This window comes from Pseudophryne corroboree, chromosome 6, assembly GCF_028390025.1.
Source record: "Pseudophryne corroboree isolate aPseCor3 chromosome 6, aPseCor3.hap2, whole genome shotgun sequence".
Lineage (NCBI taxonomy): Eukaryota > Metazoa > Chordata > Amphibia > Anura > Myobatrachidae > Pseudophryne > Pseudophryne corroboree.
In genome coordinates this window covers 126326607-126398695 of record NC_086449.1, presented here as the reverse complement: position 1 = coordinate 126398695, position 72089 = coordinate 126326607, and the positions used below count along the sequence as shown (strand labels likewise).

Genomic DNA, 72089 nt, shown 5'->3' with positions numbered 1-72089 from the left:
TGGGAAGCAGACTTCCTCAGCAGACACTATCTCCATCCAGGGGAGTGGGGCCTCCATCCAGAGGTGTTCGAGGAGGTAACCGGTTGGTAGGGGGTTCCTCACATAGACATGATGGCCTCCCGCCTCAACAAGAAGCTAAGGAGGTACTGTTCCAGGTCAAGAGACCCACAGGCAGTGGCGGTGGACGCACTGGTAACACCGTGGGTGTTCAAGTCAGTGCATGTGTTCCCTCCACTTCCTCTGATTCCAAAGGTTCTTCAGCTCGTGAGAAGAACAAGGATTCTGGCAATCCTCATTGCTCCGGACTGGTCAAGGAGGGCTTGGTACGTGGATCTACTGGATCTTCTGTTGGAAGAGCCATGGCCTTTACCTCTTCAGGAGGATCTGCTCCTGCAGGGGCCGTTCGCTTATTAAGACTTACCGCGGCTACGTTTGACGGCATGGCGGTTGAACGCCAGATCTTAGCTCGGAAAGGTATCCTGAGTCAGGTCATTCCTACCCTGATACAGGCCAGGAAGGGGGTAATGGCTAAACATTACCATCGCATTTGGAAGAAATATGTTTCTTGGTGTGAGGCCAAGAAGTTTCAGGCGATGGAGTTTCAACTTGGACGTTTTCTCCTTTTCCTGCAAGCAGGGGTGGATGTGGGACTGAGATTGGGCTCCATCAAGGTCCAGATATCTGCTTTGTCCATCTTCTTCCAAAAACAATTGGCTGTTCTTCCTGAGGTTCAGACCTTTTTGAAAGGGGTTCTGCACATCCAGCCTCCCTTTGTGGCGCCTACGGCACCATGGGATCTTGATGTGGTGTTGCAGTTCCTGCAATCTGCTTAGTTCGAGCCTGTACAGGAGGCTGATGTGAGTTTCTCACATGGAAGGCGGTCACCTTGTTGGCCTTGGCTTCTGCACGACGCGTGTCGGAATTGGGGGTTTTATCTTGTAAAAGCCCCTATCTGATCTTCCATGAGGACAGGGCGGAGCTTAGGACTCATCCACAGTTCCTGCCTAAGGTTGTGTCGGCTTTCCATATCAACCAGCCTATTGTGGTGCCAATGGTTACTGACTCCTCAATTACTGCAAAGGCCTTGGATGTAGTGAGGACTTTGAAGATTTACATGAAGAGGTCGGCTCGTTATAGGAGCAGTGACTCTCTGTTTGTCCTCTATGATCACAAGAAAATTGAATGTCCTCCTTCTAAGCAGTCGATTTCGCGCTTGATCAGGTTCACTATCCAGCATGCCTATTTCACGGCAGGATTGCCGTGTCCGAAATCTGTAAAAGCCCACTCTACTCGTAAAGTCTGTTCATCCTGGGCGGCTGCCCGGGGTGTCTCGGCGGTACAACTCTGCCGAGCAGCTACTTGGTCTGGGTCGAACAACTTTTACAAGTTCGATACTCTGGCCTCTGATGACCTCAAGTTTGGTCAAGCAGTGTTGCAGGAGCCTCCGCGCTCTCCCTCCCGTACTGGGAGCTTTGGTACATCCCCATGGAACTAATACGGACCCCAGCATCCTCTAGGATGTAAGAGAAAATAGGATTTTGATTACCTACCGGTAAATCCTTTTCTCGTAGTCCGTAGAGGATGCTGGGCGGCCGCCCAGCACTGTGTTTTCCTGCTTTGGTTTTATAGTTCAGTTCTGCCTGATTCCTAGGTAAGTTCTGCGTTATTTACGATTTTCAGCTGTTGCTGAGATTTTCCGGCATGTTGGCCGGATTTGCATGTTGTGTGAGCTGGTATGAATCTCGCCACTGTCTGTGTAATTCCTTCTCTCGAAGTTTGTCGTCTCCTCGGGCACAGTTTCTAGACTGAGTCTGGTAGGAGGAGCATAGAGGAAGGAGCCAGCCCACACTATTAAACTCTTAAAGTGCCAATGGCTACTGGTGGACCCGTCTATACCCCATGGTACTAATATGGACCCCAGCATCCTCTACGGACTACGAGAAAATAATTTTACCGGTAGGTAACCAAAATCCTATTTTCTGATTCCAATCATCGCATGTAAAATAGATAAGTCTGAAATTAATACTTTAATGTTGATTTGCAGGTACAATGAAAGACTGCAGCATCTGCTTGAAGAGGAACCTCTGAATGCGTCTCTCAGCCTGCCGCTATACCTTGCCTTCCCATCTCTACAGAGTTCTCTAGAAAGTGCCATTGTTCCCTCCCTGCAGCAGTCTTCTGTGTTCAATGGTTTCTGCTCCCCTACCATGCCAGAACCTCTAGCAGACGGCGCTGTACTCTCAAACTCTGACACCACCTCTTTACAAGAGAGCATACGGAACCTACAGATGAATTTAAGAGCATACCAGCAGGAAGACATTGCTCTTAGTTTGCACCTCAGTACACTACTGGAAGTGGCACGAGAAGGGGAGCCAAGCAAGCCCAACAAATAGTGTAAGGTCCACGCCAACCATATTGCGTTGTGACCACACTGGACTAAATGATGCACTGCAGTGCAGCAGTGCTGTATTATGGTAAATATGAATGGAAAGGATGGACGGCAGTATAACAACTGTATATTGCATTGTTTGTAACGTCCGTTTTTGTATTTGAATTTATATTTTTTCATGTTTCAACCAGATTTTGTTTTGAATCAAGTGTTTTTGTTCATTTTCTGAAGCAAGAAGAGGCATACAGGCAAAATGAACAGTTAGGCATGCAAAACGTTTTTTTCAAAGAATATATTCTAACACAATTTGAAAGAGTCTGCAAGCACGCATCCCAGACAAATATAAATACTAAGAGTAAACTGCATCATATGAAGGCTGCGCTACTCAGTAGATGAGTCTGCGTATTCAAGCAGGTTGTAGCTGGAAAGTTAAGGTATACTCCAGTACTCCAATACCTTTAGTGATATATAGGATGCGAACTAAGAGACTTTCTGCGCATACCCTGCTGGCGTATTTCTGATATATTTCAATGCAATAATGTTTTTGTTAAACTAACAGCCACAATTAGGGACATTTTAACATATATATGTTTTTAAGGGGTGTATAGATTTACAGTAAAACGGATATGTAATTTAAATATGGTTACTACAACAATTAGGACTAAACAACATGCAACATAAAAGTATGATGGGCAGTGTGGGATGCCTTTCTTCTTAGCTGGGCAATTCTTAGACGTGGCTGCTAATGAAAATATTCTTTTTAAAAATATATATGCTTTATTTTATATAATAATAATAATAAAGACTTCTACTCTCTGTATTCTGTCATGTACCTTAACGTCTGAAAGTCTCTACTTGAAGTCCTCAATAGAAATAAACACCAGTGCTCAATCACCCAAATACAGTAGATTGTATAAATATAACAAAACAACATTATGAATATTGTACACAAATATTAAATACAAATATTTTATAAACAATAAATTGTTTTGAATTAATATTACATGGATTTGCAGGTTTAAAATAGACATGCTAAAAGGAATCGGGGGGAGAGAGATGATGATGATGATGATTATGAACCCCTTTAAGCTCTTTTAGTATCCTTGGATGTATCCCATCTGGCCCCATTTATTTCTCCACTGTCAATTTTAAGAGTTCTTTTAGGACCTTCTCCTCTGTAAATATGCTTTTATCTACCTCATTTTTGTGAATGTCCTACCAACTTAACTGCGGCTTTTTTCCTTCTTCTGTAGTGAATACTGAGCAAAAATAATTATTTAGATTACTGTATCTGCTATTGCCTTATTTCCCTCAATCAGACCCGCTCTCTGGCCCTCCTTCCGAGTTGTTCGCTCGCAAGCTGCTTTTAGCAGCTTTGCACACCCTAAGCTGCCGCCTACTGGGAGTGAATCTTAGCTTATCAAAATTGCGAACGGTTCAGTGCTTGTCGTTCCTGGTTTGACGTCACAAACACACCAAGCGTTTGCCCAAACACTCCCCCGTTTCTCCGGCCACTCCCGCGTTTTTCCCAGAAACGGTAGCGTTTCTTCGCACACACCCATAAAACGGCCAGTTTACGCCCAGAAACACCCACTTCCTGTAAATCACATTCCGATCACCAGAACGAAGAAAAAAACTCGTAATGCCGTGAGTAAATTAGCTAACTGCATAGCAAATTTACTTGGCGCAGTCGCACTGCGGACATTGCGCATGCGCATTACCGACTAATCGCTCCGTATGCCTTTGTACGTCTCATTACCGTATTACCTCCATCCTTCTGGCATGATACACTTCTTGTTCTCATTGTTTTGAGTCTGCTTATATTTCCTAAAAGCCAACTTTTTTGTTTTCACACTAGCTGTTAACTTTTTTCGTAAACCACACTGGCTTCCTTTTCCTGGTGCTTTTCCTAACCATTTTGATACAAAGGTCTGTTGCCATTAGTATTGTAATTTTCATTTTTTCCCACCTCTACTGCACTCCTTCCAAGTTCTTCCTATCTGCCACTGAATCACTAATACCCCTTTCACACTGACAAATATTCCCCGGGTTATTGCACATGAACGCGCATCAACCCGGGAATTTGCTCAGTGTGAAAGGGTCCTGAAAGAATATCCCGAGTCGTGTGTCCCGGCATTTCATCCCAGGTCTCGACCTGGGTTGAATCCGGAATCGACCCGGGATGCGGTACAGTGTGAACGGGTAAGCCTGGTCAAGGTGACCCGGCACCCGTTCTCTGCATAGGAGGAGGCAGTGCTTGGAGATGATTATCTCCAAGCACTGCCTCCAGTAGCGTCAGCGGTGACATCACCAACCTGACAATATGCCGGGTTGGGCCACAAGTCTGAAGGGGTCTCAAGCCGGGTCGCACCTGGGAAGCTCCAGGCTATTGTCAATCTGAAAGGGGTATAACATGTCTCCCCGTCTCATCCTTCTTAAATCCAACACCTTCATTTATTATGGCATGAGTTGGACCCTGACTTTATACTAAAGCATACTGCAGTGTTTCCCAACCTCGGTCCTCAAGACACACTAACAGTGCAGGTTTTATTGATATCCAGGCTTGAACACAAGTGACTTCATTAGTACCTCAGTTATTTTGATTTAACCATCTGTGCTGAAGCCTGGATATCACTAAAACCTGCGCTGTTGGTGTGCCTTGAGGTCCGTGGTTGGGAATGCCTGCCGTACTGCTTGATGATCACTGGATCCTAGGTTCTCAGCTACATTTACAATTGATTCTCTGTCACCATTTGTATCAAGTCTAAAATGGTATCTTTGCGAGTGGGCTCCTTCACCAATTGCTTGAGGGAGACGGCCTGCAAGAAATGTCTCTGATGGATGACAAGCAGGTCCCTTAGGAGCAGCTGGGCCCCATGTGGCCGTCTACACTGCCTTGTGGTAATCCGGGCCAGGATGTTGCAGCCCTTCACTTAAATAAAAAACCATAACTGATAGCTTATATTTTGACAACGAAACAAAAAAAACACTACATGTATATATCAGCTGTAACAATACCTGGATCAGCAGGGGTCTTTCATATACCCAGTTGGTCAATACGGTCAGAATATGACATGGTTTAGCTACCTAATGCGTTAGCTGTCTGGAAATCTATTTAGATGCCCCTCCCCGGCAGTCTCACAGATCCCAGCTCGAGAATTGACAATATCTAATCTCAGTTGCTGAATGCCCACGGGATCTGAGATGCTGTTGTCATGGTTTCCGCGTACAGGATCTCAGAGAGGGGCTGAGACATGCCCTGTAAATGGTCGTCACACACCTGCATTATTTCTGCTACGCCCTGGTAAATTACATTAAAAAAAATTCGGCTAGACCCTATTAAAATACAGTATCAGATTTTGTAATCTGGTGCCCGAAAATATCATACCCTTCTATTTGTCCTGGTGCTATGTAATAAAGAGTAGAACTACAAGTCCCATACACAGTCACTGAGTGAGCTCACCGCACACGATAATGTAACCCCCACTGCCTACGTTTCAGAAAAGGAGCAAGCTTTTGTATGATTTCACCTAACAGTATTGTAAGTATTGATATGCCATTGAATTTAATATCTGCATGCTTGTCAATTGTATATTACTATCAGAGATGAATTTCTATGACATCTGCCCAAATATAAGGGAATATATCTAGAATCAGTTGATCTTATACTGTACATATTACTCCAAACTTTTGGGACAGGGTAGAAGGAACAGTAACACGCTTCTGAAGTTGGAGGCGTGACCTCTTGGTAAGGTAAGTGTGTTTGTCACTATGGGGCCATGGACAGAGCTCAGTGAGCTGCTGGCTATGCCCCTTGACCCTCTCTGAGGGGGAATAGATGCTCTACTCAGAGCATCGAGAGACAGGATGGTTCTCCCAACTACCCCACCCTACTGCGGAACAATGCTACCTGTGGGTGGGACAGACCGTGAAAAACGACAAAATCGGGACAGTTGGGAGGTATGATATAAATCATATATAATAGATGTTCTAGGTAATCTGCTGTCCCCTTCCACTAATAAGCAAACCAAAGAGAAACAATGCGTAATAAAAAGAATAAAAATATAGGTGGTCCATTACATACATTGAGAAATGTAAAAGCTGGAATAAAGGGAGTGCAAGTATCCACCAAGGTGTAATAAGGGGTATAGGTACAAATAAGGGTGTAATAAGGTAGTACAGGCGTTCCTCTGGGTGTAATAAAGTGGTATGTATACTCAGAGAAGTATAATAAAGTGGAGCAGGCACTCACCAAAGTGTAATAAGCTGGTACTGGTACTTGCCAAATTGTAATAAGAGATGCCCTGCAGGGTGTAATAAGGTAATGCATGTACTCAGGTGGAATAAAGGTGTGCAGGTATTCACAAGAGTGTAATAATGTAACAAGCAGTTGTGGGTGATCACACAGTGCACGAAGGTGGTGCGGGTATTCCACCGGCGGCTGTAGCACATTTTATTAGGGTGTGCACCGCTGGAGGGGCGTGTCAAACACTATTCTACCAAAGTAATCCAAAATTGCACATATGCAAGAGGTTGGAAGTTGTCATCGCTAACATCAGAGACCCACCTGTAAAAAAAAAAAAAAAAAAAAAGCCATGTTTCCTCCCCTAAGCTATTGGTTCCTGTCACTCAAAATACGATTGCGTTGAAGCACAATGCGTTTGCAGAAATACATACAGCCTATGAACAACAATGTAGCTGCCGACAATAGGGTAGGGTTGCCAACAGAAATCTTGGACCCCGGTATCTCAACTTCCCAGGGCCCCTTCCCTGGAGGGGGTGTGGCCACAACATGTTGGGGGGCATATCTACAAATACTACCCCGAATGTAAATAGCTGGTAACCAAAGTAGATATCACACATATCTGCTGCAGTCTCCCATGTTTGCTCACAAAAGCAGCCCCTATAGGTTTCTATAGGAGCTACGTCTAACCAAATTTACCAAGCTCCGGAATGTGATGCATTCATGAACTCGGCCCCGGTAGCTAAATGCTGTCTAAAGATGGTGTAAGCCCGCAGAATTGCACGCAGCTTCTAAGGAGTAGAGACAAGATCGTGACTGCAGTCCCTTCACTACTTACACACCGAATAATAATTTCTACTGCGGGGTACACTGGGCTCCACAAGGATAGACATTGGGGTGTAGAGTAGGATCTTGATCCGAGGCACCAACAGGCTCAAAAGCTTTGACTGTTCCCAAGATGCATAGCGCCACCTCCTCTATAACCCCGCCTCCCAGCACAGGCGCTCAGTTTTGTAGCAGGCACATAACAGAGGGGCTGCTCCAGGCAGCCCTAAGAAGAGCTTTTTTATGAAGAAAAGTGAAGACTTCAAGGGCAGCAGCAGTGTGTAGATGTCAGGAGACATTCACTGCTGCAGCTCCATCTCTCCCCAGCGGCGCTGTACACTCCCGCGCCCTGGTTGCCGGGTAACTACAGAGGGAGGCTTCGGTTTTCTTCTGGTCAGGCACACACCACTGGGGCTTTCCGGGATAGCGTGGCCATCCTTCGGGAGGTGGTGAGGAGGTCCCGCTCGCGGGACCCGTGCTGTATCGCGATCCGGTGCAGCCGGTGGGAGGCGGGCCGCGCGTGCTGGCGGTGGACACTGTGGCAGTACAGGCGATCCCACTAGATCACAAGGGCATGGGTGCAGGTCAGGTTTTCTCTTTAAACCTTTTTATTTGTAGCCCGCAGTACCAGGTGGTTTTGCCAGCAGAGGGAATAAGGCTTAAACCTGGAGCCCCTCCCCCAGCCCCAGGGTGCCCTTTCCAGTAAATGTTCCCGCCTTGGAGCTGCATATCTGTCTCTCCCTCACTCCCTACCAGTGTTCGGGCGCCATTTCTCTCAGCTACACTGTTCCTGGGACTGCTTGGGCAAATCCTCCTTTGTAAAGCCGCCTGGTAGTCAGCACTGTGACTTTACAAGACACTTAAGTATTCTACATGTCATTTAGACAGTGATAGTTAAGAAAGAGTGCATTTAGTCAGGGTTCTCTGGTACCAGTACCCTGTGATATACATCCAGTTCTTACTGTGCAGTATTGGCTATATATATATAAGCTAGTCCAGTGCAGTATTATTGTTGGTAATAACCTCTGCATTGTATAACTGTGATTATATGTGTGTGCATTAGCTTGCTGGGTGATTTCCATTTCGTGTGTCTCTCACTCAACTTGCTATCCCTAAATTCTATAACCTGAGGGAACTTGGTGCGTCAGGTTTATAACAATATAGGATATCCACAAGATATACTCTAATTTGTATTTTTCTCCTGTGTCCCTGATTGTGCTGACTACACTGCGCAGGGGTTTGGGTAAGAGGTATTGTGCTGCTGATAATTGTACTGTGTTACCTGATACTGCAAGTTATATCATGTCTGCTTCTGAAGGTAACAGTTCTGGGGCTGAACACACTGCCGGTGTTGCTGAAGCCACAGATCCCTATATGGAGAATATAGCAGCTGCGGGCTCTGGTTCTGGGGGCTCCTTTCCCTCCAGTGGAACTGTGGCAACGGGGGTCCATAATGACCCGCCGTGGGCTACTTTCTCCACACTTCTGAATACGCTAGTTACTAAACTAACGCCCCCTATGGGACCTCCTATGCTGGTTCAACCGTATGTGGTCCCCGCGGCTAACCCGCCGTGGGCAGATAACTTACCAACACACCTGTTTGAGAGCTGCTTCACACCAGTTCTCCACGAACTCTGGTAATTGTACTGTTTGAACTATCCATACCGGAACTGGGGGACTCGTATATATTTTTAAAATTGTCTTTGCTTGTTTTTATCACGTGTATGGTAGTTTATTAAATTCACTGTATTACACATGATGTGACTTTGGTTTTTCTCCTATATGGTGAGAATCTTCATCTGGCAAAAAAGGGGAATGAACCTATGAAGAGGCACTGACCAAATTGAAAGGAATGTATTGATGTACCCTTGTTTTATCTCACTTCTATCTAGGCGCCTATTCACTTTACTTATCCCTCTATTTGTTTGCAGTGGGCAGATAACTTGTCTGCTCAATTGAAGAAATTGAACCAGTCCTTGACTACTAAAAAGTCTGACACTCGCTCGCCTAAGACCAAGGGGTCCTCTAAGCGAGCTCTTACCTCCTCACAATCCACTGCTGTCACTGATACCTCGTCTGATGAAGATGGCGCTTACACTGACCCCACAGATTCTGACGCAGATACTGCTGATGGGGAGGGTAGCTCACATGTGGATGTTCCTGATCTTTTGGAGGCTATTAAGTTGATTCTACAGATTAAGGATGATCCTGAGCCACCCGTCCCTCCTAAGAAACCAGATAGGTTCAAGCGTCAGAAGGTGGTTAAACAAGTTTCTCTGACGTCCTAGTGGATGCTGGGTACTCCGTAAGGACCATGGGGAATAGACGGGCTCTGCAGGAGACTGGGCACTCTTAAAAGAAAGATTAGGTACTATATCTGGTGTGCACTGGCTCCTCCCTCTATGCCCCTCCTCCAGAGCTCAGTTAGAATCTGTGCCCGGCCAGTGCTGGATGCACACTAGGGGCTCTCCTAAGCTTCCTAGAAAAGAAAGTATTTGTTAGGTTTTTTATTTTCAGTGAGATCTGCTGGCAACAGACTCACTGCTACGTGGGACTGAGGGGAGAGAAGCAAACCTACCTGCTTGCAGCTAGCTTGTGCTTCTAAGGCTACTGGACACCATTAACTCCAGAGGGATCGAACACAGGGCCCGACCTCGATCGTCCGGAGCCGCGCCGCCGTCCCCCTCGCAGAGCCAGAAGACTGAAGAGAAAGTTGAAAACCGGCGGCTGAAGACTCCTGTCTTCATTAAGGTAGCGCACAGCACTGCAGCAATTAGATTACCTTATTGGCAAAAAGGCACATAATACAGTCTAATAAACTGTATATGTGCAATAACCCCCGCCATTAACTATTTAAAAATGCGGGAGAAGCCCGCCGCGGAGGGGGCGGGGCTATCTTCCTCAGCACACCAGCGCCATTTTCTCTTCACAGCTCCGCTGGAAGGACGCTCCCCAGTTTCTCCCCTACAGTTTCCAGACTTCAAGGGTAAAAAAGAGAGGGGGGGCACATAAATTTAAGCGCAAACTGTGTATAATAAGCAGCTATAGGGGAAAAATCACTCAGTATAGTGTACATCCCTGTTTTATATAGCGCTGTGGTGTGTGCTGGCATACTCTCTGTCTCCCCAAAGGACTTTGTGGGGTCCTGTCCTCAGTCAGAGCATTCCCTGTGTGTGTGCGGTGTGTCGGTACGGCTGTGTCGACATGTTTGATGAGGAGGCTTACGTGGAGGCGGAGCAGGAGCCGATAAGTGTGATGTCGCCCCCTGCGGGGCCGACACCAGAGTGGGTGGATATGTGGAAGGTATTAACCGACAGTGTCAACTCCTTGCATAAAAGGTTCGATGATGTAACAGCTTTGGGACAGCCGGCTTCTCTGCCCGCGCCTGCCCAGGCGTCTCAGAGGCCATCAGGGGCTCAAAAACGCCGGCAACCTCAGATGGCAGACACAGATGTCGACACTAGTGATGAGCGGGTTCGGTTCCTCGGAATCCGAACCCGCCCGAACTTCACCTTTTTTTACACGGGTCCGAGCGACACGGATCCTCCCGCCTTGCTCGGTTAACCCGAGCGCGCCCGAACGTCATCATCCCGCTGTCGGATTCTCGCGAGGCTCGGATTCTATCGCGAGACTCGGATTCTATATAAGGAGCCGCGCGTCGCCGCCATTTTCACACGTGCATTGAGATTGATAGGGAGAGGACGTGGCTGGCGTCCTCTCCGTTTAGAATAGATAGAGAGTGAGACACTTGATTTACTGGAGCATTAGGAGGAGTACTCAGAGAGTGCAGAGTTTTGCTGATAGTTATACTAGTGACTGACCACCAGTGCAGTTTTATTTAATTTTATTATTTAATATAATCCGTTCTCTGCCTGAAAAAAAACGATACACAGTCACATACCATATCTGTGCTCAGCCTCAGTGTGCTGCATCATCTATGTATATCTGACTGTGCTGAGTGCTCACTGCTCACACAGCTTAATTGTGGAGGAGACTGGGGAGCAGTTATAGCAGGAGTACATATTTAACAGTGCACACTTTTGCTGCCAGAGTGCCACTGCCAGTGTGACTGACCAGTGACCACTGACCACCAGTATATTGTGATTGTCTGCCTGAAAAAGTTAAACACTCGTCGTGTGGTGTTTTTATTCTATAAACGCATTCTGCTGACAGTGTCCAGCAGGTCCGTCATTATATAATATATACCTGTCCTGCAGTAGTGATATATATATATTTTTTATATCATTATCATCCAGTCTATACTAGCAGCAGACGCAGTACGGTAGTCCACGGCTGTAGCTACCTCTGTGTCGGCAGTCGCTCGTCCATCCATAATTGTATACCTACCTGTGGTGTTTTTTTTTTTTTCTATCTTCTTCATACTAGTAGTTTACTTTAGGAGTCTGCAGTGCTGACCGTGTCCAGCAGGTCCGTCATTATATAATATATACCTGTCCTGCAGTAGTGATATATATATATTTTTTATATCATTATCATCCAGTCTATACTAGCAGCAGACGCAGTACGGTAGTCCACGGCTGTAGCTACCTCTGTGTCGGCAGTCGCTCGTCCATCCATAATTGTATACCTACCTGTGGTGGGTTTTTTTTTTTTCTATCTTCTTCATACTAGTAGTTTACTTTAGGAGTCTGCAGTGCTGACAGTGTCCAGCAGGTCCGTAATTATATAATATATACCTGTCCTGCAGTAGTGATATATATATATTTTTTATATCATTATCATCCAGTCTATACTAGCAGCAGACGCAGTACGGTAGTCCACGGCTGTAGCTACCTCTGTGTCGGCAGTCGCTCGTCCATCCATAATTGTATACCTACCTGTGGTGTTTTTTTTTTTTTCTGTCTTCTTCATACTAGTAGTTTACTTTAGGAGTCTGCAGTGCTGACAGTGTCCAGCAGGTCCGTCATTATATAATATATACCTGTCCTGCAGTAGTGATATATATATATTTTTTATATCATTATCATCCAGTCTATACTAGCAGCAGACGCAGTACGGTAGTCCACGGCTGTAGCTACCTCTGTGTCAGCAGTCGCTCGTCATCCATAAGTATACTAGTATCCAATCCATCCATCTCCATTGTTTACCTGAGGTGCCTTTTAGTTGTGCCTATTAAAATATGGAGAACAAAAATGTTGAGGTTCCAAAAATAGGGAAAGATCAAGATCGACTTGCACCTCGTGCTGAAGCTCCTGCCACTAGTCATGGCCGAGACGATGAAATGCCATCAACGTCGTCTGCCAAGGCCGATGCCCAATGTCATAGTACAGAGCATGTAAAATCCAAAACACCAAATATCAGTAAAAAAAAGGACTCAAAAATCTAAAATAAAATTGTTGGAGGAGAAGCGTAAACTTGCCAATATGCCATTTACCACACGGAGTGGCAAGGAACGGCTGAGGCCCTGGCCTATGTTCATGGCTAGTGGTTCAGCTTCACATGAGGATGGAAGCACTCAGCCTCTCGCTAGAAAAATGAAAAGACTCAAGCTGGCAAAAGCACAGCAAAGAACTGTGCGTTCTTCGAAATCACAAATCCACAAGGAGAGTCCAATTGTGTCGTTTGCGATGCCTGACCTTCCCAACACTGGACGTGAAGAGCATGCGCCTTCCACCATTTGCACGCCCCCTGCAAGTGCTGGAAGGAGCACCCGCAGTCCAGTTCCTGATAGTCAGATTGAAGATGTCAGTGTTGAAGTACACCAGGATGAGGAGGATATGGGTGTTGCTGGCGCTGGGGAGGAAATTGACCAGGAGGATTCTGATGGTGAGGTGGTTTGTTTAAGTCAGGCACCCGGGGAGACACCTGTTGTCCGTGGGAGGAATATGGCCATTGACATGCCTGGTGAAAATACCAAAAAAATCAGCTCTTCGGTGTGGAAGTATTTCAACAGAAATGCGGACAACATTTGTCAAGCCGTGTGTTGCCTTTGTCAAGCTGTAATAAGTAGGGGTAAGGACGTTAACCACCTCGGAACATCCTCCCTTATACGTCACCTGCAGCGCATTCATCATAAGTCAGTGACAAGTTCAAAAACTTTGGGCGACAGCGGAAGCAGTCCACTGACCAGTAAATCCCTTCCTCTTGTAACCAAGCTAACGCAAACCACCCCACCAACTCCCTCAGTGTCAATTTCCTCCTTCCCCAGGAATGCCAATAGTCCTGCAGGCCATGTCACTGGCAATTCTGACGAGTCCTCTCCTGCCTGGGATTCCTCCGATGCATCCTTGCGTGTAACGCCTACTGCTGCTGGCGCTGCTGTTGTTGCTGCTGGGAGTCGATGGTCATCCCAGAGGGGAAGTCGTAAGACCACTTTTACTACTTCCACCAAGCAATTGACTGTCCAACAGTCCTTTGCGAGGAAGATGAAATATCACAGCAGTCATCCTGCTGCAAAGCGGATAACTGAGGCCTTGGCATCCTGGGCGGTGAGAAACGTGGTTCCGGTATCCATCATTACTGCAGAGCCAACTAGAGACTTGTTGGAGGTACTGTGTCCCCGGTACCAAATACCATTTAGGTTCCATTTCTCTAGGCAGGCGATACCGAAAATGTACACAGACCTCAGAAAAAGACTCACCAGTGTCCTAAAAAATGCAGTTGTACCCAATGTCCACTTAACCACGGACATGTGGACAAGTGGAGCAGGGCAGGCTCAGGACTATATGACTGTGACAGCCCACTGGGTAGATGTATGGACTCCCGCCGCAAGAACAGCAGCGGCGGCACCAGTAGCAGCATCTCGCAAATGCCAACTCTTTCCTAGGCAGGCTACGCTTTGTATCACCGCTTTCCAGAATACGCACACAGCTGAAAACCTCTTACGGCAACTGAGGAAGATCATCGCGGAATGGTTTACCCCAATTGGACTCTCCTATGGATTTGTGGCATCGGACAACGCCAGCAATATTGTGTGTGCATTAAATCTGGGCAAATTCCAGCACGTCCCATGTTTTGCACATACCTTGAATTTGGTGGTGCAGAATTATTTAAAAAACGACAGGGGCGTGCAAGAGATGCTGTCGGTGGCCAGAAGAATTGCGGGACACTTTCGGCGTACAGGCACCAAGTACAGAAGACTGGAGCACCACCAAAAACGCCTGAACCTGCCCTGCCATCATCTGAAGCAAGAAGTGGTAACGAGGTGGAATTCAACCCTCTATATGCTTCAGAGGTTGGAGAAGCAGCAAAAGGCCATTCAAGCCTATACAACTGAGCACGATATAGGAGGTGGAATGCACCTGTCTCAAGCGCAGTGGAGAATGATTTCAACGTTGTGCAAGGTTCTGCAACCTTTTGAACTTGCCACACGTGAAGTCAGTTCAGACACTGCCAGCCTGAGTCAGGTCATTCCCCTCATCAGGCTTTTGCAGAAGAAGCTGGAGACATTGAAGGAGGAGCTAACACAGAGCGATTCCGCTAGGCATGTGGGACTTGTGGATGGAGCCCTTAATTCGCTTAACAAGGATTCACGGGTGGTCAATCTGTTGAAATCAGAGCACTACATTTTGGCCACCGTGCTCGATCCTAGATTTAAAACCTACCTTGGATCTCTCTTTCCGGCAGACACAAGTCTGCTGGGGTTCAAAGAACTGCTGGTGACAAAATTGTCAAGTCAAGCGGAACGCGACCTGTCAACATCTCCTCTTTCACATTCTCCCGCAACTGGGGGTGCGAGGAAAAGGCTCAGAATTCCGAGCCCACCCACTGGCGGTGATGCAGGGCAGTCTGGAGCGACTGCTGATGCTGACATCTGGTCCGGACTGAAGGACCTGACAACGATTACGGACATGTTGTCTACTGTCACTGCATATGATTCTCTCCCCATTGAAAGAATGGTGGAGGATTATATGAGTGACCGCATCCAAGTAGGCACGTAAGACAGTCCGTACTTATACTGGCAGGAAAAAGAGGCAATTTGGAGGCCCTTGCACAAACTGGCTTTATTCTACCTAAGTTGCCCTCCCACAAGTGTGTACTCCGAAAGAGTGTTTAGTGCCGCCGCTCACCTTGTCAGCAATCGGCGTACGAGGTTACATCCAGAAAATGTGGAGAAGATGATGTTCATTAAAATGAATTATAATCAATTCCTCCGTGGAGACATTCACCAGCAGCAATTGCCTCCACAAAGTACACAGGGAGCTGAGATGGCGGATTCCAGTGGGGACGAATTGATAATCTGTGAGGAGGGGGATGTACACGGTGATATATCGGAGGATGATGATGAGGTGGACATCTTGCCTCTGTAGAGCCAGTTTGTGCAAGGAGAGATTAATTGCTTCTTTTTTGGTGGGGGTCCAAACCAACCCGTCATTTCAGTCACAGTCGTGTGGCAGACCCTGTCACTGAAATGATGGGTTGGTTAAAGTGTGCATGTCCTGTTTATACAACATAAGGGTGGGTGGGAGGGCCCAAGGACAATTCCATCTTGCACCTCTTTTTTCTTTCATTTTTCTTTGCGTCATGTGCTGTTTGGGGAGATGTTTTTGAAGGGCCATCCTGCGTGACACTGCAGTGCCACTCCTAGATGGGCCAGGTGTTTGTGTCGGCCACTTGGGTCGCTTATCTTAGTCACACAGCTACCTCATTGCGCCTCTTTTTTTCTTTGCGTCATGTGCTGTTTGGGGGGTGTTTTTTGGAAGGGCCATCCTGCGTGACACTGCAGTGCCACTCCTAGATGGGCCAGGTGTTTGTGTCGGCCACTTGGGTCGCTTATCTTAGTCACAGAGCTACCTCATTGCGCCTCTTTTTTTCTTTGCGTCATGTGCTGTTTGGGGGGTGTTTTTTGGAAGGGCCATCCTGCGTGACACTGCAGTGCCACTCCTAGATGGGCCAGGTGTTTGTGTCGGCCACTTGGGTCGCTGAGCTTAGTCATCCAGCGACCTCGGTGCAAATTTTAAGACTAAAAATAATATTGTGAGGTGTGAGGTGTTCAGAATAGACTGAAAATGAGTGGAAATTATGGTTATTGAGGTTAATAATACTTTGGGATCAAAATGACCCCCAAATTCTATGATTTAAGCTGTTTTTTAGGGTTTTTTGAAAAAAACACCCGAATCCAAAACACACCTGAATCCGACAAAAAAAATTGGGTGAGGTTTTGCCAAAACGCGTTTGAACCCAAAACACGGCCGCGGAACCGAACCCAAAACCAAAACACAAAACCCGAAAAATTTCCGGTGCTGATCACTAGTCGACACGGAGTCTGACTCCAGTGTAGACGAGGATGAGACAAATGTACAGTCCACAAGGGCCATCCGATACATGATTACGGCAATGAAAAATGTGTTGCACCTTTCTGATATTAACCCGGTGACCACAAAAAAGGGTATTATGTTTGGGGAGAAAAAGCAGCCAGTGAATTTTCCCCCGTCTGATGAGTTAAATGAATTGTGTGAAGAAGCGTGGGGTTCCCCAGATAAGAAATTAGTGATTTCTAAGAGGTTACCGATGGCGTACCCTTTCCCGTCAAAGGACAGGTTACGTTGGGAAACATCCCCTAGGGTGGACAAAGCGCTCACACGCTTATCAAAAAAGGTGGCACTGCCGTCTCAGAATACGGCCGCCTTAAAGGAGCCTGCAGATAGAAAGCTGGAGGCTATCCTGAAGTCTGTGTATACACACTCAGGTACTATACTGAGACCTGCAATTGCTTCAGCATGGATGTGTAGTGCTGCAGCAGCTTGGTCCGATACCCTGTCAGATAACATTGATTCCCTTGACAGGGATACTATTTTGCTAACCATAGAGCATATAACAGATGTCGTCTTATATATGAGGGATGCACAGAGGGACATTTGCCGGCTGGCATCTAGCATTAATGCAATGTCCATTTCTGCCAGGAGAGTATTATGGACTCGGCAGTGGACAGGTGATGCTGATTCTAAAAGGCACATGGAGGTTTTGCTTTATAAGGCTGAGGAATTGTTTGGGGACGGTCTCTCGGACCTCGTATCCACAGCAACAGCTGGGAAGTCGACTTTTTTACCTCAGGTTTCCTCGCAGCCAAAGAAAGCACCGTATTATCAGGTACAGTCCTTTCGGCCTCAGAAAGGCAAGCAGGCCAGAGGCGCATCCTTTTTGCCCAGAGGCAGGGGTAGAGGGAAAAAGCTGCATCCTCCCCTGCTTCCACTAAGTCCACCACATGACGCTGGGGCTCCACAGGTGGAGCCAGGTGCGGTGGGGACGCGTCTTCGGAACGTCAGTGACCAGTGGGTTCGCTCACAGGTGGATCTCTGGGTTCTACAAGTGGTTTCTCAGGGATACAAGCTGGAGTTCGAGGCGACTCCCCCTCACCGTTACCTCAAATCTGCCTTGCCAGCTGCTCCCAGAGAAAGGGAGGTAGTACTGGCGGCAATTCACAAGCTGTACCTTCAGCAGGTGATAATCAAAGTTCCCCTCCTTCAACAGGGACGGGGTTACTATTCCACAATGTTTGTGGTACCGAAACCAGACGGTTCGGTGAGACCCATTCTAAATTTGAAATCCTTGAACACTTATATAAGGAAGTTCAAGTTCAAAATGGAATCGCTCAGGGCGGTGATTGCAAGCCTGGAAGAGGGGGATTTTATGGTGTCGCTGGACATCATGGATGCTTACCTACATATCCCCATTTACCCACCTCACCAGGAGTACCTCAGGTTTGTGGTACAGGACTGTCATTACCAATTCCAGACGTTGCCGTTTGGTCTGTCCACGGCACCGAGGGTGTTTACCAAGGTAATGGCCGAAATGATGATACTCCTTCGAAAGAAGGGAGTTATAATTAGCCCGTACTTGGACGATCTCCTTATAAAGGCGAGGTCCAAGGAGCAGTTGTTAGTCAGCGTAGCACTATCTCGGGAAGTGCTACTACAGCACGGCTGGATTCTGAATATCCCAAAGTCGCAGCTGATCCCTACGACGCGTTTGCTGTTCTTGGGCATGATTCTGGACACAGAACAGAGGAAGGTGTTTCTCCCGGAGGAGAAGGCCCAGAAATTATCATCTCTGGTCAGGGACCTCCTGAAACCAAAACAGGTGTCGGTGCATCACTGCACGCGAGTCCTGGGAAAGATGGTAGCTTCTTACAAAGCAATTCCCTTCGGCAGGTTCCATGCAAGGATCTTTCAGTGGGATCTGTTAGAGAAGTGGTCCGGATCGCATCTTCAGATGCACCGGTTGATCACCCTGTCCCCGAGGGCCAGGGTGTCTCTGCTGTGGTGGCTGCAGAGTGCTCACCTTCTCGAGGGCCGCAGATTCGGCATACAGGACTGGGTCCTGGTGACCACGGATACAAGCCTCCGAGGTTGGGGGGCAGTTACTCAGGGAAGAAACTTCCAAGGACAGTGGTCGAGTCAGGAGACTTCCCTACACCTAAATATTCTGGAAATGAGGGCCATTTACAATGGGAAGCAGACTTCCTCAGCAGGCACGACCTCCACCCGGGAGAGTGGGGACATCCAGAAGTCTTCAAGCTGATTGTAAATCGTTGGGAAAGGCCACAGGTGGACATGATGGCGTCCCGCCTCAACAAAAAGCTAAACAGATATTGCGCCAGGTCAAGGGACCCTCAGGCGATAGCTGTGGACGCTCTAGTGACACCGTGGGTGTACCAGTCGGTATATGTGTTTCCTCCTCTTCCTCTCATACCCACGGTACTGAGAATAGTAAGAAAGAGAGGAATAAGAACAATACTCATTGTTCCGGACTGGCCAAGAAGAACTTGGTACCCAGAACTACAAGAAATGATCTCAGAGGACCCATGGCCTCTGCCGCTCTGACAGGACCTGCTACAGCAGGGGCCCTGTCTGTTCCAAGACTTACCGCGGCTGCGTTTGACGGCATGGCGGTTGAACGCCGGATCCTAATGGAAAAGGGCATTCCAGAAGAAGTCATTCCTACCATGATAAACGCTAGGAAGGATGTGACAGCAAAACATTATCACCGCATATGGTGAAAATATGTTGCTTGGTGTGAGGCCAGGAAGGCAGAGGAATTTCAGCTGGGTCGATTTCTGCACTTCCTACAGTCAGGAGTGACTATGGGCCTAAAATTGGGATCCATTAAAGTCCAGATTTCGTCCCTGTCTATTTTCTTTCAAAAAGAACTGGCTTCACTGCCTGAAGTTCAGACGTTTGTTAAGGGAGTGCTGCATACTCAACCCCCTTTTGTGCCTCCAGTGGCACCTTGGGATCTCAACGTTGTGTTGGATTTTCTAAAATCACATTGGTTTGAGCCACTTAAGACCGTGGAGCTAAAGTATCTCACGTGGAAGGTGCTCATGCTATTGGCCTTAGCTTCGGCTAGGCGTGTGTCAGAATTGGCGGCTTTGCCATGTAAAAGCCCATATCTGATTTTCCATATGGATAGGGCAGAATTGAGGACTCATCCCCAATTTCTTACTAAGGTGGTATCAGCGTTTCATTTGAACCAACCTATTGTGGTGCCTGCGGCTACTAGGGACTTGGAGGATTCCAAGTTGCTAGAAGTAGTCCGGGCCCTGAAAATCTATGTTTCCAGGACGGCTAGAGTCAGGAAAACTGACTCGCTATTTATCCTGCATGCACCCAACAAGCTGGGTGCTCCTGCTTCAAAGCAGACTATTGCTCGCTGGATCTGTAGCACGATCCAGCTTGCACATTCTGCGGCTGGACTGCCGCATCCTAAATCAGTAAAAGCCCATTCCACGAGGAAGGTGGGCTCTTCTTGGGCGGCTGCCCGAGGGGTCTCGGCTTTACAACTTTGCCGAGCTGCTACTTGGTCGGGTTCAAACACTTTTGCAATATTCTCCATCTGTTGATTGAGGCTCAGTTATTGTTCATACTGTTAACTGGGTATAGTTATTACAAATTGTACGGTGTGATTGGTGTGGCTGGTATGAGTCTTACCCTGGATTCCAAATCCTTTCCTAGTAATGTCAGCTCTTCCGGGCACAGTTTCCCTAACTGAGGTCTGGAGGAGGGGCATAGAGGGAGGAGCCAGTGCACACCAGATATAGTACCTAATCTTTCTTTTAAGAGTGCCCAGTCTCCTGCGGAGCCCGTCTATTCCCCATGTCCTTTCGGAGTACCCAGCATCCACTACGGACTACGGGAAATAGAATTACCGGTCAGTAAATTCTTATTTTTACCTCATTCTGACCACCTAGTGGATAGACATCAGGAATCCTGGGGAAACCCAGGGAAGAAGTTTGTGCCGCAAAAGAAGATGCTGGCTCGCTATCCCCTCGCGCCAGAGCTGTCTAAAAATTGGGAAACGCCTCCTCCAGTGGACTCGTATGTGGCTAGGATGGTGGCTTCCTCAGCTCTACCTGTCACTACCATCACGTCTCTAAAAGAGCCTACGGATAAACGTGTGGAGGGTTGTCTTAAAGCGATTTACACCCTCACGGGTGCTGCACAAAGGCCCACTATTGCAGCTACATGGGCTGCAGGGGCTATTGAAGCATGGGCCCTAGAGTTAGAAGCTGAAATCTCTTCTGACCATGCTAGACAATGCTTGTCATATATTGTCACAACTTCTCACTATATTAAAGAGGCGGCTTCTGATGCCGGTATTCTAGCAGCCAAGGCCTCTACTACGTCAGTCCTGGCTCGCCGGATATTGTGGCTGATATCTTGGTCTGTGGATCTGGACTCTAGAAAAACCCTGGAGGTACTCCCTTTCAAGGGAGATATTCTGTTTGGGGAGGACTTAAATAAGATAGTGGCTGACTTGGCTACTGCCAAAACTGCCTGTCTGCCAAGTACCGTTCCTTCTGTGTCGAAGGCTAAAGGTACTTCCTTTTTTCCCTTTCGTCCTTCAGGTAAAGCAAAAGGTCAGGTGTACCACAAGCAGGCCCGCACTTCCAAACCTGGTAAGCCAAAGCCCAAAAGAGCCTGGGCTGCCCGCCAGCCAGATTCCAAGACCGATAAGCCTGCCGCATGACGGGGCGGGCCTAGGGTGGGGGACCGGCTTCTAGGGTATAGCCAGGAACGGTTGAACACCACTTCAGATGCCTGGGTACGGGAAGTCGTCACTCGAGGTTATGCCATTGCCTTCAAAAACCGTCCCCCTCATCGATTTTGCCTGACAGACGTCCCTTTGGACCAGACAAAAGCAAAAACTCTACATGCGGTGGTACAGACCCTCCTGAACACAGGAGTGGTAGTACAGGTGCCTCTTGCACAGAGAGGCTGGGGGTACTATTCTCCGCTGTTTCTAGTCCCGAAACCGAATGGGTCCTCCCGGCCCATTCTCAACCTCAAGGCATTGAACAAGTTTGTGAAAGTCTCCAAGTTCCGTATGGAAACCCTTCGATGTATAGTTCTGGCCTTGGAACCTGGGGATTATATGGTCTCCCTGGATATGCAGGATGCTTACCTGCATATTCCTATAGCAGTGTCGCATCAGCAATACCTAAGGTTTGCGATTGGCAACCTCCATTACCAGTTTCGGGCGTTACCTTTTGGTTTAACTACGGCTCCGCGAGTCTTCACCAAAGTTATGGCGGTGATGACGGTGGTACTCCGCCGTCAAGGGGTCAGGATCATACCGTATCTGGATGACTTTTTGATGCCCAGAACTTCTCCTGCGTCATCTGGATATAACTGTCTGGTATCTGCAAGCCCACGGGTGGCTCATCAACGGAAAGAAATCCTCCCTGGTCCCTGCTCAGAGCATGGTGCACCTGGGAGCGCTATTGGACACTCTCAACCAACAGTTGTTCTTGTCTCAGGAGAAAGTCCTGAAGCTTCAGGACAGGATTCGTTGCTTCCTTTCTCGTCCGCAAGTGTCGATACATTCGGCGATGCAGGTGCTGGGCCTCATGGTGTCAGCATTTGACATGGTGGAGTATGCTCAATTCCATTCTTGCCCCCTCCAGAGGCTGATTCTGGAAAAGTGGGATGGCCTGCCTCACCGGATCAGGTCTCACATGATCTCATTGACTCTGGAGGTCCGTCTGTCGCTGCACTGGTGGCTCCAGGACCAACGATTGTGCAGGGGCCGTCCTTTCTGGATATCCGACTGGGTCCTGTTGACGACAGATGCCAGTCTAAGGGGTTGGGGCGCGGTGCTGGAGCAACACTCCCTTCAGGGTCGGTGGACCAAGGAGGAGTCTCTCCTCTCGATCAACATTCTGGAATTTCGGGCCATCTTCAACTCGTTGAACCTGGCCCAGCATTTAATTCAGAACCGTCCTGTTCAAGCACAGTCAGACAATGCCACCACAGTGGCTTACATAAATCATCAAGGCTGCACTCGAAGCCGTTTGGCAATGAAGGAAGTCACACGGATTCTACAATGGGCGGAACACCATCTACCGGCCATATCGGCAATATTCATTCCGGGAGTCCTGAATTGGGAAGCGGACTTTCTCAGTCGTCAGAGAGTGGGGCCTCCATCCAGAAGTGTTTCAACTCCTAGTGGAAAAGTGGGGCCTTCCAGACGTGGATCTGATGGCGTCTCGACACAATCACAAGATTCTGGTCTTCGGAGCAAGGACGAGGGATCATCAAGCAGCATTCGTGGATACGCTGGCGGTGCCGTGGAGGTTTCGGCTGCCGTATGTTCCCTCCGGTGTCACTCCTGCCCACGGTAATTCGGAAGTTCAAGCAGGATAGAGGAATCCTGCTTCTCATAGCTCCAGCGTGGCCCAGATGGCACTGGTTCTCAGACCTGCAGGGCCTATCGTCAGAGCGTCCAATCCTACTTCCACAATGCCCAGACCTCCTCGTTCAGGGCCCCTGTGTCTGCCAGGACCTAGCCTGGCTGTCTTTGACGGCGTGGCTCTTGAAGCTTCTATCTTGAGGGCTAAAGGGTTTTCTGAGGCGGTCATTCAAACTATGTTGCGGGCCCGGAAACCGGCTTCTGCCCGGATTTACCATAGGGTCTGGCATTCTTACTTTGTTTGGTGCGCATCTAACAATTATGACGCTTCCACGTTTAGTACAGCCAAGTTGTTGGCTTTTCTTCAGCAGGGCCTGGACTTAGGCCTGCGTCTGGCCTCCCTCAAGGTTCAAATTTCTGCCTTGTCGGTGTGGTTTCAAAGAAAAATTGCGACCTTACCTGATGTGCATACCTTTACTCGGAGTGTGTTGCGTATCCAACCTCCCTATGTCCCGCCTGTGGCTCCTTGGGACTTGTCGGTGGTTTTGGAGGCATTACAAGAGTCTCCATTTGAACCTCTTGGTTCAGCTGATCTTAAGTGGCTTTCCCTTAAGGTGGTGTTTCTGCTGGCTATTGCCTCAGCTAGAAGAGTGTCGGATTTGGGTGCCTTGTCTTGTTGTTCCCCATATCTGATATTTCACCGTGACCGGGCGGTTCTTAGGACTCGTCCCGTTATTTGCCTAAGGTGGTTTCTTCGTTCCACTTTAATCAGGAGATTGTAGTTCCGGCTCTTGTTTCTCCTGATCTGTCTCCCAAAGAGCGGTCTTTGGATGTGGTACGGGCTCTCCGTATCTATGTGAAGAGTACTGCTTCTATTAGGAAATCTAATTCTCTCTTTGTTCTGTTTCGGTTTCACAAACAGGGCTGGCCTGCTCACAAGCAGACTTTGGCCAGATGGATTACAATGGTGATTGCACATGCTTATGTGAGGGCTGGTCTGTCAGCTCCTGCTCACATTATGGCCCATTCTACTCGGTCAGTTGGACCTTCTTGGGCAGCCCGCGGTGGTGCGACCCTTGAACAATTGTGCAAGGCGGCTATGTGGTCCTCAGTGAACACGTTCATAAGGTTCTATGTCTTCGATACTGCCGCTTCCCAGGATGCTTCCTTTGGACGCCGGGTTCTTGTGCCCGCTACAGTGCGTCCCCTCCCATAAGGAACTGCTTTAGGACATCCCCAATGTCTATCCTTGTGGAGCCCAGTGTACCCTGCAGCAGAAAACGAGTTTTATAGTAAGAACTTAGCTTTGTTAAAACTCTTTATGCGAGGTACACTGGGCTCTATAAGGCGCCCACCCTGACGCACTTGACTTCTTTGGGTTGGTATGGCATTAGCCGCTGACACATCTCCTGTCGTGAGAATGTGGTGTTTGTGGCTACTGCATTGGGCTGGTTTAACTAAAAACTGAGCTCCTGTGCAGGGAGGCGGGGTCATAGAGGAGGCGGTGCATTGCATCTTGGGAACAGTCAAAGCTTTTGAGCATGTTGTGCCTCGGATCAAGATCCTACTCTACACCCCAATGTCTATCCTTGTGGAGCCCAGTGTACTTCGCAGAAAGAGTTTTAACAAAGGTAAGTTCTTACCATAAAACTCATTTTCTTATTACCCTCATGTGCGCATGCATATGAGGTATTCATTGGGGCCCGCCACTGTCCTGGGGCCCAAAGCATGTAATGAGTCAGACTGACTCATTACCTGCCGCTGTGTGCTGCGGGCTACCGCTGCCCGCAGCACACAGCCACCCGGACAGAGAAGAGAGGAGCGCAGCGGTACGGGGGAGAAGGAGGAGGAGGGAGGTGGAGGAGGGAGCCGCAGCAGCGCACCGCATCAGCGCGCCGCAGCAGCGCTTTACTACTGGTTGAGGCGCTGCTGTCCCTCTGCTTCACTATAGGCTGTCTTCCGAGAACAGCCTATAGTGAAGCAGAGGGACAGCAGCAGCAGCGCCTCCACCAATAACACAGCGCTGCTGCGGCTCCCTCCTCCACCTCCCTCCTCCTCCTTCTCCTGCCCGGGAATCGTGACCAGGAGCTGCAACGAGGAGCCTGAGCCAGCGGAGAGGGTAAGTATAATTCTTTCTTTCTTTCTTTCTTTTTCTTTCTTTCTTCCCATGTACAAAAAGAGCAACTGCCTGCCGCAATGTGTAAAAATGGGGGACTCTGCTTGCCGCAATGTGTAAAAAGGGGGACTCTGCCTGACGTAATGTGTAAAAAGGGGGAATCTGCCTGACGTAATGTGTAAAAAGGGGGAATCTGTCTGCCGTTAATGTGTAAAAAGTGTACGCTGTCTGCCGCTATGTGTAAAAAGGGTACGCTGTCTGCCGCTATGTGTAACAAGGGCACGCTGTCTGCCGTTATGTTTAAAAAGGGGACGCTGTCTGCCGTTATGTGTAAAAAGTGCATGCTGTCTGCCGCTATGTGTAAAAAGGGCACGCTGTCTGCCGTTGTGTAGAAAGGGGGACGCTGTCTGCCGTAATGTGTAGAAAGGGGGACGCTATCTGCCGTAATGTGTAAAAAGGGGACGCTGTCTGCCTTAATGTGTAAAAAGGGGAATCTGTCCGCCGTAAGGTATAAAAGGGTCTCTACCTGGTGTAGTGGTGCTACTGTGCGGCGTAATTTGAATATTGGAAACTACTGTGCACCGTTTTATGAATTGGTATTATTTTGTTGCCACACCCCTTCCCCACAAAGCCACGCCACTATGTATTTTTGCGCGCGCCCACGGCGTACACTGCCCCTGTTTTGCACGCAGGGGTGGGGCTCCGATGCCGTTTCTTGCACACAGTGCTAAAATGTCTAGTTACGACACTGTTGCTAGGTATCCATTTCTCTGCCCCTGAGCAGGTCCCCCTCACCAGATCCTCTCCAGGGGTGAGGGGGTGGGCTTGGATGGGATGGGGGGCCCAAAGCATTTTGGCGCACCTGGGCCCACCGCTCGCTAGTTCCGCCACTGGTGCCGCGGATGGAAGAGGGGCGGTTGTGAGGGTGCCGCGGATGGGGGAGGGGCAGGTGTGGGGGTTCCGCGGGTGGGGGAGGGGGTCTGGAGCCACTGTGGATGGGGGAGAGGCAGCTGCGGTGATGCCGCGGATGGGGGAGGGGCAGCTGCGGTGGTGCCGCAGAGGGGGGAGGGGCAGCTGCGGTGGTGCTGGGAGTGGGGGAGATGCAAGTAATGCTTCTCCTCCTGGAAGCAGCTAAGCTTTGTTGGCCCTTCCTGCAGCAGGCGGTGAACGCACCTGTGGCCAGGCCAGGCACTGCAGCTTCCCCCCGATGGTGAGTCCCTCTGCAGCTGAGTGGAGTCCAGGGAACACACAGCAGGCAAAGGGCAGAGCCTCCCATTGGATGTAACCTGTGTGGGAGGGCATTACTTGGCCAATCAGCTGTGGGCTGGGTGTGATAGACCTGGCGCTAACCCAATGAGAGCTTGTAGCCACGCCCAGTGTTAGGAAATGAGTCACAGAGTCACAAATGTGGGCAAATATATAGATTGACAGCCAAATATATAGATTGACAGCCACCAACACTATTACATTGACCATAAATAATTTTAAATGGTCCTAGACCACCAACCCAGGGCACCCCTGCAAGTGTCCTAAGGCACCCCAGGGTGCCACTGCACACAGTTTGAGAACCAATGGTCTAAATGTTTTTTTAAAGGAGTACACCTCTCACAACATTGTGTGAGAAGGCAATGGAGTGAGACTCAACAAAAAAGGAAGGCTGCACTCCAAGAGAAAAGAACAATTACTTACACTAAATGTGTCAAAGTTAAAAAAGACAATTAAAAACAATATCCTATGCAATAATTTATATGCCACATGAATTCATGTAATATAAAAAGGGAATGGTTTACCCGGGATACTGGGTCAGGACATGTATCATGATACAGTGTAAGGAATCCGTTCCAAGTGATGCCCTTAAATAGAATTAGAGTCCAGTAGCAAGAGTCCAATTGTTCTTTATATGCACCGTTAGAGGATTGTGCAGTATAAGTCCCGTATGGTGTGTGGGTACCTCATACAATACGATGTTTGGATGGTGCCTCTCTGAAACTCCTCTGAATGGCTGGCAAATGGCAAGGGCTGGTTCGGATCCAAATGAAAATTGTCCTGCTCCAGTGGATAACCTCTGACGCGTTTTGCTGCATTTAGCTTGCAGCTTTTTCAAAGGTAACGGAGTGAGACTGTATAGTAGGGGACTTGCCATCAGGCTGTGCTGTCACTGGTTGACTCAGACATGACAAGGATGGTTCATTCATTCCTTTTAAAAATGATTTCCTCTGGGGGGCGTGGCTTGGAAGCTGAAGGAGAAGGACGTGCAGTTTGGGAGCTCCTGCACTTAGCCCTGATATAACCCCTTTTCTTGATAATTGGGACCTCTCAACTACACTTAATCATCTCCCTCACTGCCCTCAGGCCAGCCTAGATCACACTGAGGAGACACCGCGGAATCGGGGAGTGCTTTTCAGCACTCCTGCAGGTTGCGGCCCTCTCCCCAGATTGAAGCCGGGGCCTGGAGTTGGCTCGGACCCCGCCCCGCGCCCCCTGGAGCCACGCCGATCCTCGGACACTCTCCCCAACGACACTGAGACCCGGTGTGGGGCTCATTAGACACCCACCTCAGTTTGCCGGCCCTTGTGGATACCCGACACCGCAGGCCGCTGGAGCTCCGGGCGGGGAGACTTGCACCGGGAGCGGCCGACATCTTGTTGGAGCGTTACCCTGGGCCTGATTCACAGAATCCAACCCGCGGCCCGCCGACTGCTCCAGGGACCTCCGGATCTGGCCGCGGACCTCCCCCAGACCCCCAGCTTATCGCACTACCGCTAGCCGCGGCCAGGAGACTCACCCCGCCGCCCGCTGCCTTTCTCCACTGCCTGGAGTCAGCGGTGCACACTGGGACTGGACGGGGATGTGAGACGCCCGGCGGCCATCTTTGCTGCACATTCTCGGCTCCCTGTCACCTTTCTCCTGCTGGACCACAGAGAGAGGCTGAGGAACAGGCATACAATAGCTGGAACAGTCTGTCCTCTGGTGATATTACTCTCTGGCTGGAAAAAGAACATATGCCAGCAGTCATCAAGCAATGAGCCCATAGATCCCCAAGAAGCCACATACTCGGATTCAGTGAACAGTGGACAGATCTACCAAAAGACTAAACAGAGGGCCGCACGGACGAGGTGAACCGCCGGACAGCACACACCACACCAACCAGGTACGTCCCTCGGTGGAGCTGGTGGGGGGTTTGCGCTTCACCCCGGGTCCCCTAAGCCGACTTGCCTGCCGGTCTGGTCCGGCTGCAGAGTGACCGCGGCGGCCATCTTGAAAGAGGGCTATCCTCGCTGAGGGAGCCAGCGTCAAAGGGAGACGGGAGCCGCACTGTCGCTACCATTACTCGCCGACGGTGCGGTGAGGAACTCTCCCCTTTGCCCCCCTGCCTTGTCCACTACCCCTCTCTGCCAGCGGCCTTCCCGCAGGGAACTAAAGCCCACCATCGCCGCAGAACAGAACCAGAGGTGCCTGCGAACGGGATAGCAGACCCTCCCCTTCCCAACCAGGGGGTCACTATATATTTATTCACACTCAACCCTGCAGCAACAGCAGCTGCCCACTCCCAGCCCCCACCTGGTCCACTGGCCACCCGGACGCGCCGTGGCGGCGACAACCGACCCCGCACCATATCCTCCGATGTCCCCTGGGACTGGACATCACTAGTGAGTGGCCCCGCCTGGCCTGCGTCCCACAATTCTACGGGGTAACCCGACTAAGGGTGCTGCATCTCACCCCCTCCGACACGACACGAGCCCCGGCGGCCATCTCCCCCCCCTGCTACTACGAGATACCCTCTGGAGCATTGAGACCCAGCACAGAACACCACGCAACTGGCTGAAAATCCACATACCCTGCCGGTAGTTCTCATATCTTACAAATACAGCCCTACTATGTAGTTTTTGCTGCAACGCATCTACAACGAGCTCTCTCTTTCACCAGGAGATCGCCCCAACATAAGAAGCCCGTACCTCCCCCCCACCCACGGCTAGTCCGCCCACAGCCTCAATCCGCGGGGCGTCATTCTACTCCTTGTGACCCTTCTTCTATACTACTACTAACGGGCCTCATGCCCCACTGAACATACCATAATCTAGCCCTCCAGTGGTTAGCCCTTAGGCCTCATTGTTCGCGCATCTCTACAAGCCACTCCAACACTTTCTCTAACCCACACAATCTGTCACCATGTCTAAATCCACCGCCTCCATTAGAAAGCGGGCGGGGACGGACATAACCCAGCACTTCACCAGAGCCGACAAAAACGACAAATCATCCTCGCTCTCTGGACCCCCCTCCCCTAGCCTTTCGGTGTCTGACAAGGAAGATTCATCTTCATCCCCCGCTCTTTCAACCAAAGAGGACATCCTAGCTTTGAAATCGCTCATCATGGATTTCAAGGAATCATTGGAGTCCAAACTAGACAACGTGGTTGCCTCCATTAGATCGGACATTACGTCCCTATCCACTAGGACCTCCAAACTTGAATCCCGTCAGGACACCCTACACAAAGAGCAGAGCGAGACCGTTAGAGACATCGACCATCTTATCCGAGACATCTCGGAACTACGCGATAAGAACGAGGATTTGGAGAATCGCGAGAGAAGAAACAATCTCCGCATACGGAATGTCCCGGAATCCGTCCTCCCTGCGAACCTCGAAACATATCTACACAAACTATTCTCCACCGTGGTTCCAACTTTAGGCTCCCGTGAACTGCCACTAGAAAGGGCCCATAGAGCTCTCCGGCCCAAACCACGTGAAGGCGATCCCCCCAGAGATGTGATCCTACGCTTCCTTAACTTTAAAGATAAAGAGCTGGTACTTAATCCTACCCGGAGCAAGCCGTACATTCTATTCGAAAATACCAGGCTACAATTCTTTCAGGACTTGGCTCCCTCCACGCTGCTCAAACGGAGAGAGCTAAAAGATCTAACCTCCACGCTCCGCACACGCGGAATCCGATATCGCTGGGGGTTCCCCTTCAAGCTGCTGATTGACTTCAACGGAAAAACTCTTATCGTCCGGGACCCCAGAGAGGGCAGAGACTTCTTGTCACACCTAGAGGACTCCGACTCTGAACAGGTGGCGTCCACCACCCGCCAGGCGACCTAACTTTCCTCACTTCGAATGCCACCTACACCTCTTGCTCCTTAGAAGAATCCTGGCCAACCCGGGGTAAAACGTCCAGACCTACTCAACCAGTTGACGTTTATTGTATATAATATATTTTGACTGTTATTATGCGGGGGGGGGTGAGGGTACACATAACAACCATCTAGTCCTTCCACAATGCCTAACGCAACGGTTTGGCCCCGAATGTGCCGCGAGACCCCTCTACCTTGTTTCCAAACTCACTATTTTTAAGTCAACACCCCGGTCACACTAGATGCCCCCGGGACTGTGACTCAGAACACCCCCATAGGGAGTGATCCGACCTTTGAAGAAAATACTTTGGAGCACATAGGGAACTGGCTGATGTCCTCGACTCTGCCTTGTTTGCTTTGCTTTTACTTAAACAACGTTACCGTTATGTTATTTACTGCTTATACGTTTGTTCTACATTACCTCCCCTTGACGCTTTCTCCCCTAAGGCCAAGGTTAGTACACTCTTTGACCACTTCACCACTGGAGGGCCATGATCCCTCATCTACCCCATACAACACACGAGTTCAAGTTGTAGAACTCCTACCTGTAAACACACTCCCCCCCCACCCTACCTCCTAGGAGGGAGTACGGCAATTACCCGGTGCTTCCCCACCTTGGACCAACCGGTCCTAATTTCCGTGCTGGTTCCTCTTCGCTGGCCGTGAGGTTCCTCAGCGCGGACCCTCCCCCCCCCCCCCCCCCCCCCCCCCTTTTTTTTTTTCTTTTTTTTTTTTTTTTCTTTTTTCTTCTTTTTCCCTCTCCTCTCACCTCTCTCTCTCTCTCCTTACCCTCTTACTTTTTTCTCTCTTTCTCCTCCTCCCCTTCTCTTTCACTTCCTCCTCTTAACCACAACTCACAATGCCTCTGCTGATAGCATCTCTGAACGTCAAGGGCCTCAACACTCCCCAGAAACGCTCCTCCCTATTTCGATCCCTTCGCACCCTCAAAGCAGACTTAGTATTTATCCAGGAGACCCACTTTAAATCCCAGTCTCACCCTGCCCTCACCTCTAAACGATTCCCGACGGCTCTCTACTCCTCGAGCCAAACCAAACACAATGGAGTGGCCATATTGGTAAACTCTAAAACCCCGTTTGTGTTGGGCTCCTCACATACAGATAAAGATGGGCGGTTCATCATTTTAACGGGTAGACTCGGACACCTAGAATGCACTATTGCTACTGTCTACGCCCCCAACTCCGGGCAAGCGTCCTTCTTTAACTCCTTCTTCTCCACATTATCCAAAGTCAGAAGTGGCTATTTAATAATAGGTGGAGATTTTAATACTGCCCCGGACTCTCAATTAGATAAATCCACTCTCCAGCCACGTGTACACCGCGACCCCTCATCCCGAGCTTTAAATAAACACACGCGGGAATCCGGTCTCATCGATGTCTGGCGGGCCCTCAACCCCACGTCCAAGGACTACACCTTCTTCTCGTGTCCGCACCAATCTTACTCCCGTATCGACCTCTTTTTTTGCAGCACCCAGGCCTCCAAACACATGTCCGACTCATCCATCATCACCAACCCGTGGTCAGATCACTCCATCATCACCGCCACCTTTGATTTCCTTGACACCCCGACATCCCGACCGGCCTGGCGCTTAAACGAAACGCTACTGAAAATTCCCCAATTTCAGGAAAAACTCAGACTTGCCCTTGCAGACTACTTCACTTTAAACATCACTGACTCCTCTTGCACCCCACTGATATGGGAGGCGCACAAAGCCGTCATCAGGGGTCACATCATTAGCTATGCCTCACACAGAAACAAAGAACGTAAACAAAAACTGGCCTCCCTCACAGAAGAGGTCCACAATCTGGAAACCCAACACAAACAGCGGCCCTCTCGCCTCCTTTACACACAACTTTCCACTGCCAGAGCGGCCCTGAACGCTTTGCTGGCCGAAAAAACTGAGCACTCACTCCGCTGGCTGAAACAAAGATTCTATGAAAAGAGCAACAAAGCTGACACTTTATTGGCCAGCGGACTGAGGGCTCGGAAAGCGCAATCCGCCATTCCAGCGATCAAAGATGACAAGGGCCCACTCCAATATAACCCCTCCACTATCAACTCCCTTTTTAAAGCTTACTATGAGCGGCTTTATAATCTCCCAGATAGACCGCCCACTCCCAACCAAACCCACCCGCCAGCTTCCGACTATCTGACATCATGTGATCTGCCCCGCCTAGATCCAGAGACCTCGTCGGGCCTGGATAGGCCTATCTCAGAGGAAGAAATTGCCTTCGCTATTAAATCTCAGAAACCGTCCAAAGCTCCTGGCCCAGACGGCTTTCCTATGTCATACTACAAAACCTTCCAACCTTCGCTACTTTCCCACCTCACGAAGGTATTCAATCTGATACTAGAGGGCTCCCCCTTCCACTCTCAAACCACCAAGGCTACTATCACTGTAATTCCGAAACCAAATAAAGACCCCCAACTAATCACTAACTACCGACCTATCTCACTTCTGAACACAGACCTCAAAATTTTCGCCAAAGTCCTAGCTAACAGGCTCAACCCGATTCTCCCCTCACTGATTCACCCAGACCAGGTGGGCTTTGTCCCGTCCAGGCAAGCGCTTGACAACACTAGACGCACGATCGACGTTATTAACTATATTAACCTTCACAAGATCCCATCCCTGGCGCTTGCTCTGGACGCGGAGAAGGCCTTCGACAGGGTATCCTGGCCCTTCATGCTACAAACCCTGCAACACTTTGGCTTTCGCAATAAATTCCTACAGGCTATACAAGCCTTGTACCACAACCCCTCGGCTTCAGTACACACAAATGGCCTATTATCGGATCCCTTCACGATCTCCAACGGAACCAGACAAGGATGCCCACTATCCCCCCTCATCTTTGCACTGATTATCGAACCCCTCGCGTGCCACATCAGAGCCAACCCAGATATCTCTGGGATCACTGTCAACCGCACTCACTACACTATATCCCTATTCGCTGACGACATACTCCTCACACTAACGAACCCGACCATCTCCCTCCCCAATCTATTTCGTGAATTATCGATATACGGCAATCTCTCGGGATATAAAATCAATCAGTCAAAATCCGAAGCCCTTTCCCTACACATCCCCAAGCGCATAAAGACTCTGTTACAGGCAAACTTCGAATTTTCATGGCGTAAACACTCACTTAAATACTTAGGAGTCTTCATAACCAAATCATACAACTCTCTCTACCGAGCCAACTACCCCCCACTCATAACCTCAATTCTTAAGGACATCCGCCAATGGGAATCTTATTACCTTTCTTGGATTGGACGTATTAACGCCATAAAAATGAATGTTCTCCCCAAACTCCTGTACTTATTCCAAACGCTCCCAATTCAGATCCCCTTGCACACCCTCCGCTCTCTCCAATCCTCGCTAGGTGACTTTATTTGGAACCATACAAAACCTCGACTCCGACGAGAAATTCTGGCCAAGCACTCCCAACTGGGTGGCCTAGGCCTCCCCATCCTTCAACGCTATTTAGCTGCGACTAAACTGAGCCAATTGGTTGCTTGGCACGCGCCAAGAGGCACCAAACGATGGGTCGACTTGGAGAGCGATCTATTCGGCGTCCCTTCAGTCTCCCATCTACCTTGGGTTCACCGCAAAAGCTATCCCCAACCTAGCCTCCCAACACCTACTGTAGCGGACACGCTCGGAAACTGGGAGATCCTAAGCAAAAATTTAAAACTGCCTATTTACCCCTCCCCCCTAACCCCTATTTGGAACAATTCAGCATTCCCCCCAGGCTTATCCCCAGCAATGGCCCGTCCTTGGATCTCTGCTGGTGCCACTAGAATCCACCACTTTACAGGGAACCACGCTATCAAATCTTTCTCAGATCTACAGGCTACATACGACCTGCCCAACTCCCTACACTACCAATACCTACAAATACGGCATTACATCTCCTCTCTTCACCTCCCATTCCCACTCCCAATCCCTTCTCCTTTCGAAAGGCTTTGCCTGCACAACCCTACTGACAGAGGAATCATCTCTCTTCTCTACAAAACCATCTTGTCCCCGGAAACCCCCGTCCTTGAACCTCACGAACTGGCCTGGGAAACTGACTTGGGACGACAATTCGAGGCTGAAGAGTGGGAAACGGTCCGGACCGCGGTCTCGAAGTGCTCCATCAGCGTGGCCATCCGCGAGAACTCGTTTAAAATATATACAAGGTGGTATTTGGTCCCAGACCGCCTACATAAAATGTTCCCTAGCACCTCTAACCTTTGTTGGAGAAACTGTGGTCAGGTGGGCACGTTCTTCCACACATGGTGGTCCTGCCCAGTGATCACACGTTACTGGACCATGGTCCGTACCCTGCTTACCCAGTTACTAGACCTTCCGCAGCCTCTCTCACCCACCCATCTTCTCCTCTGCGCCCCCGTGGATCAGGTGCCCAGAGACTCAAATAAACTGATCCTCCATATATCATGTGCAGCTAAATACCAAATAGCACGCAACTGGAAAGCACCAGACGCCCCCAGCCGTCAGGCACTAACAAATAGGATCTGGTTCATCGCACAAATGGAATACATCACCAGTCTCCAACACAACACAGTCCAAAAATTCCATTCCACTTGGCTTCCCTGGTACAGATATAAAAACTCACCCCTTCCGGGACTTAGCTAGACTGCAACTCGCACTGGGCGCATTTGATGCTCCCTCCACACACACACACAAATTCCCCCCGCCCCTCCCACCCCCTTTTTTTTTTCTTTTTTTTCTTTTTTTTTCTTCTTTCTTTCTTTCTTCTTCTCTCCCCTCTCTCTCTCTCCTTCTCTCTTTCCTCTTCTCTTTCTCTTCTCCCTCTCACATCTTTCTTTTCCTCTCCTTCTCCATGTCCCCTATCACCCGGGCTCCGGGCTTATCGGAGTTCTCCCCCTACATTCAACCCCTCCTAACTTCCTTTTATTCCCCCAACAACCTCCTTTTCTCATTGTGACTGGTTCTCACAATGCGATAGTCATACTAAATGGAGACCCGCCCCCTTTTCTTTTTTTTTCTTTCTTCTTTTTTTCTTTCTCCCTTTGAGATTCTTTCTCACCTGATTACAAATGAATCTCTATTGTTATTATATCCCTCATGACGAGTCTTGTGAAATTTGACCCATGTCACATTTACTGTATTATTGTTCGCTTTATTACCGAATGTTGTTAACACTGTTTACTTCTCATAATAAAAATTTATGATTGAAAAAAAAATGATTTCCTCTGAGCCAGAGGTATGAGGGGAATCAGTTTGCAACCTTTCCCCTAAGCTGCCTGAAAGTCATAGTTCTTAGTGATGGGAAGAAATGGAGGCTGGCTGTGACGGGGGTGGAGCTTGGTACCCATGTGACCCACGTTTTCTTACCCATCCTCTAGGCTTTGGAAAGGGTAAGTGAAAAGTTTTTCACTTTACCTTTCCCAGTTTCCGGAGTCCTGCACACCTTAGCCTATCAGCTGTTGTTAGGTAACAAGCCTCCCGATGAACAAGTTGGTGGTAATACACGCATAAGCACTGTATACTAACTAAAAACAGAAGGCTCACTGTCATTTTACAATAATACAAACCAACAAAACGAAAACGTTCACATTCTAGAGCAGAAGTACAAAGGTGTAACATATATTATTATTATTATTATTATTATTATTATTATTTATTTATTACCAGTTATTTATATAGCGCACACACATTCCGCAGAGCTTTACAGATAATATTTGGCCATTCACATCAGTCCCTGCCCCAGTGGAGCTACACTCTATATTCCCTATCTCATATACATGCAGTCACATTCACGCTAGGGTTCATTTTCTTGGGAGCCAATTAACCTACCAGTATATTTTTGGATTGTGGGAGGAAACCGACGCAAGTATGGGGAGAATATACAAACTCCACACAGTAAGAGCCATGGTGGGAATCGAACCCATGACCTCAGTGCTCTGAGACAGTAATGCTAGGACACCAACTCTTATACAAATGTGTCCAATTATAAACTAAAGCCAGTAGAATCACTAAAAATATCCGCAGCTAGATCCCTACTCCAAGGGGACATGAAAAAGGTTAGGTAGACACAAAATAATAATACAATAACACTTACAGCCACCCTATATACTATAGTACAAAACGGTGTTTCCAACAAACATTACTGTGTCAGTACACACCGGCATACAGCTACACACATCACCATGTGCTGCGTTCTAGCTTCACTAATCTTACTAAACTTGTTACAATACTCACATACTGTAATAACACCTAATCACAAAAAGAAAGCATTCTCTATAAAAAAAAATCCTCTCAAGCTCTAGATCAGAGGGGTCATGTGTCAGGTCGTAACAGCTGGGAAGACCCATCTCACACAGCCAAGTGACCACCCAGTCATCATGCTCTAGAACCAGAAGGATCAATGAAATATGCCCACAGCTAGAACCTGACCCTAAGGACCCATGAAACAAATTAGGGAGACATAAAATAATAGATCACAATTAAACTTTCATCCACACTGTATAGTGAGACTCTTAGCTAACATACTGTAGATCAGGGGTGGGGAACCTCCGGCCCGCGGGCCGTATAAGGCCCGCAAAGCCGTTTGGTCCGGCCCACCCGCTCCTCTCAGTGAGACACGCCGCCGCACAGTCCGGCGGCAGCGTGTTCCAGCTGTCACCACACGGAGGAGAGCGCGGCTATTGTAGGGCGGCGGTGGCGGCGTGTAGGACTTGTAACCAGCCGCCGGTTCGTGAGCCAATCAGAGCTTGCGATCCGGCAGCCAATCAGGAGCCGCGGCTGCCGGTCCGTGAGCTCTGATTGGCTCTCGAACCGGCGGCTGGTTTCAAGTCTTACACGCCGCCGCCCAACATAGCCGCGCTCTCCTCCGTGTACCCGCCGAAAGGAGTGGTAAGCGGGACGGGGGGGGGGGGATCTGTATACCTGGCACTGTGGGGGCATTTGTATACCTGGCACTGTGAGGGGCATTTGTATACCTGGCACTGTGGGGGCATCTGTATACCTTGAACTGTGAGGGGCATTTGTATACCTGGCACTGTGGGGACATCTGTATACCTGGCACTGTGAGGGGCATTTGTATACCTGGCACTGTGGGGGCATCTGTATACCTGGCACTGTGGGGGCATCTGTATACCTGGCACTGTAGGGGCATCTGTATGCCTGCCACTGTGGGGGCATTTGTATACCTGGCACTGTGGGGGCATCTGTATACCTGGCACTGTGAGGGGCATTTGTATACCTGGCACTGTGGGGGCAATTGTGGATCTGGCACTGCACCATTGGGGGCATATGTGTATCACGTCCCATTTTAACTGGCCACACCCATTTTTTGGGCGCTCGCGGGATTTTATAAATATCCAAATGGCCCTCGGTAGAAAAAAAGGTTCCCCAACCCTGCTGTAGATATACATATGCCTAAAGGCAGGGCAGGTGCTAGGGTGTTTGGCGCCCCCCTACAAATACAGATGTGGCCACTCTCATTCTACCTGCAAGCAGATGCATCTCGCTTGTGACTAGCCACAGCAAGCAGTGTCCCGTTCACGGGAGTGTACACACCATGCGATCCAATGGATCACTGGTGCATGCACACCCACAGGCACACTTATTGCGAATACGAGTTGCATTTGTCACAATTAGCCTTTAAGCTGAGAAGGGACACATCTCTATGTCTTCTTGACATGTCTCTTTACAATGTTTCATAGAAATGTGAAAAGAGAGAGAGGGTGACAGGGAGGGGGTGAGAGTCAGAGGAGAACAGGAGAAAAAGGGTTAGAGTCAGTAGGTGACAAGGAGAGGGTGACAGGCGAGAGAGAGAGAGAGAGAGTATGCGCATGGGGAAATGGGGACACAATGCACAAAGCAACAGAAATATAATACTCAGGTTCTAGATCAGAAGGAGTTGGGGGAAAAAGGAAAAGAAGAAACTGTATTTATGACGCACTAGAAAAAGTTAGTCAATCCTAAAATGTAACCTTTATTAAGTATATATTAAAAAATAATTTCATTGACCCAGACTACAGTGAAACATAAGAGTTAAAATCAAACAAACTGACATATATGTGAACCTACAAGATAGGAAATGGTGAATAAAGATTTTTAAAAAGCGTGTCCTGCGTGTGTTTTGTATATATCACCAATAAGATTTTATTCAAAAGAAATCACCACTATGTAGTCCTTTATGGATATGATTCTATTTGAATAATGGCTGTCATAACAGATATTGATAGCTAGCACTATAGATCAGAAGGACCAACTCAAAGCAACAAGGAAACCACTTGTCACACAGTCACATGCCCAAACACTCATCATTCACTAAAACTACAGAGATTACTGTATGAAGACCACAGCTAGAACCCTACTCCAATTGCGTACAAAACAGGTTTGGGAGAGACACAATAATAATACAACATAACTTATATCCACCTTATATTCTGCAAATCTCCATCTATAACACAAATCTTGTCTTCCATTACACATTGCCATGCAATGGGGGTCATTCCGAGTTGATCGCTCGCTAGCTACTTTTAGCAGCCGTGCAAAAGCATAGTCGCCGCCCACGGGGGAGTGTATTTTCACTTTGAAGAAGTGCGAACGCCTGTGCAGCCGCGCAGCAGCAAACACATTTTGTGCAGAACAAGACCAGCCCGTGTAGTTACTTATCCTGTGTGATGATTGCTGCGACGAGTGACACGGTAATGATGTCAGATACCCACCCAGCAAGCGCCTGGCCACGCCTGCGTTTTTCCAAACACTCCCAGAAAATGGTCAGTTGCCACCCAGAAACTCCCACTTCCTGTCAGTCTCCTTGCGTTCGGCTGTGCGATTTGAATCGTCGCTAGAACCAGTGCAAAACCACAAAGGACTTCGTACCCGTACTATGCACGTGCGCATTGCAGTGCATATGTATGCGCAGATTAGCTGTTTTTTTCACTGATCGATACGCAGCGAACAAACAACGGCAGCTAGCGATCAACTCGGAATGACCCCCAGTGTACACTAACATTACTAACTACATCAGCAATGTGCTGCAGTTTAGTTTCCCTGCTCTTGTCAAATGCAACAGAAAGATACATTTTATTACAATGACCATAACCTATCACCTAGTTACAAGAAAAAACTCTCTACCTTCACACGATCCAAACAATGATTCTATAAACACCTAAAAATTGTTTCAAGCTCTAGATCAGAAGGATCATGTGTCATGTCATAACAGCTGGGACATTCACACAACCATTTAACCACGCACTCATCATGCTCTAGAACCAGAAGGATCAATGTTTAAAGTCCAAGGCTAGAACCTGACTCTAGAGATCCCATGAAACAAATTAGGGAGACACAAAATAATAGCTCACAATGAAACTTTCAGCCACATTGTAGAGTGAGGATCTTGCTGACTTAATTGTAGCCTTTGATCATTCATTAAAAATGTCTAAAGCTTTTCTCAGCCATTCATTTTATTTTCTGAACTGTATATTTTTTGTTAATGTAACAAAGACACTGGCAGGGTGAAGGAGTCAGACATAGGTTTCCTAATGACAAACAGAAAACTCATTGCACCTTTATCACCTAAGCAACAGCTCTAACAACACAAGCAAACATGAAAAATCAAAACAAAAATATCAGGTTCTAGATCAGGGGCGGCCAGACTTTTGGAGTCGGTGATCTACTGTGAAAGCTAAAAAGCTTTTGTGATCTACCTAGGAGGAATGATAGCGCGCGCGCAAAAAGGGGCGTGGCATAGCAAAAAGTGGGTGTGACATAACAAAAAGTGGGCGTGGTATAACAAAAAAAAAGGGACGTAGCCTTGCTGCGCGGAGTGTAATGACTGCCTCACACGAAATAACACATTGGCCCCCACAGGTAAAAACCTCAAACACATATGCCCCCACAGTGCCAGATACACATGCCCCCACAGTGCCATGTGCCCACAGTGCCAGATATGCCCCCACAGTGCCAGATACAGATATGCCCCCACAGCGCCATGTGCCCACAGCGCCAGAAATGCCCCCACAGTGCCAGATATGCCCCCACAGTGCCAGATACAGATATGCCCCCACAGCGCCATGTGCCCACAGCGCCAGACATGCCCCCACAGTGCCAGATATGCCCCCACAGTGCCAGATATGCCCCCACAGTGCCATGTGCCTACAGTGCCAGATATGCCCCCACAGCGCCAGATTACAGATATGCCCCCACAGTGCCATGTGCCCGCAGAGCCAGATATGCCCCCAGTGCCACATATGACCCCACAGTGACATATATGCCTCCACAGTGCCAGATACAGATATGCCCCCTCAGCGCCATGTGCCCACAGCGCCAGATATGCCCCCACAGCACCAGATACAGATATGCCCCCACAGCGCCATGTGCCCACAGCGCCAGATATGCCCCCACCGCGCCAGATTACAGATATGCCCCCACAGAGCCAGATATGCTCCCAGTGCCAGATATGCCCCCACAGTGCCAGATATGCCCCCACAGTGCCATGTGCCCACAGTGCCAGATATGCCCCCACAGCGCCAGATTACAGATATGCCCCCACAGTGCCATGTGCCCACAGAGCCAGATATGCCCCCAGTGCCACATGACCCCACAGTGCCAGATATGCCCCCACTGAGCTATGCGCCCACAATGCCAGATATGCCCCCATAAAAGAGCTCACTGTTGGTGTGTGTGGAGAGCGCAGCGCGCGCTTCTCCTGTCTGCCGCTCTGCCTCCTCAGTCTGACTCTGGTCTCCGGCGGTGACGGCAGCGTGTATGGCTCAAATCAGGTGCCGGTCCGCGAGCTCTCATTGGCTAACGAACCGGCACCTGATTTGAGCTATACACTCGGCCGTCACTGCCGCAGACTGAGGAGGCAGAGCGGCAGGCAGGAGAGGTGCGGCTTCGGGTGGCTGGGCGGCGGATCGCGATCGACTGGTCGCATGTCCGCGATCGACCAGTCGATCGCGATCGACTGTTTGGCCACCCCTGTTCTAGATCATAAGGACTAAGTCATAGCAACTAGGAAACTACCTCTCACACAGCAACACAACCAATCATTCACTAGAACCACAAAGATTACTGTATGAAGCTCACAGCTAGAACCCTACTCTCAAGTGTTCACGAATCAGATTAGGGAGACACAAATAATAATAAAACATATATCACAACTTAATACAGTGCAAATCTTTGTTCCATTGCACATTGCTGTGTCAATATACACTAACATACTACTACACACATTGGCCAAGTGTTGCATTTTAGCTTTTCTACCCTCATGAAAAGCAGCAAAACAGTTGTTACAATTCCCATAATCTATCACTTATTTGTAAAAAGAAATGCATCTCACTTCTCATCACGCATTCTAACAACACAAATTGCAGAAAACAGTACATGTATTTAAAAAAATAAATACCTTGAGGCTCTACATCAAAAGAGTCATGTGACAGGTTGTAATAGCTGGGAAACCCCAACTCACACAGCCATGTGACTACACGCGCATTATGTTCTAGAACTAGCATATGGTGCCCACAGCTAGAACCTGACTCTAAGGACCCGTGAAACAAATTAGGGAGAACCAAAACAATGGATCCCAATCAGAGCTGGCCTTAACCAATATGATGCCCTAAGAAGAAAATTGGGCTGGTGTCCCTCAGAATCACTGCTAGTTCTGCCTCTGACCCTGTGCCCCTTTCCCAGCAACATCACCCCTCACCAATAGCAGACCTAATTTTGGTCCTTCTACTCCCTATTTTTTAAATAGAAACAGTGAGCATTTTGGCACACAGCCTAAAAAGGGGTGTGTTCCTGCTGGGAAGGGGCATGGCCACCCAATAGTAACCCCAATTCAAATTATGCCACACAGTAGTGCAACTTTATTCACATTATATCATGCAATGGTGTCCCTTCTTCACGATACATCACACAGTAGTACTACTTTACCTTGTATACGTTACTTCTCACAGTAGTGCCCCATATTCACATTACATCATAATGAATTGCTCATTATTAACATTACACCACACCATATTGCTCTTAATTCACATTAAACCACACACTAGTGCCCTTTCTACACGTTACACCACACAATAGAGCACCTTATAAACATAATGCCACACATTAGTTATGCCTTTATACACATAATACCACACAGTAATGCCCCTTACACATATGAGACACATCATTAATGTCCTTATAAACATAATGCACCTTACACATTATTCCAACTTTTATTAATGCCCTTGTACACATAATGACACACATAATGTCCCTTACACATATGCCGCAAATTATTAATGCTCTTATACATAAAATGACACACATAATGTCCCTTACACATATGCCGCACATTAATAATGCATTTATACACGACACACGTAATGCCCCTTACACATATGGTGAACATTATTGCACAAACAACCCACCCGCACACAGCACTCCCTCGGCTGCTAACACTGTAACTTCTGCCTCTGAATGGATACAGATGTATGTTCATACGTCTTTCTTGCCTCAATACGCCATGCAGCAGAAGATGCCTGGCGTGAGTCAGCTGGCCACTCTAGGCCAGCTCTGCTAATGTTGGGCACCTTTTTTGCTGAAAGTGCATATTTGCATTGCTATGTGACGAGGACACACAAGCAACTTTTGCTGATTAAAATGATATGAGGCATGCCGAAATTCTGTGTGCGACTGTGGCTGTATATGCATGCGAAATGCTACATTACAGTGCTGTCCAGGAATACACTGTAACATAGCATTTCATATACAAATATAGCTGCAGTCACAAAATGTAGGCATTCCATATATCATTTTAATCAGCAGAAGCTGCTGATTCTTGTGCCCCTAGGCATTCCAAATGCCCAAGGCATTTGCTTAGTTTGTCTATGACAAAGGCCGGCTCTGATCCCAATGCAACTTTCAGCCACATTGTATAGTGAGGATTGTTGCTGACATAACTGTAGCCTTTGATCATTCATTAAAAAATGTCTAAAGCTTTTTTCAAGCATTCATTTTATTACCTGAACTGTATATTTTTGGTTACTATAAAAAAAGACACTGGCTGTGAAGGAGTCAAGCATACATAACCAACAGTTCTACTAATACAAAAATATAACAAATAAACAATAAACTAGCTCAGATGGACCAACTCATAGCAACTAGGACACACAGTCACATGCCCAAACACTTAAAATTCACTAGAAAAACAAAGATTGCCGTATGAAGACCACAGCTAGAACCCTACTCCAAATGCTTATAAAACAGGTTTGGGAGACACAAAATAATATTAAAACATAAATTACATCCACAATATATAATGCAAATCTCCCAACTTAATATAAATCTTATCTTACATTGCAGTGTCAATATATACTAACATACATCAGCAATGTACTGCATTTTAGCTTCCATGCTCTTGCAAAAACAACAGAAAGATACATTTTTATTTCAATGACCATAATCCATCATCTAATTACAAGAGAAAGTTTACTCTCTTCATACTACCCAAAGATTCCAACAACACAAAAAAATAACACCTTTCAAGTTCTAGATCAGAAGGGTCATGTGTCAAATCGTAACAACTGGGACAACACATCTCACACAGCCATGTGACCACCCACTCATCATACTCTAGAACCAGAAGGATCAATGTTTAAAGTCCAAGGCTAGAACCTGACTCTAGAGATCCCATGAAACAAATTAGGGAGACACAAAATAATAGCTCACAATGAAACTTTCAGCCACATTGTAGAGTGAGGATCTTGCTGACTTAATTGTAGCCTTTGATCATTCATTAAAAATGTTTAAAGCTTTTCTCAGCCATTCATTTTATTTTCTGAACTGTATATTTTTTGTTAATGTAACAAAGACACTGGCAGGGTGAAGGAGTCAGACATAGGTTTCCTAATGACAAACAGAAAACTCATTGCACCTTTATCACCTAAGCAACAGCTCTAACAACACAAGCAAACATGAAAAATCAAAACAAAAATATCAGGTTCTAGATCATAAGGACTAAGTCATAGCAACTAGGAAACTACCTCTCACAAAGCAACACAACCAATCATTCACTAGAACCACAAAGATTATTTTATGAAGCTCACAGCTAGAACCCTACTCTCAAGTGTTCACGAATCAGATTAGGGAGACACAAATAATAATAAAACATATATCACAACTTAATACAGTGCAAATCTTTGTTCCATTGCACATTGCTGTGTCAATATACACTAACATACTACTACACACATTGGCCAAGTGTTGCATTTTAGCTTTTCTACTCTTATGAAAAGCAGCAAAACAGTTGTTACAATTCCCATAATCCATCACTTATTTGTAAAAAGAAATGCATCTCACTTCTCATCACGCATTCTAACAACACAAATTGCAGAAAACAGTACATGTATTTAAAAAATAAATAACTTGAGGCTCTACATCAAAAGAGTCATGTGACAGGTTGTAATCGCTGGGAAAACCCATCTCACACAGCCATGTGACTACACACTCATTATGTTCTAGAACTAACATATGGTGCCCACAGCTAGAACCTGACTCTAAGGACCCGTGAAACAAATTAGGGAGAACCAAAACAATGGATCCCAATCAGAGCTGGCCTTAACCAATATGATGCCCTAAGAAGAAAATTGGGCTGGTGTCCCTCAGAATCACTGCTAGTTCTGCCTCTGACCCTGTGCCCCTTTCCCAGCAACATCACCCCTCACCAATAGCAGACCTAATTTTGGTCCTTCTACTCCATATTTTTTAAATAGAAACAGTGAGCATTTTGGCACACAGCCTAAAAAGGGGTGTGTTCCTGCTGGAAAGGGGCATGGCCACCCAATAGTATCCCCAATTCAAATTATGCCACACAGTAGTGAAACTTTATTCACATTATATCATGCAATGGTGTCCCTTCTTCACGATACATCACACAGTAGTACTACTTTACCTTGTATACGTTACTTCTCACAATAGTGCCCCATATTCACATTACATCATAATGAATTGCTCATTATTAACATTACACCACACCATATTGCTCTTAATTCACATTAAACCACACACTAGTGCCCTTTCTACACGTTACACCACACTATAGAGCACCTTATAAACATAATGCCACACATTAGTTATGCCTTTATACACATAATACCACACAGTAATGCCCCAAACACATATGAGACACATCATTAATGTCCTTATAAACATAATGCACCTTACACATTATTCCAACTTTTATTAATGCCCTTGTACACATAATGACACACATAATGTCCCTTACACATATGCCGCAAATTATTAATGCTCTTATACATATAATGACACACATAATGTCCCTTACACATATGCCGCACATTAATAATGCATTTATACACGACACACGTAATGCCCCTTACACATATGGTGAACATTATTGCACAAACAACCCACCCGCACACAGCACTCCCTCGGCTGCTAACACTGTAACTTCTGCCTCTGAATGGATACAGATGTATGTTCATACGTCTTTCTTGCCTCAATACGCCATGCAGCAGAAGATGCCTGGCGTTAGTCAGCTGGCCACTCTAGGCCAGCTCTGCTAATGTTGGGCACCTTTTTTGCTGAAAGTGCATATTTGCATTGCTATGTGACTAGGACACACAAGCAACTTTTGCTGATTAAAATGATATGAGGCATGCCGAAATTCTGTGTGCGACTGTGGCTGTATATGCATGCGAAATGCTACATTACAGTGCTGTCCAGGAATACACTGTAACATAGCATTTCATATACAGATATAGCTGCAGTCACAAAATGTAGGCATGCCATATATCATTTTAATCAGCAGAAGCTGCTGATTCTTGTGCCCCTAGGCATTCCAAATGCCCAAGGCATTTGCTTAGTTTGTCTATGCCAAAGGCCGGCTCTGATCCCAATGCAACTTTCAGCCACATTGTATAGTGAGGATTGTTGCTGACATAACTGTAGCCTTTGATCATTCATTAAAAAATGTCTAAAGCTTTTTTCAAGCATTCATTTTATTACCTGAACTGTATATTTTTGGTTACTATAAAAAAAGACACTGGCTGTGAAGGAGTCAAGCATACATAACCAACAGTTCTACTAATACAAAAATATAACAAATTAACAATAAACTAGCTCAGATGGACCAACTCATAGCAACTAGGACACACAGTCACATGCCCAAACACTTAAAATTCACTAGAAAAACAAAGATTGCCGTATGAAGACCACAGCTAGAACCCTACTCCAAATGCTTATAAAACAGGTTTGGGATACACAAAATAATATTAAAACATAAATTACATCCACAATATATAATACAAATCTCCCAACTTAATATAAATCTTATCTTACATTACAGTGTCAATATATACTAACATACATCAGCAATGTACCGCATTTTAGCTTCCATGCTCTTGCAAAAACAACAGAAAGATAAATTTTATATCAATGACCATAATCCATCATCTAATTACAAGAGAAAGTTTACTCTCTTCATACTACCCAAAGATTCCAACAACACAAAAAAATAACACCTTTCAAGTTCTAGATCAGAAGGGTCATGTGTCAAGTCGTAACAACTGGGACAACACATCTCACACAGCCATGTGACCACCCACTCATCATGCTCTAGAACCAGAAGGATCAATGTTTAAAGTCCAAGGCTAGAACCTGACTCTAGAGATCCCATGAAACAAATTAGGGAGACACAAAATAATAGCTCACAATGAAACTTTCAGCCACATTGTAGAGTGAGGATCTTGCTGACTTAATTGTAGCCTTTGATCATTCATTAAAAATGTTTAAAGCTTTTCTCAGCCATTCATTTTATTTTCTGAACTGTATATTTTTTGTTAATGTAACAAAGACACTGGCAGGGTGAAGGAGTCAGACATAGGTTTCCTAATGACAAACAGAAAACTCATTGCACCTTTATCACCTAAGCAACAGCTCTAACAACACAAGCAAACATGAAAAATCAAAACAAAAATATCAGGTTCTAGATCATAAGGACTAAATCATAGCAACTAGGAAACTACCTCTCACAAAGCAACACAACCAATCATTCACTAGAACCACAAAGATTATTGTATGAAGCTCACAGCTAGAACCCTACTCTCAAGTGTTCACGAATCAGATTAGGGAGACACAAATAATAATAAAACATATATCACAACTTAATACAGTGCAAATCTTTGTTCCATTGCACATTGCTGTGTCAATATACACTAACATACTACTACACACATTGGCCAAGTGTTGCATTTTAGCTTTTCTACTCTTATGAAAAGCAGCAAAACAGTTGTTACAATTCCCATAATCCATCACTTATTTGTAAAAAGAAATGCATCTCACTTCTCATCACGCATTCTAACAACACAAATTGCAGAAAACAGTACATGTATTTAAAAAATAAATAACTTGAGGCTCTACATCAAAAGAGTCATGTGACAGGTTGTTATAGCTGGGAAAACCCATCTCACACAGCCATGTGACTACACACTCATTATGTTCTAGAACTAGCATATGGTGCCCACAGCTAGAACCTGACTCTAAGGACCCGTGAAACAAATTAGGGAGAACCAAAACAATGGATCCCAATCAGAGCTGGCCTTAACCAATATAATGCCCTAAGAAGAAAATTGGGCTGGTGTCCCTCAGAATCACTGCTAGTTCTGCCTCTGACCCTGTGCCCCTTTCCCAGCAACATCACCCCTCACCAATAGCAGACCTAATTTTGGTCCTTCTACTCCCTATTTTTTAAATAGAAACAGTAAGCATTTTGGCACACAGCCTAAAAAGGGGTGTGTTCCTGCTGGGAAGGGGCATGGCCACCCAATAGTATCCCCAATTCAAATTATGCCACACAGTAGTGAAACTTTATTCACATTATATCATGCAATGGTGTCCCTTCTTCACGATACATCACACAGTAGTACTACTTTACCTTGTATACGTTACTTCTCACAGTAGTGCCCCATATTCACATTACATCATAATGAATTGCTCATTATTAACATTACACCACACCATATTGCTCTTAATTCACATTAAACCACACACTAGTGCCCTTTCTACACGTTACACCACACTATAGAGCACCTTATAAACATAATGCCACACATTAGTTATGCCTTTATACACATAATACCACACAGTAATGCCCCTTACACATATGAGACACATCATTAATGTCCTTATAAACATAATGCACCTTACACATTATTCCAACTTTTATTAATGCCCTTGTACACATAATGACACACATAATGTCCCTTACACATATGCCGCAAATTATTAATGCTCTTATACATATAATGACACACATAATGTCCCTTACACATATGCCGCACATTAATAATGCATTTATACACGACACACGTAATGCCCCTTACACATATGGTGAACATTATTGCACAAACAACCCACCCGCACACAGCACTCCCTCGGCTGCTAACACTGTAACTTCTGCCTCTGAATGGATACAGATGTATGTTCATACGTCTTTCTTGCCTCAATACGCCATGCAGCAGAAGATGCCTGGCGTGAGTCAGCTGGCCACTCTAGGCCAGCTCTGCTAATGTTGGGCACCTTTTTTGCTGAAAGTGCATATTTGCATTGCTATGTGACTAGGACACACAAGCAACTTTTGCTGATTAAAATGATATGAGGCATGCCGAAATTCTGTGTGCGACTGTGGCTGTATATGCATGCGAAATGCTACATTACAGTGCTGTCCAGGAATACACTGTAACATAGCATTTCATATACAGATATAGCTGCAGTCACAAAATGTAGGCATGCCATATATCATTTTAATCAGCAGAAGCTGCTGATTCTTGTGCCCCTAGGCATTCCAAATGCCCAAGGCATTTGCTTAGTTTGTCTATGCCAAAGGCCGGCTCTGATCCCAATGCAACTTTCAGCCACATTGTATAGTGAGGATTGTGGCTGACATAACTGTAGCCTTTGATCATTCATTAAAAAATGTCTAAAGCTTTTTTCAAGCATTCATTTTATTACCTGAACTGTATATTTTTGGTTACTATAAAAAAAGACACTGGCTGTGAAGGAGTCAAGCATACATAACCAACAGTTCTACTAATACAAAAATATAACAAATTAACAATAAACTAGCTCAGATGGACCAACTCATAGCAACTAGGACACACAGTCACATGCCCAAACACTTAAAATTCACTAGAAAAACAAAGATTGCCGTATGAAGACCACAGCTAGAACCCTACTCCAAATGCTTATAAAACAGGTTTGGGATACACAAAATAATATTAAAACATAAATTACATCCACAATATATAATGCAAATCTCCCAACTTAATATAAATCTTATCTTACATTGCAGTGTCAATATATACTAACATACATCAGCAATGTACTGCATTTTAGCTTCCATGCTCTTGCAAAAACAACAGAAAGATAAATTTTATTTCAATGACCATAATCCATCATCTAATTACAAGAGAAAGTTTACTCTCTTCATACTACCCAAAGATTCCAACAACACAAAAAAATAACACCTTTCAAGTTCTAGATCAGAAGGGTCATGTGTCAAGTCGTAACAACTGGGACAACACATCTCACACAGCCATGTGACCACCCACTCATCATGCTCTAGAACCAGAAGGATCAATGTTTAAAGTCCAAGGCTAGAACCTGACTCTAGAGATCCCATGAAACAAATTAGGGAGACACAAAATAATAGCTCACAATGAAACTTTCAGCCACATTGTAGAGTGAGGATCTTGCTGACTTAATTGTAGCCTTTGATCATTCATTAAAAATGTTTAAAGCTTTTCTCAGCCATTCATTTTATTTTCTGAACTGTATATTTTTTGTTAATGTAACAAAGACACTGGCAGGGTGAAGGAGTCAGACATAGGTTTCCTAATGACAAACAGAAAACTCATTGCACCTTTATCACCTAAGCAACAGCTCTAACAACACAAGCAAACATGAAAAATCAAAACAAAAATATCAGGTTCTAGATCATAAGGACTAAATCATAGCAACTAGGAAACTACCTCTCACAAAGCAACACAACCAATCATTCACTAGAACCACAAAGATTATTGTATGAAGCTCACAGCTAGAACCCTACTCTCAAGTGTTCACGAATCAGATTAGGGAGACACAAATAATAATAAAACATATATCACAACTTAATACAGTGCAAATCTTTGTTCCATTGCACATTGCTGTGTCAATATACACTAACATACTACTACACACATTGGCCAAGTGTTGCATTTTAGCTTTTCTACTCTTATGAAAAGCAGCAAAACAGTTGTTACAATTCCCATAATCCATCACTTATTTGTAAAAAGAAATGCATCTCACTTCTCATCACGCATTCTAACAACACAAATTGCAGAAAACAGTACATGTATTTAAAAAATAAATAACTTGAGGCTCTACATCAAAAGAGTCATGTGACAGGTTGTAATAGCTGGGAAACCCCATCTCACACAGCCATGTGACTACACACTCATTATGTTCTAGAACTAGCATATGGTGCCCACAGCTAGAACCTGACTCTAAGGACCCGTGAAACAAATTAGGGAGAACCAAAACAATGGATCCCAATCAGAGCTGGCCTTAACCAATATGATGCCCTACGAAGAAAATTGGGCTGGTGTCCCTCAGAATCACTGCTAGTTCTGCCTCTGACCCTGTGCCCCTTTCCCAGCAACATCACCCCTCACCAATAGCAGACCTAATTTTGGTCCTTCTACTCCCTATTTTTTTAAATAGAAACAGTGAGCATTTTGGCACACAGCCTAAAAAGGGGTGTGTTCCTGCTGGGAAGGGGCATGGCCACCCAATAGTATCCCCAATTCAAATTATGCCACACAGTAGTGCAACTTTATTCACATTATATCATGCAATGGTGTCCCTTCTTCACGATACATCACACAGTAGTACTACTTTACCTTATATACGTTACTTCTCACAGTAGTGCCCCATATTCACATTACATCATAATGAATTGCTCATTATTAACATTACACCACACCATATTGCTCTTAATTCACATTAAACCACACACTAGTGCCCTTTCTACACGTTACACCACACAATAGAGCACCTTATAAACATAATGCCACACATTAGTTATGCCTTTATACACATAATACCACACAGTAATGCCCCTTACACATATGAGACACATCATTAATGTCCTTATAAACATAATGCACCTTACACATTATTCCAACTTTTATTAATGCCCTTGTACACATAATGACACACATAATGTCCCTTACACATATGCCGCAAATTATTAATGCTCTTATACACATAATGACACACATAATGTCCCTTACACATATGCCGCACATTAATAATGCATTTATACACGACACACGTAATGCCCCTTACACATATGGTGAACATTATTGCACAAACAACCCACCCGCACACAGCACTCCCTCGGCTGCTAACACTGTAACTTCTGCCTCTGAATGGATACAGATGTATGTTCATACATCTTTCTTGCCTCAATACGCCACGCAGCAGAAGATGCCTGGCGTGAGTCAGCTGGCCACTCTAGGCCAGCTCTGCTAATGTTGGGCACCTTTTTTGCTGAAAGTGCATATTTGCATTGCTATGTGACTAGGACACACAAGCAACTTTTGCTGATTAAAATGATATGAGGCATGCCGAAATTCTGTGTGCGACTGTGGCTGTATATGCATGCAAAATGCTACATTACAGTGCTGTCCAGGAATACACTGTAACATAGCATTTCATATACAGATATAGCTGCAGTCACAAAATATAGGCATGCCATATATCATTTTAATCAGCAGAAGCTGCTGATTCTTGTGCCCCTAGGCATTCCAAATGCCCAAGGCATTTGCTTAGTTTGTCTATGCCAAAGGCCGGCTCTGATCCCAATGCAACTTTCAGCCACATTGTATAGTGAGGATTGTTGCTGACATAACTGTAGCCTTTGATCATTCATTAAAAAATGTCTAAAGCTTTTTTCAAGCATTCATTTTATTACCTGAACTGTATATTTTTGGTTACTATAAAAAAGACACTGGCTGTGAAGGAGTCAAGCATACATAACCAACAGTTCTACTAATACAAAAATATAACAAATCAACAATAAACCAGCTCAGATGGACCAACTCATAGCAACTAGGACACACAGTCACATGCCCAAACACTTAAAATTCACTAGAAAAACAAAGATTGCCGTATGAAGACCACAGCTAGAACCCTACTCCAAATGCTTATAAAACAGGTTTGGGAGACATAAAATAATAATAAAACATAAATTACATCCACAAAATATAATGCAAACCTCCCAACTTAACATAAATCTTATCTTACATTGCAGTGTCAATATATACTAACATACATCAGCAATGTACTGCATTTTAGCTTCCATGCTCTTGCAAAAATAACAGAAAGATACATTTTATTTCAATGACCATAATCCATCATCTAATTACAAGAGAAAGTTTACTCTCTTCATACTACCCAAAGATTCCAACAACACAAAAAAATAACACCTTCCAAGTTCTAGATCAGAAGGGTCATGTGTCAAGTCGTAACAACTGGGACAACACATCTCACACAGCCATGTGACCACCCACTCATCATGCTCTAGAACCAGAAGGATCAATGTTTAAAGTCCAAGGCTAGAACCTGACTCTAGAGATCCCATGAAACAAATTAGGGAGACACAAAATAATAGCTCACAATGAAACTTTCAGCCACATTGTAGAGTGAGGAGGATCTTGCTGACTTAATTGTAGCCTTTGATCATTCATTAAAAATGTCTAAAGCTTTTCTCAGCCATTCATTTTATTTTCTGAACTGTATATTTTTTGTTAATGTAACAAAGACACTGGCAGGGTGAAGGAGTCAGACATAGGTTTCCTAATGACAAACAGAAAACTCATTGCACCTTTATCACCTAAGCAACAGCTCTAACAACACAAGCAAACATGAAAAATCAAAACAAAAATATCAGGTTCTAGATCATAAGGACTAAGTCATAGCAACTAGGAAACTACCTCTCACAAAGCAACACAACCAATCATTCACTAGAACCACAAAGATTATTGTATGAAGCTCACAGCTAGAACCCTACTCTCAAGTGTTCACGAATCAGATTAGGGAGACACAAATAATAATAAAACATATATCACAACTTAATACAGTGCAAATCTTTGTTCCATTGCACATTGCTGTGTCAATATACACTAACATACTACTACACACATCGGCCAAGTGTTGCATTTTAGCTTTTCTACTCTTATGAAAAGCAGCAAAACAGTTGTTACAATTCCCATAATCCATCACTTATTTGTAAAAAGAAATGCATCTCACTTCTCATCACGCATTCTAACAACACAAATTGCAGAAAACAGTACATGTATTTAAAAAATAAATAACTTGAGGCTCTACATCAAAAGAGTCATGTGACAGGTTGTTATAGCTGGGAAAACCCATCTCACACAGCCATGTGACTACACACTCATTATGTTCTAGAACTAGCATATGGTGCCCACAGCTAGAACCTGACTCTAAGGACCCGTGAAACAAATTAGGGAGAACCAAAACAATGGATCCCAATCAGAGCTGGCCTTAACCAATATAATGCCCTAAGAAGAAAATTGGGCTGGTGTCCCTCAGAATCACTGCTAGTTCTGCCTCTGACCCTGTGCCCCTTTCCCAGCAACATCACCCCTCACCAATAGCAGACCTAATTTTGGTCCTTCTACTCCCTATTTTTTAAATAGAAACAGTAAGCATTTTGGCACACAGCCTAAAAAGGGGTGTGTTCCTGCTGGGAAGGGGCATGGCCACCCAATAGTATCCCCAATTCAAATTATGCCACACAGTAGTGAAACTTTATTCACATTATATCATGCAATGGTGTCCCTTCTTCACGATACATCACACAGTAGTACTACTTTACCTTGTATACGTTACTTCTCACAGTAGTGCCCCATATTCACATTACATCATAATGAATTGCTCATTATTAACATTACACCACACCATATTGCTCTTAATTCACATTAAACCACACACTAGTGCCCTTTCTACACGTTACACCACACTATAGAGCACCTTATAAACATAATGCCACACATTAGTTATGCCTTTATACACATAATACCACACAGTAATGCCCCTTACACATATGAGACACATCATTAATGTCCTTATAAACATAATGCACCTTACACATTATTCCAACTTTTATTAATGCCCTTGTACACATAATGACACACATAATGTCCCTTACACATATGCCGCAAATTATTAATGCTCTTATACATATAATGACACACATAATGTCCCTTACACATATGCCGCACATTAATAATGCATTTATACACGACACACGTAATGCCCCTTACACATATGGTGAACATTATTGCACAAACAACCCACCCGCACACAGCACTCCCTCGGCTGCTAACACTGTAACTTCTGCCTCTGAATGGATACAGATGTATGTTCATACGTCTTTCTTGCCTCAATACGCCATGCAGCAGAAGATGCCTGGCGTGAGTCAGCTGGCCACTCTAGGCCAGCTCTACTAATGTTGGGCACCTTTTTTGCTGAAAGTGCATATTTGCATTGCTATGTGACTAGGACACACAAGCAACTTTTGCTGATTAAAATGATATGAGGCATGCCGAAATTCTGTGTGCGACTGTGGCTGTATATGCATGCGAAATGCTACATTACAGTGCTGTCCAGGAATACACTGTAACATAGCATTTCATATACAGATATAGCTGCAGTCACAAAATGTAGGCATGCCATATATCATTTTAATCAGCAGAAGCTGCTGATTCTTGTGCCCCTAGGCATTCCAAATGCCCAAGGCATTTGCTTAGTTTGTCTATGCCAAAGGCCGGCTCTGATCCCAATGCAACTTTCAGCCACATTGTATAGTGAGGATTGTTGCTGACATAACTGTAGCCTTTGATCATTCATTAAAAAATGTCTAAAGCTTTTTTCAAGCATTCATTTTATTACCTGAACTGTATATTTTTGGTTACTATAAAAAAGACACTGGCTGTGAAGGAGTCAAGCATACATAACCAACAGTTCTACTAATACAAAAATATAACAAATTAACAATAAACTAGCTCAGATGGACCAACTCATAGCAACTAGGACACACAGTCACATGCCCAAACACTTAAAATTCACTAGAAAAACAAAGATTGCCGTATGAAGACCACAGCTAGAACCCTACTCCAAATGCTTATAAAACAGGTTTGGGATACACAAAATAATATTAAAACATAAATTACATCCACAATATATAATACAAATCTCCCAACTTAATATAAATCTTATCTTACATTGCAGTGTCAATATATACTAACATACATCAGCAATGTACCGCATTTTAGCTTCCATGCTCTTGCAAAAACAACAGAAAGATAAATTTTATATCAATGACCATAATCCATCATCTAATTACAAGAGAAAGTTTACTCTCTTCATACTACCCAAAGATTCCAACAACACAAAAAAATAACACCTTTCAAGTTCTAGATCAGAAGGGTCATGTGTCAAGTCGTAACAACTGGGACAACACATCTCACACAGCCATGTGACCACCCACTCATCATGCTCTAGAACCAGAAGGATCAATGTTTAAAGTCCAAGGCTAGAACCTGACTCTAGAGATCCCATGAAACAAATTAGGGAGACACAAAATAATAGCTCACAATGAAACTTTCAGCCACATTGTAGAGTGAGGATCTTGCTGACTTAATTGTAGCCTTTGATCATTCATTAAAAATGTTTAAAGCTTTTCTCAGCCATTCATTTTATTTTCTGAACTGTATATTTTTTGTTAATGTAACAAAGACACTGGCAGGGTGAAGGAGTCAGACATAGGTTTCCTAATGACAAACAGAAAACTCATTGCACCTTTATCACCTAAGCAACAGCTCTAACAACACAAGCAAACATGAAAAATCAAAACAAAAATATCAGGTTCTAGATCATAAGGACTAAATCATAGCAACTAGGAAACTACCTCTCACAAAGCAACACAACCAATCATTCACTAGAACCACAAAGATTATTGTATGAAGCTCACAGCTAGAACCCTACTCTCAAGTGTTCACGAATCAGATTAGGGAGACACAAATAATAATAAAACATATATCACAACTTAATACAGTGCAAATCTTTGTTCCATTGCACATTACTGTGTCAATATACACTAACATACTACTACACACATTGGCCAAGTGTTGCATTTTAGCTTTTCTACTCTTATGAAAAGCAGCAAAACAGTTGTTACAATTCCCATAATCCATCACTTATTTGTAAAAAGAAATGCATCTCACTTCTCATCACGCATTCTAACAACACAAATTGCAGAAAACAGTACATGTATTTAAAAAATAAATAACTTGAGGCTCTACATCAAAAGAGTCATGTGACAGGTTGTTATAGCTGGGAAAACCCATCTCACACAGCCATGTGACTACACACTCATTATGTTCTAGAACTAGCATATGGTGCCCACAGCTAGAACCTGACTCTAAGGACCCGTGAAACAAATTAGGGAGAACCAAAACAATGGATCCCAATCAGAGCTGGCCTTAACCAATATAATGCCCTAAGAAGAAAATTGGGCTGGTGTCCCTCAGAATCACTGCTAGTTCTGCCTCTGACCCTGTGCCCCTTTCCCAGCAACATCACCCCTCACCAATAGCAGACCTAATTTTGGTCCTTCTACTCCCTATTTTTTAAATAGAAACAGTAAGCATTTTGGCACACAGCCTAAAAAGGGGTGTGTTCCTGCTGGGAAGGGGCATGGCCACCCAATAGTATCCCCAATTCAAATTATGCCACACAGTAGTGAAACTTTATTCACATTATATCATGCAATGGTGTCCCTTCTTCACGATACATCACACAGTAGTACTACTTTACCTTGTATACGTTACTTCTCACAGTAGTGCCCCATATTCACATTACATCATAATGAATTGCTCATTATTAACATTACACCACACCATATTGCTCTTAATTCACATTAAACCACACACTAGTGCCCTTTCTACACGTTACACCACACTATAGAGCACCTTATAAACATAATGCCACACATTAGTTATGCCTTTATACACATAATACCACACAGTAATGCCCCTTACACATATGAGACACATCATTAATGTCCTTATAAACATAATGCACCTTACACATTATTCCAACTTTTATTAATGCCCTTGTACACATAATGACACACATAATGTCCCTTACACATATGCCGCAAATTATTAATGCTCTTATACATATAATGACACACATAATGTCCCTTACACATATGCCGCACATTAATAATGCATTTATACACGACACACGTAATGCCCCTTACACATATGGTGAACATTATTGCACAAACAACCCACCCGCACACAGCACTCCCTCGGCTGCTAACACTGTAACTTCTGCCTCTGAATGGATACAGATGTATGTTCATACGTCTTTCTTGCCTCAATACGCCATGCAGCAGAAGATGCCTGGCGTGAGTCAGCTGGCCACTCTAGGCCAGCTCTGCTAATGTTGGGCACCTTTTTTGCTGAAAGTGCATATTTGCATTGCTATGTGACTAGGACACACAAGCAACTTTTGCTGATTAAAATGATATGAGGCATGCCGAAATTCTGTGTGCGACTGTGGCTGTATATGCATGCGAAATGCTACATTACAGTGCTGTCCAGGAATACACTGTAACATAGCATTTCATATACAGATATAGCTGCAGTCACAAAATGTAGGCATGCCATATATCATTTTAATCAGCAGAAGCTGCTGATTCTTGTGCCCCTAGGCATTCCAAATGCCCAAGGCATTTGCTTAGTTTGTCTATGCCAAAGGCCGGCTCTGATCCCAATGCAACTTTCAGCCACATTGTATAGTGAGGATTGTTGCTGACATAACTGTAGCCTTTGATCATTCATTAAAAATGTCTAAAGCTTTTTTCAAGCATTAATTTTATTACCTGAACTGTATATTTTTGGTTACTATAAAAAAAGACACTGGCTGTGAAGGAGTCAAGCATACATAACCAACAGTTCTACTAATACAAAAATATAACAAATTAACAATAAACTAGCTCAGATGGACCAACTCATAGCAACTAGGACACACAGTCACATGCCCAAACACTTAAAATTCACTAGAAAAACAAAGATTGCCGTATGAAGACCACAGCTAGAACCCTACTCCAAATGCTTATAAAACAGGTTTGGGATACACAAAATAATATTAAAACATAAATTACATCCACAATATATAATGCAAATCTCCCAACTTAATATAAATCTTATCTTACATTGCAGTGTCAATATATACTAACATACATCAGCAATGTACTGCATTTTAGCTTCCATGCTCTTGCAAAAACAACAGAAAGATAAATTTTATTTCAATGACCATAATCCATCATCTAATTACAAGAGAAAGTTTACTCTCTTCATACTACCCAAAGATTCCAACAACACAAAAAAATAACACCTTTCAAGTTCTAGATTAGAAGGGTCATGTGTCAAGTCGTAACAACTGGGACAACACATCTCACACAGCCATGTGACCACCCACTCATCATGCTCTAGAACCAGAAGGATCAATGTTTAAAGTCCAAGGCTAGAACCTGACTCTAGAGATCCCATGAAACAAATTAGGGAGACACAAAATAATAGCTCACAATGAAACTTTCAGCCACATTGTAGAGTGAGGATCTTGCTGACTTAATTGTAGCCTTTGATCATTCATTAAAAATGTTTAAAGCTTTTCTCAGCCATTCATTTTATTTTCTGAACTGTATATTTTTTGTTAATGTAACAAAGACACTGGCAGGGTGAAGGAGTCAGACATAGGTTTCCTAATGACAAACAGAAAACTCATTGCACCTTTATCACCTAAGCAACAGCTCTAACAACACAAGCAAACATGAAAAATTAAAACAAAAATATCAGGTTCTAGATCATAAGGACTAAATCATAGCAACTAGGAAACTACCTCTCACAAAGCAACACAACCAATCATTCACTAGAACCACAAAGATTATTGTATGAAGCTCACAGCTAGAACCCTACTCTCAAGTGTTCACGAATCAGATTAGGGAGACACAAATAATAATAAAACATATATCACAACTTAATACAGTGCAAATCTTTGTTCCATTGCACATTGCTGTGTCAATATACACTAACATACTACTACACACATTGGCCAAGTGTTGCATTTTAGCTTTTCTACTCTTATGAAAAGCAGCAAAACAGTTGTTACAATTCCCATAATCCATCACTTATTTGTAAAAAGAAATGCATCTCACTTCTCATCACGCATTCTAACAACACAAATTGCAGAAAACAGTACATGTATTTAAAAAATAAATAACTTGAGGCTCTACATCAAAAGAGTCATGTGACAGGTTGTAATAGCTGGGAAACCCCATCTCACACAGCCATGTGACTATACACTCATTATGTTCTAGAACTAGCATATGGTGCCCACAGCTAGAACCTGACTCTAAGGACCCGTGAAACAAATTAGGGAGAACCAAAACAATGGATCCCAATCAGAGCTGGCCTTAACCAATATGATGCCCTAAGAAGAAAATTGGGCTGGTGTCCCTCAGAATCACTGCTAGTTCTGCCTCTGACCCTGTGCCCCTTTCCCAGCAACATCACCCCTCACCAATAGCAGACCTAATTTTGGTCCTTCTACTCCCTATTTTTTAAATAGAAACAGTGAGCATTTTGGCACACAGCCTAAAAAGGGGTGTGTTCCTGCTGGGAAGGGGCATGGCCACCCAATAGTATCCCCAATTCAAATTATGCCACACAGTAGTGCAACTTTATTCACATTATATCATGCAATGGTGTCCCTTCTTCACGATACATCACACAGTAGTACTACTTTACCTTATATACGTTACTTCTCACAGTAGTGCCCCATATTCACATTACATCATAATGAATTGCTCATTATTAACATTACACCACACCATATTGCTCTTAATTCACATTAAACCACACACTAGTGCCCTTTCTACATGTTACACCACACTATAGAGCACCTTATAAACATAATGCCACACATTAGTTATGCCTTTATACACATAATACCACACAGTAATGCCCCTTACACATATGAGACACATCATTAATGTCCTTATAAACATAATGCACCTTACACATTATTCCAACTTTTATTAATGCCCTTGTACACATAATGACACACATAATGTCCCTTACACATATGCCGCAAATTATTAATGCTCTTATACACATAATGACACACATAATGTCCCTTACACATATGCCGCACATTAATAATGCATTTATACACGACACACGTAATGCCCCTTACACATATGGTGAACATTATTGCACAAACAACCCACCCGCACACAGCACTCCCTCGGCTGCTAACACTGTAACTTCTGCCTCTGAATGGATACAGATGTATGTTCATACATCTTTCTTGCCTCAATACGCCACGCAGCAGAAGATGCCTGGCGTGAGTCAGCTGGCCACTCTAGGCCAGCTCTGCTAATGTTGGGCACCTTTTTTGCTGAAAGTGCATATTTGCATTGCTATGTTACTAGGACACACAAGCAACTTTTGCTGATTAAAATGATATGAGGCATGCCGAAATTCTGTGTGCGACTGTGGCTGTATATGCATGCAAAATGCTACATTACAGTGCTGTCCAGGAATACACTGTAACATAGCATTTCATATACAGATATAGCTGCAGTCACAAAATATAGGCATGCCATATATCATTTTAATCAGCAGAAGCTGCTGATTCTTGTGCCCCTAGGCATTCCAAATGCCCAAGGCATTTGCTTAGTTTGTCTATGCCAAAGGCCGGCTCTGATCCCAATGCAACTTTCAGCCACATTGTATAGTGAGGATTGTTGCTGACATAACTGTAGCCTTTGATCATTCATTAAAAAATGTCTAAAGCTTTTTTCAAGCATTCATTTTATTACCTGAACTGTATATTTTTGGTTACTATAAAAAAGACACTGGCTGTGAAGGAGTCAAGCATACATAACCAACAGTTCTACTAATACAAAAATATAACAAATCAACAATAAACCAGCTCAGATGGACCAACTCATAGCAACTAGGACACACAGTCACATGCCCAAACACTTAAAATTCACTAGAAAAACAAAGATTGCCGTATGAAGATCACAGCTAGAACCCTACTCCAAATGCTTATAAAACAGGTTTGGGAGACATAAAATAATAATAAAACATAAATTACATCCACAAAATATAATGCAAACCTCCCAACTTAACATAAATCTTATCTTACATTGCAGTGTCAATATATACTAACATACATCAGCAATGTACTGCATTTTAGCTTCCATGCTCTTGCAAAAACAACAGAAAGATACATTTTATTTCAATGACCATAATCCATCATCTAATTACAAGAGAAAGTTTACTCTCTTCATACTACCCAAAGATTCCAACAACACAAAAAAAATAACACCTTCCAAGTTCTAGATCAGAAGGGTCATGTGTCAAGTCGTAACAACTGGGACAACACATCTCACACAGCCATGTGACCACCCACTCATCATGCTCTAGAACCAGAAGGATCAATGTTTAAAGTCCAAGGCTAGAACCTGACTCTAGAGATCCCATGAAACAAATTAGGGAGACACAAAATAATAGCTCACAATGAAACTTTCAGCCACATTGTAGAGTGAGGAGGATCTTGCTGACTTAATTGTAGCCTTTGATCATTCATTAAAAATGTCTAAAGCTTTTCTCAGCCATTCATTTTATTTTCTGAACTGTATATTTTTTGTTAATGTAACAAAGACACTGGCAGGGTGAAGGAGTCAGACATAGGTTTCCTAATGACAAACAGAAAACTCATTGCACCTTTATCACCTAAGCAACAGCTCTAACAACACAAGCAAACATGAAAAATCAAAACAAAAATATCAGGTTCTAGATCATAAGGACTAAGTCATAGCAACTAGGAAACTACCTCTCACAAAGCAACACAACCAATCATTCACTAGAACCACAAAGATTATTGTATGAAGCTCACAGCTAGAACCCTACTCTCAAGTGTTCACGAATCAGATTAGGGAGACACAAATAATAATAAAACATATATCACAACTTAATACAGTGCAAATCTTTGTTCCATTGCACATTGCTGTGTCAATATACACTAACATACTACTACACAAATTGGCCAAGTGTTGCATTTTAGCTTTTCTACTCTTATGAAAAGCAGCAAAACAGTTGTTACAATTCCCATAATCCATCACTTATTTGTAAAAAGAAATGCATCTCACTTCTCATCACGCATTCTAACAACACAAATTGCAGAAAACAGTACATGTATTTAAAAAATAAATAACTTGAGGCTCTACATCAAAAGAGTCATGTGACAGGTTGTAATAGCTGGGAAACCCCATCTCACACAGCCATGTGACTACACATTCATTATGTTCTAGAACTAACATATGGTGCCCACAGCTAGAACCTGACTCTAAGGACCCGTGAAACAAATTAGGGAGAACCAAAAAAATGGATCCCAATCAGAGCTGGCCTTAACCAATATGATGCCCTAGGAAACAATCTGGGCTGGTGTCCCCCAGAATCACTGCTAGTTCTGCTTCTGACCCTGTGCCCCTTTCCCAGCAACATCACCCCTCACCAATAGCAGACCTAATTTTGGTCCTTCTACTCCCTATTTTTTAAATAGAAACAGTGAGCATTTTGGCACACAGTCTAAAAAGGGGTGTGTTCCTGCTGGGAAGGGGCATGGCCACCCAATAGTATCCCCAATTCAAATTATGCCACACAGTAGTGCAACTTTATTCACATTATATCATGCAATGGTGTCCCTTCTTCACGTTACATCACACAGTAGTACTACTTTACCTTATATACGTTACTTCTCACAGTAGTGCCCCATATTCACATTACATCACAATGAATTGCTCTTTATTAACATTACACCACACCATATTGCTCTTTATTCACATTAAACCACACAATAGTGCCCTTCCTACACGTTACACCACACAATACAGTACCTTATACACATAATGCCACATATTAGTTATGCCTTTATACACATAATACCACACAATAATGCCTCTTACACATATGAGACACATCATTAATGTCCTTATAAACATAATGCACCATACACATTATGCCAACTTTTATTAATGCCCTTATACACATAATGACACACATAATGTCCCTTACACATATGCCGCACATTAATAATGCATTTATACACGACACACGTAATGCCCCTTACACATATGCTGAACATTATTGCACAAACAACCCACCCGCACACAGCACTCCCTCGGATGCTAACATTGTAACTTCTGCCTCTGAATGGATACAGATGTATGTTCATACATCTTTCTTGCCTCAATATGCCATGCAGCAGAAGATGCCTGGCGTGAGTCAGCTGGCCACTCTAATGTTGTGCACCTTTTTTGCCGAAAGTGCATATTTGTATTGCTATGTGACTAGGACACACAAGCAACTTTTGCTGATTAAAATGATATGAGGCATGCCGAAATTCTGTGTGCGACTGTGGCTGTATATGCATGCGAAATGCTACATTACAGTGCTGTCCAGGAATACACTGTAACATAGCATTTCATATACAGATATAGCTGCAGTCACAAAATATAGGCATGCCATATATCATTTTAATCAGCAGAAGCTGCTGATTCTTGTGCCCCTAGGCATTCCAAATGTCCAAGGCATTTGCTTAGTTTGTCTATGCCAAAGGCCGGCTCTGATCCCAATGCAAATTTCTGCCACATTGTATAGTGAGGATTGTTGCTGACATAACTGTAGCCTTTGATAATTCATTAAAAAATGTCTAAAGCTTTTCTCAAGCATTCATTTTATTACCTGAACTGTATATTTTTGGTTACTATGAAAAAAGACACTGGCAGTGAAGGAGTCAAGCATACATAACCAACAGTTCTACTAATACAAAAATATAACTAATAAACAATAAACTAGCTCAGATGGACCAACTCATAGCAACTAGGACACACAGTCACATGCCCAAACACTTAAAATTCACTAGAAAAACAGAGATTGCCGTATGAAGACCACAGCTAGAACCCTACTCCAAATGCTTATAAAACAGGTTTGGGAGACACAAAATAATATTAAAACATAAATTACATCCACAATATATAATGCAAATCTCCCAACTTAATATAAATCTTATCTTACATTGCAGTGTCAATATATACTAACATACATCAGCAATGTACTGCATTTTAGCTTCCATGCTCTTGCAAAAACAACAGAAAGATACATTTTATTTCAATGACCATAATCCATCACCTAATTACAAGAGAAAGTTTTCTCTCTTCATACTACCCAAATATTCCAACAACACAAAAAAATAACACCTTTCAAGTTCTAGATCAGAAGGGTCATGTATCAAGTCATAACAACTGGGACAACACATCTCACACAGCCATGTGACCACCCACTCATCATGCTCTAGAACCAGAAGGATTAATGTTTAAAGTCCAAGGCTAGAACCTGACTCTAGAGATCCCATGAAACAAATTAGGGAGACACAAAATAATAGCTCACCATGTAACTTTCAGCCACATTGTAGAGTGAGGATCTTGCTGACTTTTCTCAGCCATTCATTTTATTTTCTGAACTGTATATTTTTTGTTAATGTAACAAAGACACTGGCAGGGTGAAGGAGTCAGACATAGGTTTCCTAATGACAAACAGAAAACTCATTGCACCTTTATCACCTAAGCAACAGCTCTAACAACACAAGCAAACATGAAAAATCAAAACAAAAATATCAGGTTCTAGATCATAAGGACTAAATCATAGCAACTAGGAAACTACCTCTCACAAAGCAACACAACCAATCATTCACTAGAACCACAAAGATTACTGTATGAAGCTCACAGCTAGAACCCTACTCTCAAGTGTTCACGAATCAGATTAGGGAGACACAAATAATAATAAAACATATACAGGTTGAGTCTCCCTTATCCAAAATGCTCGGGACCAGAGGTATTTTGGATATCGGATTTTTCCGTATTTTGGAATAATTGCATACCATAATGAGATATCATGGCGATGGGACCCAAATCTAAGCACAGAATACATTTATGTTACATATACACCTTATACACACAGCCTGAAGGTAGTTTTAGCCAATATTTTTTATAACTGTGCATTAAACAAAGTGTGTGTACATTCACACAATTCATTTATGTGTCACATACACCTTATACACACAGCCTGAAGGTCATTTAATACAATATTTTTAATAACTGTGTGTATTAAACAAAGTTTGTGTACATTGAACCTTCAAAAAACAAAAGTTTCACTATCTCACTCTCGCTCAAAAAAGTCCGTATTTCGGAATATTCCGTATTTCGGATATTTGGATATGGGATACTCAACCTGTATCACAACTTAATACAGTGCAAATCTTTGTTCCATTGCACATTGCTGTGTCAATATACACTAACATACTACTACACAAATTGGCCAAATGTTGCATTTTAGCGTTTCTACTCTTATGAAAAGCAGCAAAACAGTTGTTACAATTCTCATAATCCATCACTTATTTGTAAAAAGAAATGCATCTCACTTCTCATCACGCATTCTAGCAACACAATTGCAGAAAACAGTACATGTATTTAAAAAATAAATAACTTGAGGCTCTACATCAAAAGAGTCATGTGACAGGTTGTAATAGCTGGGAAACCCCATCTCACACAGCCATGTGACTACAAACTCATTATGTTCTAGAACTAGCATATGATGCCCACAGCTAGAAACTGACTCTAAGGACCCGTGAAACAAATTAGGGAGAACCAAAACAATGGATCCCAATCAGAGCTGGCCTTAACCAATATGATGCCCTAAGAAAAAAATTGGGCTGGTGTCCCTCAGAATCACTGCTAGTTCTACCTCTGACCCTGTGCCCCTTTCCCAGCAACATCACCCCTCACCCATAGCAGACCTAATTTTGGTCCTTCTACTCCCTATTTTTTAAATAGAAACAGTGAGCATTTTGGCACACAGCCTAAAAAGGGGTGTGTTCCTGCTGGGAAGGGGCATGGCCACCCAATAGTATCCCCAATTCAAATTATGCCACACAGTAGTGCAACTTTATTCACATTATCTCATGCAATGGTGTCCCTTCTTCACGTTACATCACACAGTAGTACTACTTTACCTTATACAGGTTGAGTCTCCCTTATCCAAAATGCTCGGGACCAGAGGTATTTTGGATATCGGATTTTTCCGTATTTTGGAATAATTGCATACCATAATGAGATATCATGGCGATGGGACCCAAATCTAAGCACAGAATACATTTATGTTACATATACACCTTATACACACAGCCTGAAGGTAGTTTTAGCCAATATTTTTTTATAACTTTGTGCATTAAACAAAGTGTGTGTGCATTCACACAATTCATTTATGTGTCACATACACCTTATACACACAGCCTGAAGGTCATTTAATACAATATTTTTTATAACTGTGTGTATTAAACAAAGTTTGTGTACATTGAGCCTTCAAAAAACAAAAGTTTCACTATCTCACTCTCGCTCAAAAAAGTCCGTATTTCGGAATATTCCGTATTTCGGATATTTGGATATGGGATACTCAACCTGTATACGTTACTTCTCACAGTAGTGCCCCATATTCACATTACATCACAATGAATTGCTCATTATTAACATTACACCACACCATATTGCTCTTAATTCACATTAAACCACACACTAGTGCCCTTTCTACACGTTACACCACACAATAGAGCACCTTATAAACATAATGCCACACATTAGTTATGCCTTTATACACATAATACCACACAGTAATGCCCCTTACACATATGAGACACATCATTAATGTCCTTATAAACATAATGCACCTTACACATTATTCCAACTTTTATTAATGCCCTTATACACATAATGACACACATAATGTCCCTTACACATATGCCGCAAATTATTAATGCTCTTATACACATAATGACACACATAATGTCCCTTACACATATGCCGCACATTAATAATGCATTTATACACGACACACGTAATGCCCCTTACACATATGGTGAACATTATTGCACAAACAACCCACCCGCACACAGCACTCCCTCGGCTGCTAACACTGTAACTTCTGCCTCTGAATGGATACAGATGTATGTTCATACGTCTTTCTTGCCTCAATACGCCATGCAGCAGAAGATGCCTGGCGTGAGTCAGCTGGCCACTCTAGGCCAGCTCTGCTAATGTTGGGCACCTTTTTTGCTGAAAGTGCATATTTGCTTTGCTATGTGACTAGGACACACAAGCAACTTTTGCTGATTAAAATGATATGAGGCATGCCGAAATTCTGTGTGCGACTGTGGCTGTATATGCATGCGAAATGCTACATTACAGTGCTGTCCAGGAATACACTGTAACATACTGTAGCATTTCATATACAAATATAGCTGCAGTCACAAAATATAGGCATGCCATATATCATTTTAATCAGCAGAAGCTGCTGATTCTTGTGCCCCTAGGCATTCCAAATGCCCAAGGCATTTGCTTAGTTTGTCTATGCCAAAGGCCGGCTCTGATCCCAATGCAACTTTCAGCCACATTGTATAGTGAGGATTGTTGCTGACATAACTGTAGCCTTTGATCATTCATTAAAAAATGTCTAAAGCTTTTTTCAAGCATTCATATTATTACCTGAACTGTATATTTTTGGTTACTATAAAAAAGACACTGGCTGTGAAGGAGTCAAGCATACATAACCAACAGTTCTACTAATACAAAAATATAACAAATAAACAATAAACTAGCTCAGATGGACCAACTCATAGCAACTAGGACACACAGTCACATGCCCAAACACTTAAAATTCACTAGAAAAACAAAGATTGCCGTATGAAGACCACAGCTAGAACCCTACTCTAAATGCTTATAAAACAGGTTTGGGATACACAAAATAATATTAAAACATAAATTACATCCACAATATATAATGCAAATCTCCCAACTTAATATAAATCTTATCTTACATTGCAGTGTCAATATATACTAACATACATCAGCAATGTACTGCATTTTAGCTTCCATGCTCTTGCAAAAACAACAGAAAGATAAATTTTTATTTCAATGACCATAATCCATCATCTAATTACAAGAGAAAGTTTACTCTCTTCATACTACCCAAAGATTCCAACAACACAAAAAAATAACACCTTTCAAGTTCTAGATCAGAAGGGTCATGTGTCAAGTCGTAACAACACATCTCACACAGCCATGTGACCACCCACTCATCATGCTCTAGAACCAAAAGGATCAATGTTTAAAGTCCAAGGCTAGAACCTGACTCTAGAGATCCCATGAAACAAATTAGGGAGACACAAAATAATAGCTCACAATGAAACTTTCAGCCACATTGTAGAGTGAGGATCTTGCTGACTTAATTGTAGCCTTTGATCATTCATTAAAAATGTCTTAAGCTTTTCTCAGCCATTCATTTTATTTTCTGAACTGTATATTTTTTGTTAATGTAACAAAGACACTGGCAGGGTGAAGGAGTCAGACATAGGTTTCCTAATGACAAACAGAAAACTCATTGCACCTTTATCACCTAAGCAACAGCTCTAACAACACAAGCAAACATGAAAAATCAAAACAAAAATATCAGGTTCTAGATCATAAGGACTAAGTCATAGCAACTAGGAAACTACCTCTCACAAAGCAACACAACCAATCATTCACTAGAACCACAAAGATTATTGTATGAAGCTCACAGCTAGAACCCTACTCTCAAGTGTTCACGAATCAGATTAGGGAGACACAAATAATAATAAAACATATATCACAACTTAATACAGTGCAAATCTTTGTTCCATTGCACATTGCTGTGTCAATATACACTAACATACTACTACACACATTGGCCAAGTGTTGCATTTTAGCTTTTCTACTCTTATGAAAAGCAGCAAAACAGTTGTTACAATTCCCATAATCCATCACTTATTTGTAAAAAGAAATGCATCTCACTTCTCATCACGCATTCTAACAACACAAATTGCAGAAAACAGTACATGTATTTAAAAAATAAATAACTTGAGGCTCTACATCAAAAGAGTCATGTGACAGCTTGTAATCGCTGGGAAAACCCATCTCACACAGCCATGTGACTACACACTCATTATGTTCTAGAACTAGCATATGGTGCCCACAGCTAGAACCTGACTCTAAGGACCCGTGAAACAAATTAGGGAGAACCAAAACAATGGATCCCAATCAGAGCTGGCCTTAACCAATATGATGCCCTAAGAAGAAAATTGGGCTGGTGTCCCTCAGAATCACTGCTAGTTCTGCCTCTGACCCTGTGCCCCTTTCCCAGCAACATCACCCCTCACCAATAGCAGACCTAATTTTGGTCCTTCTACTCCCTATTTTTTAAATAGAAACAGTGAGCATTTTGGCACACAGCCTAAAAAGGGGTGTGTTCCTGCTGGGAAGGGGCATGGCCACCCAATAGTATCCCCAATTCAAATTATGCCACACAGTAGTGCAACTTTATTCACATTATATCATGAAATGGTGTCCCTTCTTCACGATACATCACACAGTAGTACTACTTTACCTTATATACGTTACTTCTCACAGTAGTGCCCCATATTCACATTACATCATAATGAATTGCTCATTATTAACATTACACCACACCATATTGCTCTTAATTCACATTAAACCACACACTAGTGCCCTTTCTACACGTTACACCACACAATAGAGCACCTTATAAACATAATGCCACACATTAGTTATGCCTTTATACACATAATACCACACAGTAATGCCCCTTACACATATGAGACACATCATTAATGTCCTTATAAACATAATGCACCTTACACATTATTCCAACTTTTATTAATGCCCTTGTACACATAATGACACACATAATGTCCCTTACACATATGCCGCAAATTATTAATGCTCTTATACACATAATGACACACATAATGTCCCTTACACATATGCCGCACATTAATAATGCATTTATACACGACACACGTAATGCCCCTTACACATATGGTGAACATTATTGCACAAACAACCCACCCGCACACAGCACTCCCTCGGCTGCTAACACTGTAACTTCTGCCTCTGAATGGATACAGATGTATGTTCATACGTCTTTCTTGCCTCAATACGCCATGCAGCAGAAGATGCCTGGCGTGAGTCAGCTGGCCACTCTAGGCCAGCTCTGCTAATGTTGGGCACCTTTTTTGCTGAAAGTGCATATTTGCATTGCTATGTGACTAGGACACACAAGCAACTTTTGCTGATTAAAATGATATGAGGCGCATCTACCCTTATACTCCCGTTGGGCTGAACCCCCTTTGCTTGACGGCGGCTGACGGCTGGGGAGGATCTGTTGGTTGGAGGGTGGCCATCTTGTGGCTGGCGGCGTATTTAAAATGAGGAGTGGGGGAATAGACGTGCTTTGATCAGCTCCTGCAGCCATAGCCCTTTAAAGTAAGCTTTGCTCCCCTCCCGCTTATACCGAGACGTTCCCGATGGTCCTCTGTGACCCCCTCTGAATTGCTGCTGTTGCTGGGGGGGACCCGCGGAATCGGGGAGTGCTTTTCAGCGCTCCCGCGGATTGCGGTCTTCCCCCAGCGTGAAGCCGGGGCCTCAAGTTTGGAGACGGCCCGACACGGACATCCAGAAGAGGGACCTGCTGCCAACTGCTCCTCACAGGCACCGCCGATACCCCGCCGAGCTGCCCCGTCCGAGTCCTCTGCACCCTCGTCCTGAGGCTGGGTGCTGGCTCTGGACGTGAGGGAGAAGTCGCGCGGAGACCGGAGCCTGTACAGCGATCCTCTTACCTCCCGCCTTCTGGAGCCGCCGACCGCATCCACACCGCGACACCTCCTGCCTCTCCCCGGGGGCTGGAGACCCGCGACGGTGAGTCTCCCCGCCGGCACCCGCCCACGTCCTGCTTCTTCCCGCTGCGGACGCCGGAGCTCTGCAGACAGGCGCCGCTGATGAGCCAGCAAGCTCCGGAGCGCGGGCACTGATCCTAGGGGCACCTACTCACACAGGTGGGGCAAAAAAGAGGGCTCCCCTGGCTGCGGGGCTCTGCAAATGTGGTTCTGAGACCTGGGGGTTCACTGAGGACCAGAGCGCTCTCAGCAAGACACCTTGTCCTGTAATACCCCCCCCCCCCCTGTCAATCAGCTTGGTGGCTTGGTGGGTCCTGAAGCCCGTCGTGACGGCCCCCCGCTGTGGGCGCTAATTCTACACCTGGCTCTTGCTCCTAACATTCGGTGGAGATCAGGGTACCTACCTCCCCTCCCCACCGCTTAGGGGAGCTCCTGTGATTATGAGAAATTCTCCCCGCTTTGTGAAGGCTACCGTCGCCTTGGATTCCTGAGCTACGGGCCCCACACAGCTTCCCCACAAGTGCCCCTCAATACCTGGGTGCTTCCACGAGATACTACATATTGCTTGGTGCGTCACTCTAACCCTCCCCGATAGCAGTGTACTATTTTACTGGACTCTTCTTCATTTACATACCCCCGGGCGTCAGCCTTCGGGTCACAGACGAGATGTGAGTGCGGCTGCTCTCCACCGGCTATGCTGTCTAATTAATAGGGGAATGTATCCCTCGTCATCCTACTAAGAATATGGTGTTGTC

General features: G+C 44.7%; 1 protein-coding gene, 9 non-coding genes and 2 pseudogenes across 10 annotated transcripts in view; 1 reads left to right on the top strand and 11 right to left on the bottom strand.

Annotated features, from left to right (window-relative positions):
* Positions 1–3207, top strand: part of MCM3AP (minichromosome maintenance complex component 3 associated protein) — a 109594-nt gene extending 106387 nt beyond the window's left edge. The window contains exon 28 of the mRNA XM_063931836.1: positions 2045–3207. Within this exon, the coding sequence (XP_063787906.1) occupies positions 2045–2393 (349 nt within the window). The 3' untranslated portion in view covers positions 2394–3207. The remainder of the gene's footprint in view (positions 1–2044) is intronic.
* Positions 3208–36607: 33400 nt separating this feature from the next.
* LOC134938923 (small nucleolar RNA U13) lies at positions 36608–36704 on the bottom strand. Its single transcript, XR_010181360.1, has one exon. It is a non-coding gene; the product is annotated as a small nucleolar RNA U13 (small nucleolar RNA).
* A 2781-nt stretch (positions 36705–39485) lies between these two features.
* On the bottom strand, positions 39486–39576 carry LOC134938931 (small nucleolar RNA U13; annotated as a pseudogene).
* A 4257-nt stretch (positions 39577–43833) lies between these two features.
* LOC134938918 (small nucleolar RNA U13) lies at positions 43834–43930 on the bottom strand. Its single transcript, XR_010181356.1, has one exon. It is a non-coding gene; the product is annotated as a small nucleolar RNA U13 (small nucleolar RNA).
* A 2906-nt stretch (positions 43931–46836) lies between these two features.
* LOC134938917 (small nucleolar RNA U13) lies at positions 46837–46933 on the bottom strand. The gene has a single exon (XR_010181355.1). It is a non-coding gene; the product is annotated as a small nucleolar RNA U13 (small nucleolar RNA).
* A 2906-nt stretch (positions 46934–49839) lies between these two features.
* Positions 49840–49936, bottom strand: LOC134938915 (small nucleolar RNA U13). Its single transcript, XR_010181354.1, has one exon. It is a non-coding gene; the product is annotated as a small nucleolar RNA U13 (small nucleolar RNA).
* A 2906-nt stretch (positions 49937–52842) lies between these two features.
* LOC134938913 (small nucleolar RNA U13) lies at positions 52843–52939 on the bottom strand. The gene has a single exon (XR_010181353.1). It is a non-coding gene; the product is annotated as a small nucleolar RNA U13 (small nucleolar RNA).
* A 2908-nt stretch (positions 52940–55847) lies between these two features.
* LOC134938912 (small nucleolar RNA U13) lies at positions 55848–55944 on the bottom strand. The gene has a single exon (XR_010181352.1). It is a non-coding gene; the product is annotated as a small nucleolar RNA U13 (small nucleolar RNA).
* Positions 55945–58849: 2905 nt separating this feature from the next.
* Positions 58850–58946, bottom strand: LOC134938921 (small nucleolar RNA U13). Its single transcript, XR_010181358.1, has one exon. It is a non-coding gene; the product is annotated as a small nucleolar RNA U13 (small nucleolar RNA).
* Positions 58947–61852: 2906 nt separating this feature from the next.
* On the bottom strand, positions 61853–61949 carry LOC134938911 (small nucleolar RNA U13). The gene has a single exon (XR_010181351.1). It is a non-coding gene; the product is annotated as a small nucleolar RNA U13 (small nucleolar RNA).
* Positions 61950–64784: 2835 nt separating this feature from the next.
* Positions 64785–64881, bottom strand: LOC134938920 (small nucleolar RNA U13). The gene has a single exon (XR_010181357.1). It is a non-coding gene; the product is annotated as a small nucleolar RNA U13 (small nucleolar RNA).
* Positions 64882–68635: 3754 nt separating this feature from the next.
* On the bottom strand, positions 68636–68723 carry LOC134938919 (small nucleolar RNA U13; annotated as a pseudogene).
* Positions 68724–72089: the final 3366 nt, after the last annotated feature.